A 70,367-nucleotide genomic window follows, 5' to 3' on the forward strand; every position below is an offset into this window, starting at 1 on the left:
TGTGCTTCAGCCTCTGGACAGTGTCAGACTTTGTCTCTGAAAAATAAAAACATAAACATTAGCTGAACTGTCCTTACCTACTTACAAGGAGAGCTTGTCTTTCTCTTGCTACACAACTGAGCGAGTGCCTGCATCCCATCTCTTCTTGGAGGCTCCTGTCCTTCTTTGGAATGCAGGTTAATTGGTTGCTCTGCAACCTTAGGTCTCTGATAAGTTTGACAAAAGCTGTGGTTTTGTACATTACCCAACAATTTTTAAAAACTGTTATTAGTTTGATAATGATGCTCTTCCCTGCTTTCTGCATCCTAGGTGGAAGCCGGAGTCTCAAGCCATCTACCTTTTCACAGTGCTATTCAACCTTTTGGCTACCCACTCCTAGTCTGCTGCTTGGGTCTTTCTTTTGGGTGACACCCTTCCAGCTTAGCCCCCTGAAATATTTTCAGGTTAGATGTTTCCCCCTCTCTATTCCTTCTTTATGGCAAATATCTGGCAAAGAGAAGGGACAGAGGTTCCTGATCTTTCTTCATCTTGGGCTCAAAATAATCCATGGATTCATGTTCTCAAGGATACATCTTGGCCGGGCGCAGTGGCTCATGCTTATAATCCCAGCATTTGGGAGGCTGAGGCGGGCAGATCGCTAGAGGCCAGGAGTTCAAGACCAGCCTGGCAACAGGGCAAAAACCGGTCTCTACTAAAAATACAAAAGTTAGCCAGGCATGGTGGTTTGCACCTGTATTTCCAGCTACTCAGGAGGCAGAGGTTGCAGTGAGCCAAGATCGTGCCACTCCACTCCAACCTGGGCGACTGAGCGAAACTCTTTAAAAAAAAAAAAAAAAAGATAACATCTGTGAAAATGGGGACATGACTTTGGGAGTGAGCTAAGTTCTCATCCACTGTACTCCTGACTTGGCCCTCGTTTTCTGTGCTAGAAAATTAGATGAAGTATCTACTCTATCCATTAATGAGAAATAAGAATCAAACCAACCCACTGAAATACTTCTTAGAAGATTAAAACTACAACAGGATAAAAGGGGATCAGACTGGGAGTAGTGGTTACAAGCACAGTCTCTGGAGGCAGTCTACCTGGGCTTAAATTCCAGGTCCATCACTTACTAGCTGTAGGGCCTGGGACAAGTTCCTTCACCTCTCTGTATCTCAATTTCTGTATCTGTAAAGTGGAAACAACAAGAGGATTCAAAGGGTTAATTTTTGTAAAGCACTTATAATAGTGACTGCCACATAACAAGCTCTGTGGAAGTGTTAACAATTAGGGCTTACTTCCTATAATTTCAGAAATTTGTGGAAGAGAGCAGTTCCCTCCCTTTCTCAGATCCCATTACAATCAAAACAGCTAATGATTACTGAGCATTTCCAAAGTGCCCAAGTCCTATAACTAAGCATTTTATATAAATTATCTCATAAGAGGGAGGGATTAATTATTCCTGTTTAATAGGTAAAAGATCAAGGATCAGATAAGTGTTTACCCAGCTGACTAGAGGCATCAATAGTTTTACAACCCAAGAGGGTCTGACTACATTGCCTGTGCTCTTAACCATTGCATTTGTTGCTTCCCACAAACTAGTTTCCATGCTTGTAAACTAGTGGGAAAGTTGCATGCTGTATTTGTCTCACAGGGTTGTTTTGAGATCCCAATAATGCTAAGAGGCAGTGCTTTAGATATTTGTACAGAGTGCTGGTCCCCTGACAGGGAAACCTGAATGTATCAATGATTTGTTCACATTTCCCTCCCTCTGCACATGCCCTTCTCCCTCTTTTCTGCTTGTTGAACTCATGTCTTCAAGACTCAGCTCAGATATCAGCGTCCAGATTTTATTCTAACAATGGAGGAGTTTAGGCAACACCGTGTGGCGGGGGAGTGGGGGGCACACCAGACTTGTGTTCTGAAATGACAGCTGAATTGCAATGCAGGGAATGGAGTGTAGCCGGGCCAGAATGAGTACAAGAAAACCAGATAGAAGGCTACTGCATTAGGAGCCCAGGCGGGAGGTGGTGGGGCAAACGGAAGGAATGGTGGACTGGAAAGATATTTAGGAAAGAGAATCGACAGGAAATGGAGGTGTATTTTAATATGGGCAGCGAGGGAGAGGGAGGTGGCAAGCATGGCTCCTAGTTCCTGGCTTGTTCGCGGATGTTTGTCGAATGAATGATCCAGTGACCCCAAGGCAGAAGTATCTCAGAGAGATCCCCCCACTCCCCTCCCCGCACCCGTCACCACGCTGCTTTCGGAGCTCTGACCGTATGGGGGTGGATGGAAGGGAGGAGGAAGGGAATGGCCAGGGAGTCTTGGTCCAGGAGCTGCTAGACTGGACACTTCTAGCACTGGTCCGAGCCAGGAGACGCTGCGGAAAGAGGGCAAACGTTTCTACTCTCACAGTTGCTGCCTGGCCCCTCCACCCCCGCCTGGCCAGCAGTGCAGCGCCCCTCTTAGCACCGTGGAGGTGCTGGCTCCTTGCCGGCGTCGGGGGGCGCGGCACAGCGGCCCACTCCTCCAGCCCTGACCCGCCCGGCCGGCCCGGCGCCCACCCCGCCCAGTGTGCTGGTAGGTTGGGCGGCGGCTCTGTCTAGTCCCAGAGCCAGGAATCAGGGGCAGCCGGGCGAGTCCCAGGGCAGGGGTCCTCCGCCGCCTTGCACCTGCCCTGCTGGGCGGCACCGGGTCAGTGCCCTGACACCTCCTGCGGGTCCCCACTCTCTCTTTCCTATCGTGCGTCCTCTGGAGAAGTGCGCGCGTGTAAGTGTGGCAAGTGTGGCCAAGGGTGCCGGAGGCAGGATTAGGGCGCGTAGTCGTTGCGTGGGCGCTGCCCAGAAGGCGCAGAGCATGAAGTGTGCGTGGGCATAGCCGGCGCGGGTGCCCGCCGCGGGTCTGCGCGGGGCGGGGGCGCAGCAAGTGCATCCGATCGAGCGGAGACCAGCGCACCGGCGTCGGCGGCGAGGGTGGTGCAGAGAAGCCCGGCTGGGCGGAGGGCGGAAGGATGCGTGCGGGTAACTTTTTGACTGCCTTGGAAGTACCAGTAGTCGCGCTCGCAGGGGCTGCCTCCGGCCGCGGGGCGAGCTGCGAGCAAGTGCGCCCGCTGCCGCCCCTCCCCCACTTCCGCCTCCCGCCTCTTCCTCGTTCCCGGCTCCCAGGGCCCGTCGGTCCCCCGGGAGCCCTGGAGGCGCAGCCCCACCCCGGCCGGCGCGGCTCGCTCCCACGCCCCCGCCGCTGCCTCGCTGGAGCGGACGGACTGAGTCAGCGGGGGCGCCAGCGCTGCAGGTAGGGACTCCAGCGGCGGTGGGCGCAGGTGCCGCGGGGGACCGCGGAGGGGGCCGGAGCACGAGGGGAACGGCCTGGGGGGGGCGCCCTCCCCCCGTCCTCTGCTGACGCCGCGTGTCCCTTTTTAGGGAATTTTTTCCCTCTTGCTGGCTCCAGTGCGGGTGGGGCTGAGACCGAGAGGGAGTTCTCCATTTCGCTGGCTCCTGCCCTGCCCCTGGCAGCCTCCTGCCCCCAAATCTCTTCACCCCCTCTCCAGTACGTATAGGTCGCGTAAACAACTCCCTGTCTCCACCTCTGGGCTCCGCGACCCCCCGGGGGCAGTTCCTTCAGTCTCGTGAGATCGGTGGGGTTAGGGGGAGGGGAAAAAAGAGGGGGTGTCCCGGAGCCCCTTGGCCCGTGTCAGCTCCCCGACCTCGGCCTCTCCCTCCCCCTCCCCGCCACTGGAGCACGGGCTCCAGGGGCCCTGGGTATTTTTAGCGTTGTGACCTGGGCGGCAGCTCTAAGAGCCTTTCCCAGGAATCGGCGTCAGCGCCTCGCTCCTCCGCCGCCAGCCCGCGGCCGCACGGTCTCCCCACACTTCCGTGGCCCTGCCTTGCCCACTCGGGTTTGGGTCCCTCTTCACCTCCGCGGTGCCCGTGGAGCTGGCCAGGGTCTGGGATACGCTGGGTGCAGATGAGGTGGAGAAGGCAGCCTGCGGAGGATGACGTCTGATCCTCAAGCTAGAAACTCCCCTGCCTCTGGTGATGGGCTCAGAGCAGAACGCCGGGAAGAAGATGAGCGAATGGGAGTGAATGCACCGGCCTGGGCTGGCCCATTGCCCCAGTGCTCTGGCCGGCTCTCGGCTTCTCAGCCCTAGGGGTCAGGAGGCCTGCTCTGAACTGGACCCAGAACCCGCCTTTCCAATTGCTCCTCACTGACTAATGGGGAGATAAGTCAGTGAGATGTGTCTGAGGAGGGGGACGGATAAAGAGCTGTTGGAGTTCAAAGAAAAGATGGTCGTCTCCTAAATATATTGCTCACCTTCACAAGCAGGGTCTTATATTTGAGGCAGGTAGGTCGATTATGCCATTTTCAGATGGGGAGACTAAGACCAGAAAGGTGATTTCCTTAGGGGCAGAGCCTAGTCTGGAAGTCAGGTCTGTGTCTTCAGAGCAAGGGTTTGGGGTGGATGGCACACGCTTGTGTACGTGTGTTTGTGTGTGTGGAAAGGGAGGGGCGTGAGAGGGGTTGCTTCAGCCTTTGTCTGGGTTTTGATGGATGGGAAGGGGTGAGCTGCAGCACTGGAGGAAGGGAACCCTCCATCCTAAAATCTCTGTCTCTATCCTATCCTGTCCCTGGCCTTCTGAGGCAAGCAGGGCCTATTAAGGGGAAAAAGTACCTCCTGGATTTGTGCTGAACCAATCCCTCCAACCCCTCTCAGGAGGACATGATATGGAGAGTTGGGCATTGGCTGTGTTCCCTGAATACAGAGTATCTCACTTGCAGTGCCTGGAACTGGCATCCCCTTTGTGGAGCTAGGGCAAGCCCCGCCTCTGCATGAGACTTGGTTTGTGGGACACACTTGGTTTCAGGGAAGGGGAAAGAGGTCGCCAAGGGCAGTGGTGTCCAGGCTGGAGCCAGGGGCCCCACTGCTGGGACGCTGGTGCAGTGGGGCTCCCCAAGCCCAGGTCCCCCTTGTCTTGTCTTTCAACTTTGCAGCTGTACTTGTTTTGCTCCTCTCCCCAGGAGCTGACATGGACCCAAATCCTCGGGCCGCCCTGGAGCGCCAGCAGCTCCGCCTTCGGGAGCGGCAGAAATTCTTCGAGGACATTTTACAGCCAGAGACAGAGTTTGTCTTTCCTCTGTCCCACCTGCATCTCGAGTCACAGAGACGTAAGTCCCAAGTCCTGAGAAGAGGGACTGGGCTAGGGTAGGGAGGATGTCCTGTGGGTCCTGAATCTTGTGAGACTCTCTCTCCTCTGGTTTTCTTGGCCCTCTATGCTTCTAACTTGGGACCTGACATATAACTATCACTGTCCTGGTGTGCAGCTTGGGTCCTCCTGACTTGCCCACTTCTTGATCCACAGCCCCCATAGGTAGTATCTCATCCATGGAAGTGAATGTGGACACACTGGAGCAAGTAGAACTTATTGACCTTGGGGATCCGGATGGAGCAGATGTGTTCTTGCCTTGCGAAGATCCTCCACCAACCCCCCAGTCGTCTGGTATGCCCCTCTGCTTTGGGGACTTCAGTGCTAGTCAGCCAGAGCCGAATGTCAGGCTCTGAAACGAGGCTGCAAGGCTGGGCTGGGGAAGTATACAAGTAAGGGCTGGAAGTGGCTGTTTCCACCAATGAGACAGCTGCCTGTTCTGATTTTAGGGAAGTTGACCCTGAGGGGGAACTGGGTTACACATCTCCAATCCAAAATTCTGGGAACTGTCTATCTCTTCTTTAATTTTACATTTGTTAAATTAATATAATTAGTCACTATAATTAAAATAATGTAAAAATGTAATTTTTACATTTGGCAACTTAAGTACTTTTAGTCATTATAATGATATTAATATTTATTGAGTACTTAAGTAGGTTCCAATACTGTACTAAAATACTTTACATATATTATCTCAGTCCTTACAATGTCCTGTCAGGGTAGGTGATATAATCCCTATTTTATAAGCAGGAAATTAGGCTCAGAGAAGTCACATTGTAGCCAGAAGGTAGATAAACTGAAATTCATGTCTGTCTTACTCCAAAGCCCATATGCTTAACTTGTAAGACAGATATTCTTTTAATTAAAACTGCTACTATTTATTGATGGCTTACTATGCCAGGCATTTTATAAGCATTCTTAGATTTTATTCCCAAAACCCTTTGGGGGTGTAGGTCTCCCTTTTATTTTGCAGAAGAGGAGCAGAGTCCTTGAAAGGGAAAGTGACTTGCTCAAAGCCACTCAGCAGCAATAAGTGATATAGGTGGAACTTGGACTCTTACCATTGATTGACCTGACTCTAGAACCCAGACATGGTGTAATGAAGTGGAAGGAGCTGGAAGTCAGGAGATGGTGATCTTAATCCTGGCTCTTTGCTGGACTGGCAAAGTCACTTTGGAAAAGTCTCTTCCCCGCTGTGGGCTTTAGTTACTCCTGGCCAGATAATCTTTAAGAGTTCTCTGAAGGCCTGTTTGTGGCCTGACCAGCTTTTCTCTCTGGGCAGGGGTGGACAACCATTTGGAGGAGCTGAGCCTGCCGGTGCCTACATCAGACAGGACCACATCTAGGACCTCCTCCTCCTCCTCTGACTCCTCCACCAACCTGCATAGCCCAAATCCAAGTGATGATGGAGCAGACACGCCCTTGGCACAGTCGGATGAAGAGGAGGAAAAGGGTGATGGAGGGGCAGAGCCTGGAGCCTGCAGCTAGCAGTGGGCCCCTTGCCTACAGACTGACCATGCTGGCTATTCTCCACATGAGACCGTAGGCTCAGCCGGAGCCTTTCGGGAGAAGACCAGACTCTTTACTTGCAGTAGGCACCAGAGGTGGGAAGGATGGTGGGATTGTGTACCTTTCTAAGAATTAACCCTCTCCTGCTTTACTGCTAATATTTTCCTGCTGCAACCCTCCCACCAGTTTTTGGCTTACTCCTGAGATAAGCTTTGCAAATGAGGAGAGAGAAGATGAGGTTGGACAAGATGCCACTGCTTTTCTTAGCACTCTTCCCTCCCCCAAACCATCCTGTAGTCTTCTAATAGAGTATCTCAAACAAGTGTCTCTAGATGGATGTGAACTCCTTAATTCATCAAATGAGGTGGTACTCAAGCCATGCTGCCTCCTTACATCCTTTTTGGAACAGAGCACGGTATAAATAATAAACTAATAATAATATGCCAACCATTCCACTTCATTTTTCACATTGCAAAGATATCAAACCCACTATATGTCTTTAGCTCTCTAACCGATCCCAATATTCCTATCACTCATTCATTCTGTTTATTCAAGAAATATTTATTGAACACCCACACTAGGCATCTGGAATACAGTTTTGAGCAAGACAGGCTGTACTGTATACCTGCCTTCATAGAGTTTACTGTTTATGGAGGAGAAAATCAAGTAAATACTATAATTCACAGTGTAATAAATAGCATGAGGAGGAACTACTCTGGCACCAGAAAATAGGGGCATCTTAACCTAGTTTGTATGGTCACTGAAGAGCTGTTTTTAGCTGAAGGACGATTGGGAGTTAGCCAGACACGGCCCATAAGCCAGGCAGAATGAGCAACTTGTGAAGACGTTAAATGGAGAGAGCATATCCTTGAGGAGCTAAAAAACATTGCGTTTGGCTGAATTGTTGGATTTGAGGAAATGAAGGGAGAGGTAAGACTGAAAAAGGTCAGGTTGTAAAATCCGTTGAAGCCTGGATCAGGTTTCAGTTTGACAGCTAGTAAAAGATCATGACTTAAGGTATAAAGTTATTTCCTCATATAGAAGTAAGAAGTACAGGGCTACATGAAAGCTCCATCATTACTCAGCACTGGGCTCCTTTTTTGCTGTTTTGCACATGGCTTGCATTCTTAGCAATACCTCACGTCTAAGGTGGCTGTCAAAGCCCCAGCCATTAAGACTTTGAGACTGGCAGAAAGCAGGAGAGGAAATGGGGGATGGGCAAAGAGGACACAGCCAGTCTATTCCCATTTAGGAATAAATTTTTGGAAGTTCTTTTTTTTCCCCAAGATGGAGTCTCGCTCTGTCACCCAGGCTGGGGTGCAATGGCACGATCTCGGCACACTGCAACCTCTGCCTCCCAGGTTCAAGCAATTCTCATGTCTCAGCCTCCTGAATAGCTGGGACTACAGGTGCACAACACCACGCCAGGCTAATTTTTGTATTTTTTCGTAGAGACGGGATTTTACCGTATTGGTCAAGCTAGTCTCAAACTCCTGACCTTAGGTGATCCACCTACCTTGGCCTCCCAAAGTGCTGGAATTACAGGCGTGAGCCACTGCACCTGGCCAACCATCCTATAGTCTTCCAGTAGAGTCTCTCAAATTAGTGTCTCTAGATAGATGTGAACTCCTTGGCATGTCAAGTGAGGGGGTACTCCAGCCATTCTGGCTCCTTACATCCTTTTTGGAACAGAGGGCTAGTCACCCAGATGGGGAGTTTCGGAAAGGGCCAGGTTTGAGAAGAAGGCCATAAATTTGGTTTGGGACATGTTGAGTTTGAGATGTATTTGAAACATCCAAAAGGATATGTTGAGTAGGCCCTTGGCAGCCATGTGTGTGGAATTTAGATAAGAGGATTGAGCTGGAAAATGAAAACGATCAGTTCTCAGTATATAGGTGGTAAGTGAAGCCATGGGTGTGAATGACGGAGAGAATGCCCAGGGAGAGAATGCTGAATGAAAGGAGAGGTTATAGGACCCAGTCTTAAGGAACACCAAATCATTTCTCACATTAAAAAAAAAAAGTCCACCTCCCTTCATACATTGAACATCACACATGGGATCAGTGACCTTCAGCCAAAATCCTAAAGCTTTTTGTGCCACCCAAGCCTAAGTGACAAGGCTGCAGTCTTCCCGTTGTCCCATCCTGCTCTCACCCCTGCAGGAGGCCAGTGTAAGTATCTGTTCCTAAGTGTTTTTCCTAACACTAGTGAGAAACTTGTGGGAACTCCAGGGAAGTAGGAGTGTCCACCAGCCATTCCCTGTCTCCAGGAAGCTTGTGGAGTGAATACCTTCTGTGCAAAAGCCTCTAGGTCCAAGATAAGATCATCCACTGAGCTGGGCCAGGGCCCAGTCCTCTATTAACTTTTGGGGTTTTTCTGGGTTGCTTATGACCTTGCTGCACACAGAAGACATAATCTCTGTCCTCTTGTGGCTTCTCTCCTTCCTTCCTTTAGAGTAGCAAGGTTCTATCTCCTGTCTGACTGTGGCTGAGCCATCTCTTGGGCTGCGGCCCATGATCCCAATAGCTTTGCTGTGCAGGGCTTCTCAACTCCCAGGATCACCCCCCTTCCTTCCATGGCAAATGATGAGAAGCTAGACTGGCCTGGTTGCCATCAACATGTCAATAAATCTCTTAGTAGCCCAGGCACATAATGCGAAGATTGTGGGGAGCCTGCCTTGGGAGAGAGATTTACAGCCCTCTAGAGAAGTAGAATTGTTTGTGAGCCTATGGGGAGCCTTCAGTTTGGCTGCTATGAGCCCCAGCCCCGCCTGGAAAAGTCTAGTGTCAGCTGAGACCCCAGGACTACTTCCTAGTTGGGACAATAACCTTTTCTCCTGCCAAACCACAGGGGCTTGGCTGGCCTTCAGAACCATCATCTCCAGCTGACTGTTTTTTGTTTCTTTGGTTTTTTAGAAAAACTTATGGGGGTTTCAAATGTACAACAAATATGGAAAGAAAAATATCCCGTGTTCTCATCATACAGCTTTAAAAGTAATCAAAATAATACCAAGATTGTATCATCTATCCGCCACATATTTTTAGGGGAAAGACATTTATGGTAACACTTGAAAGAAAAAGTAGATTATAAAACACCATATTCAATATGGTCACTTTTTAAAAAAATTATAATCTTCAGATTCACCATTTGATTATAGTGTTGCATTAAAGTTAAACCATGGATTATGCCAGCCCAGAGCCTAGCTGTCTGGTTTTTGAGGCCACACAGTGCCTTTGGAGATGGGAGGATGATCTGGAGCCAACTCTAAGTCAAGGAGCCCAGCTTTCAGTCTCCAAGCCACAGCGTGGCTTCTGATATTTGCATGGACTTGTCATAGGGTGGACGTCCTGACACACTTCGGAAAGGAGGAGCTCAGAAAAAGTTTCCCTAGAAGGCTCACATTGTAGCAACCCCAGGAGTGCACAGAACTTGACACTGAACAGCATGGCAGATTAGAGAAAATACAGAACTGTGCTATGATGTCATCTTGTTTGTTCATTCATTCACACATTACTGAGCACCTACTATGTGATAGTCACCTTGCTTAGGCAACAGAAATACTAAGGTGACCATGAGCTCTTCCAGGAGCAGACATAGCCACAGATAATGGAAACAATGTGATGAGGGATGTAGCAGAAATACACAAAGCCTGTAGACCACTAGAGGAGGAGAAGGTAAGTCTTCACTAGAGGTAGCTGGGTCCTGAATGATGGAGACAGGCAATTTCAAAAGGAAAACACAGAAGTACAAAATAGTCATAATGATGGCAGCTACCTTTAAAAAATTATTATTTTGAGGTTTGACAGTGTAGACTATAGTCCTAGCTCCATCACTCATTGTGATCTTTATTATCTTAGTTTCTGTACTTCTTACCTACTTCTTAATAATAACTCAAGCAACCGTTATCACCTAGGCACTATTATCTACATTTACATATTAGTGCCTAGGTGATAGGGTTGAGTGTTACTATTAAGCACTTGCTACATTCCATATCCTACATGTACATAATTTCTCATCTTAACAACCTTGAAAGTAGGTTTCTTCATTATACAAATGAAGAAAAGTGATACTTGGGTTGATCATGCTCACATGGATTAAAGGCTGGCATAGGGATTTGGACTCCTGTCTTTCTGACATCTAAGTCCATGGCCTTCCTAATATTTCATGTATAATGGGACAAGAACACTGAATGTAGGTAGAATGAAGACATAATGAGATAAAGACATCTTTCTGACATTTCCTTTTTGGAAATGTCTGGTTGGTTGGGGTATATCTTGACAGACCTGTCTGACACCAAATTTGGCTCTTTCTAGAAGTGTGGCCATGAGTTTTACCAAGACACTGTTCATGAAATCCTTCATGAATGTGTTTCCTACAGGGCAGATGGAAAAACTAAAGCATGAATTTAACTTTGGAACTCCTAAAACTCAATAAAAAGACATGCCCGTAAACAAAGGGGCGAGGGCACAGAAGACTTTAACAGACCTTTCACAAAAATTAAAATTAAAATTAAATTGAAAATAAATGGCCAATAAGCACATGAACAGATGCTTCACATTTTTAGTTACCAGGGAAATGCAAATGAAAACCACAATGAGCAGCCACTACATACATACCCAAGTGGTCAAAACTAAAAAGTATAAAAAGTTAGAAACTTCAAATGCCGACCAGGATGTAGAGCAATGGGAACCCATAGTTTATGGAAACATAAAATGATAACATTTTGGAGAAAGGTCTGACAGTTTCTTATAAAATTAAACATACACCTGCTCTTTGACCCAGCAATTCCACTCTTAAATACCTGGCCAAAGGATATGAGAAATATATGTCTACAAAGGAACTTGCACAGACAGCAGCCTTGTTCATAATAACCAAAAACTTTAAAGCAGCCCATCAACAGTTGAATGGATAAATTCATAATACTACATAGTAATAAAAAGAATTGTGGGCCGGGTGCAGTGGCTCAAGCCTGTAATCCCAGCACTTTGGGAGGCCGAGACGGGCGGATCACGAGGTCAGGAGATCGAGGCCATCCTGGCTAACACGGTGAAACCTCGTCTCTACTAAAAATACAAAAAACTAGCTGGGTGCGGTGGCAGGCGCCTGTAGTCCCAGCTACTCGGGAGGCTGAGGCAGGAGAATGGCGGGAACCCGGGAGGCAGAGCTTGCAGTGAGCTGAGATCTGGCCACTGCCCTCCAGCCTGGGCAACAGAGCAAGACTCCGTCTCAAAAAAAAAAAAAAAGAATTGTGGATACATGCAAGAACATGGATGATTCTCAAAAACATTCTTCCCATGAGAAAAAAAAAAAAAAGCCTTACACAGTATACATACTATATGATTTCCTTTATATTTAGTTCTGGAACAGATTGTGGGAAAAAATCAGAATAGTAGTTGCCTCTGGAAGGTGGTAGAGGAGCAGGGATTGACTAGGAAAGGGTATTGGCCAATTTTCTGGGCTTTTAGGAATGTTTAGTATCATGACAGGAGTTCAGGTTACATAGGTGTGTGCATTTGTCAAAACTCAGTCAATGTGTACTTTGGATTTGTGCATTTCACTGTATGTGAATTTTACATCAAAAGAAAAACGCAATCAAATACTAAACTCTAGTTAATTATATGCATGCTGAACTACTTAAAGGAAGTTTACTAATGTCTGCACAAGATGGGATGATGGATGTATAGACAAATATGTGGTAAAGTACAAGTATAGTAAAATGTAAATAGTAGAATCTAGGTGGTGGAAAACAGGTGCTCATTCTTTCAATTTTGTTTGAACATTTTTGTAATAAAAGAACCACTTATTTGGGGGGTTTGCAGCCAATGGAGACACTAGAAGCTAAGAGGGGCAGGAAGTTCCTCTTACTTTGGGAAATGCAAATTAAAACCACAATGGTTTTCCCAAAAGTAATTGACCTTTTTCAGTCAATGTCTCCTCAACTATCAGATGGGTAAAATGGCAGGGGGGGGAGCTCCCTATTATTAAGCATTTCCTGGTGGGTGGAAACGTCTTGAACTGGGTGCGGTCTCAAGCTGGTTACTCGCGCTGCCTACTCCCTCTCGTGTCCTCGCAATACCCCGCTTAGACCCACCAGCTCGGAGGCAATCTTCGCGACCTGCGCAGGCGGCCGCTCTGATAACCGCATCCCGGTTTCCGGGACGGCATCGGAAGTCACTTCTCATACGCCTTTCCTATTGGATACCGGCTTTTCATGGGGCCGAGCGCCGCTGGGTAGGCGGAAGTAGCCGCAGGCATGGCGGCGGCTATGCCGCTTGCTCTGCTCGTCCTGCTGCTCCTGGGGCCCAGAGGCTGGTGCCTTGCAGAACCCCCACGCGACAGCCTGCGGGAGGAACTTGTCGTCACCCCACTGCCTTCCGGGGACGTAGCCGCCACATTCCAGTTCCGCACGCGCTGGGATTCGGAGCTTCAGCGGAAAGGAGGTGAGGGCGCGAGATCTGACCAGATAAAGACTTCCGTGGTGCCTGCTGGCTGGCCATAGGATGGAGGCAAACTTTGGGGGCGGGGCCTAATTCCTGAGTGGAGTTCTGGATCCTGGATGTAGACCCCGACGAGGTAGGGATTGTCACTCACCTGATCCCTTTTCCACAGTGTCTCATTACAGGCTCTTTCCCAAAGCCTTGGGGCAGCTGATCTCCAAGTATTCTCTACGGGAGCTGCACCTGTCATTCACACAAGGCTTTTGGAGGACCCGATACTGGGGACCACCCTTCCTGCAGGCCCCATCAGGTGCAGAGCTCTGGGTCTGGTTCCAAGACACTGTCACTGAGTGAGTGCACACCTTGGGCCCCATTGCAGGCCATGGAGGGAATGTGGCTGGGAAGGTGTTGTCATCCTGCCACTGCTCTTGGGGACAGCATTTCCAGTAGGCAGCGATTCCATGGGGGTAGAGCTGGCACTGGAAGTAAGAAATGTTACCGCAGATGAATAAACTTCCCAATCCTAAAACTTTCAGAACTGAGATAGCACATGCATATCCCTGGAGAGGCAAATAGCAAACAGTTCATGCTTATTTGGAGGTAAGGCAGTAGAAAACTGGCAACTGGATAACTTTTTAAAAGGCATTCATTAATATTTTTTTAAATGATAATAAATATCACAAAGGCCAACCATAACATATCTGTGTGTTACAACTGGCCAACAGGATGCTATATCACAGTGTTAGAGAAACTGCTTTTGTTTGGGAGGGGGCAGGTCTAGTTACTGTGCCTGTACTACAAACCACTATTTCCCAGTGGCTGCTGTGGCTATCCTGTTTAGAATAGAACTTTTCTGTGCAGTGGTTGCAAACATGTCTCCATGGGCCACATAGGTAAGAAATGAATAAAGGTATTTTAAAAATTGGCAAACACAGGAATGAGAAATATATCTCATTCTCCTCTTAATCCCACTGTAAGAAATCAATAGTGCAAGTATGATATAACATGTTTTAGGGCAATAAAAGGGAGCAGCAGGAATTGTGGCAGACTAGAGAGTTTGTGCAACATTCTAGGGAAGACAGCTCTGCCACTCAGCTTCTATGGATTGTTGCCATGTGGGAATAGAGGCCTAACGTGTTCAGACTCAAATGTTTCAATAAAAATGTTTTGTAGAAACAAGGTCTCACTCTATTGCCCAGGCTGGTCTCAAACTCCTGGGTTCAAGTGATCCTCCTGCCTCAGCCTCCCAAAGTGTTGGGATTACAGGCAAGAACCCCCACACCTGGCCTCATTTTTCAAGAGATGCCAGAAATCTGGAATTTATTGTGAAAATTAGAAAATTCAAATATCAGCAAGTAATTTAAAAAATTTTAAAGTGCTGTGCAGGTCAATGTTGTCCTTACCAAATGAAGCATGTTTATGGTTTGGGTAGAGTTTTCAGGCTTCAAGTTTGCCATTTTTATTTGACACTTAAGGACTGGAGCAGTTGAAAACCTCTGTAGATAGAATTATCAAAAGCCCCCAGACAACACTAAGGAATAAGGAATAAGCAGTGACTCCCTAGCTTGCCAAGACTTTCTCTCTTGCCTCAACTCTGGCTCCCCTACCCTTTCCTGTCTACTCTGCTGTCACTGTCTCCCCTCAGCCCATAATTGCCTGAAATGTGGAACTAATGCTTAGAATTATTTCTAGTGCTTATTAAGTTTTATGGCTTTCTATAACTGAGAGCAAATCTCTTTTGATATTTCTCCACGAAAAGAACATCTAATTTAATTTGATGTTTTTATGAAATCCTAGAACAGTTGTTTTTCCCATGTTCAGTGAGCTTTTTTGGATATAAGACTTCTCACCATGATAGTAGAACCAGGACTTACCTTTATTCCCAGAGTATACACAGGGCAGTGTGCATTGTTTTGCCCAGCCAGGCACATTCAAGGAAGATCCGTGAGGTCATTTCAGCTTTGATATATGAGGCGCTTTCCATGGTGTCAGGGGAAGCACGTAGATAACCCAGACTGGTCCTTGTCCTCAAGTTGCTTACAGCCTAGTTAGGGAGAAAAGGTGTTCAGGACACGTTGCTGCTGCCACCTAGCCATCTCCCAGGAGGGACCTAGTAGGAGACTTGGATGGTCAAAACCATGACTGCACAGAGGAGGCTGTGCTTAAGGAAGGCAGGAAAGGCTTCCTGGAGAGGGGGTAAGAACTGGAGCCGGATCGTGAAGGTAGGCAGAAAGAAGTGAGCAAAGGCTTGCAAGGAAGGAAGAATCACCTGAGCAGAGACCCATGGGGATGCAGAGATGTCCAGAGGACAGTGAGGAAGAAGGGGCTGAGTAGGATGAGACCCAGCAAGTCGGCTGGGTGGGGGCAGCAGTGTTCCAGCTCCATCAACTGGCCCGTCTAATAGTTAAGAATACAGCCTTCTCCTACCATAGGTTTAGCAGCCAGTTGTGGGCTCTGAAAGAGGGAGCAGAGATAGCCCCAGGACAGTGAGTGGATTTGTGTCTCTATCCAGTGTGGATAAATCTTGGAAGGAGCTCAGTAATGTCCTCTCAGGGATCTTCTGCGCCTCTCTCAACTTCATCGACTCCACCAACACGGTCACTCCCACTGCCTCCTTCAAACCCCTGGGTCTGGCCAATGGTGAGATAACCCCTACAGCCCATTCCTTCTTCTTCTTCTTACCTCCTGCCCAAACCTTTGCCTCCTTTTCCCTCAGTTTCCTGCTTCCTCAGCCTGGGCTAGATCCTAAGTCCCCTGTGTGTGCAGGCCCCCAATACTGTGCCATCTCTGCATGCTTTCTCCCAAGGAGAGAAGGGAGTCCCACTCCCAGCTGTGACTGTCCAGACTGTGGTGCTAGAGGTGGTGTGGGGAGCAGGAGGGTCATTCCCATCTCTGGAGTGTGGATCCTGAGGGGTCAGAGCCCAAGGCCCACCCCAGACAGACCTCTGTCTCCCTCAGACACTGACCACTACTTTCTGCGCTATGCTGTGCTGCCGCGGGAGGTGGTCTGCACTGAAAACCTCACCCCCTGGAAGAAGCTCTTGCCCTGTAGTTCCAAGGTGAGGCCGCGCAGCCTGGCAGCCGGGGGCATGTATAGAGAACCTGCGCCCCATGTCAAGTGCTCCATATGGGGCTTCTCTTCTCTTATCTCTTTCTGTCTCCTCCAGGCAGGCCTCTCTGTGCTGCTGAAGGCGGATCGCTTGTTCCACACCAGCTACCACTCCCAGGCAGTGCATATCCGCCCTGTTTGCAGAGTAAGTCACGGGGAGTAGAGGAAGCTGCCATCCAGGGGCTCAGAGAAGGTACATGTAAAGCATGTGGCCAGTGTCTGGCTTGGGCTGAGTGAGCACTGAGTGGTACATGTGATGATGGTTATTCAGGGCATTGGCCAAGCACCAAGAAAACAGTGGTTGCCTAGCAAGGACTGAATAAATATTTGTCATGGAAAATAGTGGTTCAGAACAATAGCTACGCGGGTGCAATTGCTAGCTCAGTCACTTGCCAGCTGGCGTAACCTCGGGTGAATCATTTCATTCCCCTGAGCCTGGTTTCCCACCCTGTCACATGACATTGATAGTAGAATCCACTCGTAGGGTTGTTGTGATAGTTTATCAAACTGACGCACATAAAGCTGTCAGCACAGGGTCTGACACGGGGTCAAGTGCTCAGGAGTGGGTGGTAGCAAATCGATGGATGTGACGATACATAGATGAGGGATTGAGTTTGAGTAGGGGTCTTTTTTGGGGCTGTGTGGTTGGGTGAGAGTGATACCCCCTCACTGCTGCCATCTGGCCCTTGTGATAGAATGCACGCTGTACTAGCATCTCCTGGGAGCTGAGGCAGACCCTGTCAGTTGTATTTGATGCCTTCATCACGGGGCAGGGGAAGAAAGGTAAGTTACCTTGGCAACTCATCTCTACCCACCCATGCCAGCCCTGCCTTATCTATGTGGACTAGGCCTAGACCTGGCCCCTGCTCAGCCCTGCTCTCTGTTTCTCAGACTGGTCCCTCTTCCGGATGTTCTCTCGAACCCTCACGGAGCCCTGCCCCCTGGCTTCAGAGAGCCGAGTCTATGTGGACATCACCAGCTACAACCAGGTAACAAGGTCTCCAACCACACACACAAACACATCCCTGGTCCCCAAGACCAGCCTGCCCGCTCTGCTTGCTTCTTAGCCCTGCCTTTGTGTCCCCAGGACAACGAGACATTAGAGGTGAACCCACCCCCGACCACTACATATCAGGACATCATCCTAGGCACTCGGAAGACCTATGCCATCTATGACTTGCTTGACACCGCCATGATCAACAACTCTCGAAACCTCAACATCCAGCTCAAGTGGAAGAGACCCCCAGAGAATGGTGAGTGGGTGGATGGTTGGACTGCCAGGTTGCAACAGCTACAGAGAAAAGACTCACAATCCCATGTCTTTGCTGTAAGATGATAGGGTTGTATTTAGACCAGATCTCCAGAGTCATATGCTGCTGACTCTAGCACTTCCAAGCTCTATGATTTTGGGTAGGTTCCTAAACTCCCCAAGCTTCAGCATCCACATCTGAAAAATAAAGAGTATACTCAGTGAATTGGATGAGATGATGTGAAAAATGGAGTTAGTTCATGCATTTGCTTAATCAACCAAATACTTTTGAATTCATACTAAGTCCAGGCATAGAGTGTTGAATAGGACAGAGGACACTGCACTCAAGAAATACAATGTCTACTAGTTGAGGGCAGGTGTCAGTTAATTACAGTTGTAGTTCAGTTCCCTTACCAAGGGAAAGAGCAGAATATCCTGAGAGGACCTGGTTTGGGTTCGAAGGGGGCACGGTGTTCGTCACATAAGCACTTTGATACCAGCAACCTATTGTCATCATTGCTTGTTGGCTGGGGAAGACAGGGATGATTCCAGAACCCAGATTGCCCAGTTTCAGCGGCAGGACTGTTCCCCCATCTACTCATTGGCTTGGGACTCTGAACATGGCCTGGGCAGTTGGGGTGGGGAGTGACTCTTACCTTTGGCAGCTGTTGACTGTTGATATTTCTTTACACAGAGGCCCCCCCAGTGCCCTTCCTGCATGCCCAGCGGTACGTGAGCGGCTATGGGCTGCAGAAGGGGGAGCTGAGCACACTGCTGTACAACACCCACCCATACCGGGCCTTCCCAGTGCTGCTGCTGGACACTGTACCCTGGTATCTGCGGCTGTATGTGCACACCCTCACCATCACCTCCAAGGGCAAGGAGAACAAACCAAGTGAGGACCTGAGTCCTGAACCAGGCCCCCAGCCCACCCTTTCATGCCCTCTCCAGGTCCCCCAAACTCTCATTTCCCTTGGTAGTTCCTGAAGTACCTCTGAAAGTGACACAGGCATAAAGAGTAAGGAATAGTTTCAGAACTGGAACGGGAGCCTCACTGTGCCAGGTTCAGAAGTAATTTATAAAACGGAAATCATTAAAACACATCATACTGGTGATTCTTAATAGGACTGTACAAGGACAATAGCTTCCTTTTTCACTTACTTTTGCCTCCTTTCTGGAGCGTTGGGTTTTGTGATGATTCATAGACTCTTTAAGGTAGGGAAAGGGCTTGGCAATGTTGGGCTTTTGAAGCTAGGAAGATAGCAGAGCTGGAGTAGATGGTGTTTTGCTTCCTTGGGAGGGGTAAAGAGGTACAGTTAATTAGAATTTAAAACAAATTTTTATTTTTATTAAAATTTATTTTTTTATTATTTTTCTAAAGAGAAGATATTATTAGTGCTTCCTATTAGGTGCCAGGTATAGTACTAAAACACTTGCTTTTCTTTTGTGTAGGGGGAGACTAGTAGTAAAGTAAAAGGCCTCTGAGGAAGAGGTTGTACCATATCCCAAACAGCCAAACTTAAACACCTTTCAGTACTTTCATTGATTCCTATGTTTTCAAACCTATGGTGAATAGTTTCACTTATTTTCAGCACCCATTATTTGTACCACCTTCAAAATCTCTATTTCAGATATCCTAGCTGTGTATGCTGTAGGTTTTTCTGTTATTATTATTTTAAAACTTCTCCTTTGGAAAATTTCAACCCGAACCCAAACAGAATAGTGTAATAATCCCCTGTACCCACCCTGCAGCTTTTTTTTGTTTGTTTGTTTTAGGAGACAGGCTGTTGTTCTGTCACCCAGGCTGGAGTGTAGTGGCATGATCATGGCTCATTGCAGTCTCAGACTCCTGGGCTCAAGCAGTCCTCCTACCTCAGCTTCCCCAGGGCTATAGGCATGAACCACCATGCCTTTAATTTTTTCATAGAGACAGGGTCTTGTTATGTTACACAGGCTGGCCTCAAACTCCTGGCCTCAAGCAATTCTCCTGCCTTGGCCTCCTAAAGTGCTAGGATTATAGGTGTAAGCCACTGCCTGCTGGTGTATCTTAAAGCAAATCTTAGACAATGCATCAATTAACCTTTAAATACTTCAAGGATTTTTAAAAATGTAACCATGTCATTACCACTTCTGTTTTCCCCTGTGGTCTTAAACATGTCTTTTTTTATATTTGGTTTGTTTAAAGTGGGATAAACAAGGTTCTCACATTGCATTTGCTTTATCCTAAGTTCTTCTCTTGGGTGGGCACGGTGGTGCACACCTGTAATCTCAGCACTTTTGGAGGCCGACATGGAAGGACCACCTGAGTCCAGGAGTTCAAAACCAGCCTGGACAACATCGTGAGACCCCCGACTTCTACAATTTTTTTTTTTTTTTTTTTTTGAGATGGAGCCTCATTCTGTCACCCAGGCTGGAGTGCAGTGGTGCAATCTCGGCTCACTGCAACCTCCACCTTCTGGATTCAAGCGATTCTCCTGCCTCAGCTTCCCGAGTAGCTCGAACTACAGGCACGTGCCACCACACCTGGCTAATTTTTTATATTTTTAGTAGAGACGGGGTTTCACTGTGTTAGCCAGGATGGTCTCAATCTCCTGACCTCATGATCTGCCCACCTTGGCCTCCCAAAGTGCTGGGATTAAAAAAAAAAAATGTTTTTAATTAGCTGGGGGTGGTGTCGCATGCCTGTAGTCCCAGCTACTCAAGAGGCTGAGGTGGGAGGATCACTTGAACCCAGGAGATCAAGGCTATAGTGAGCCATGATCATACTACTGCACTTCAGCATGGGCGACAGTGTGAGACCCTGTGAGACCTTGTCACCAAAAAAAAAAAAATTTCTCTTTCTTTAAAATTAATAGACTCTTCTTAGAGCAGTTTTAGGTTTACAGAAAAACTGAGCACAAAACACAGAGTTCCCATGTACTCCCTGTCTCCACGCCCAGAATTTCTCTTATTACAAACACCTTGCTTTTGGTGTGGTACTCTTCAGTCTCTTATCATCTGTAGCAGTGCCCATGCTTTTTTTTTTTTTTAAATGCCAATTATTTGTTGAAGGAACTGGGTCATTTGTTGTATAGAATGTTCCACATTCTGGATTTGTCCTTGTGCTGGTGTTTAACACGGTCCTCCATCTCCTATATTTCTTGTGTATTGGTGGTTAGATTTAGAAACCTGATTAGATTCATGTCCCACATTTTTGGCAAGAAAAATTCCCAGGTGGCTCTGTGAACTTCTTGCACCACATCAGGCACTTGGTGTCTGGTGCCCCAGTTTTAGTGATGTGAAGATTGATTAGCAGTCTGCAGCACTCCTAACAACCTCTCTTGACCGCATCCTGGGATCACTGCCCTGGAAACATCCTCTCCCTTTTCTTAGCCCCTGCTTTCTTCCCTAGCCTGCCTGGCTTCTACGCTCCCAAGCCCACCTTCTAGGCACCCAGATTGAGGCTCCATGGCAAGCAGCAGGGACAGGAGAAGCAGGTAGCCTGACCCCAGGAAAGAGGTGTGGGTGACCATTGCGTGTCTCCAGGTTACATCCACTACCAGCCTGCCCAGGACCGGCTGCAACCCCACCTCCTGGAGATGCTGATTCAGCTGCCGGCCAACTCAGTCACCAAGGTTTCCATCCAGTTTGAGCGGGCGCTGCTGAAGTGGACCGAATACACCCCAGATCCTAACCATGGCTTCTATGTCAGGTGGGCTCCACCCCCACAGGCCACCTCTCATCCCACTGACCTACCCTCTCTGCTGCTTACCCCTTGGTAGGGGAGCCAGGTGGGAACACGGGCCATCTCTCTGCTTCTCTGTAGCCCATCTGTCCTCAGCGCCCTTGTGCCCAGCGTGGTAGCAGCCAAGCCAGTGGACTGGGAAGAGAGTCCCCTCTTCAACAGCCTGTAAGTGTGATCACACTCACTGATAACACATCCTCAGCTGCCTGCTGGGCCTTAACACAGGTGACCAGGCTCCTGCAGGGGAGTTCAGGGTAGATGTTATATCTTCCAAAGAGATGTGTAGATTTAATTCAGTCTTAATAAAAATCCTGGCAGTCTGTGAAATTTGGGAAGACTTTATAAAATGATTTTAAAGTGCTTCTAGAAGAATATTTTTACTTATAGCCTACATTTACTCCCTGATGCTCTTAAATATTTAATCAAGCACTTATCAAAGTGCCAAGTGCTTCTGAGAGCACTGGGTGTACAAGATTAAACAAAACAGACTTGGCCCTGGCCTCCCTTTGCTTACAGTCTAGAGGGAGAATTCTGGTCTAGAAAGTAATGGTGTCAGAGGTGGGGTAGGAATTGATTTACTGGGTTATCTAGGAAGGCTTCATTGAGGAGGTGGCCTTTAGGCTGAAATTAGGCTAAGAAAGAGGCAACCAAGCAAAGGCAGGGCCCCTTTCCTCCACTTCAACACCAGGCTTCTCTTTCTCCCCTCCTCTCCCCTCCCCTCCCCTCCCTCCCTCCCTTCCTTCCTTCCTTCCTTCCTTCCTTCCTTCCTTCCTTCCTTCCTTCCTTCCTTCCTTCCTTCCTTCTTTCCTTCCTTTCTTTCTTCTTTCCTTTCTTCCTTCCTTCTTTCTTTTTTATTTTTTATTTTACTTTAAGTTCTGGGATACATGTGCAGAACGTGCAGGTTTATTACATAGATATATATGTAGCAGTCCTCCTACCTGCTACCTACCTGCCTACCTGCAGGTTTATTACATAGGTATATATGTAGCGGTGGTTTGCCACACCCATCAACCCGTCATCTAGGTTTTAAGCCCCGCATGCATTAGGTATTTGTCCTAATGCTCTCCCTCCTCTTGCCCCCCACCAACCGCTCTCCTTTTATCAGGTTTATAAATTGAGCTGTGCCTTCTGTTGAAAGGTTTTGAGCCTAAGAGAACATTGGAAACACTGTGTTGCATTGTCCAGTACTGCCGGAATGAGGACGGGGTGAGATGGGGAGGAGCAGCCAGTCCTGTCTCACCGCTCTTCCCCTGACCCCAGGTTCCCGGTCTCCGATGGCTCTAACTACTTTGTGCGGCTCTACACGGAGCCGCTGCTGGTGAACCTGCCGACACCAGACTTCAGCATGCCCTACAACGTGATCTGCCTCACGTGTACTGTGGTGGCCGTGTGCTATGGCTCCTTCTACAATCTCCTGACCCGAACCTTCCACATCGAGGAGCCCCGCACAGGTGGCCTGGCCAAGCGGCTGGCCAACCTCATCCGGCGTGCCCGAGGTGTCCCCCCACTCTGATTGTTGCCCTTTCCAGCAGTTGCAGCTGCTGTTTCTCTGGGGAGGGGAGCCCATGGGCTCTTTCTGCCATTTGCTCTCCTTGGAGTTGGCTTTTGAACCAAAGTTCCCTGGACCAGGTCAGGGCCTACAGCTGTGCTGTCCAGAACAGGAGCCGCAAGCCAAATGTGGCATTTGCATTTGAATTAACTTAAATTAGAAATTCATTTCCCCACCTGTAGTGGCCAGCTCTATATTGAGGTGTTCAATAAGCAAAAGTGGGCAGTGGCTGCTGTATTGGACAGCACAGAAAAAGACCTCACTGCAGAAAGGTTGGTTGGCAGCGCTGGCCAAGGTGATGGGATGTGCTGCAGGGTGTGTGTCACTGTGTGGTGGATGGAGTTTACTGTTTGTGGAATAAAAACGGCTGTTTCTTTGATTCTTTGCCTCTTGTCCTTGAGTCCTGGGAAGAGCTGGGGACTGGGGATTATTTGCTGGGTGCCTGAACAGTACCTCCTGCCCTATGCCTGCAACCCTCTCCACAAAACAGAAAACAAAACAAAGCAAAACCCTACCTCCTCCCACCTGGCTGGAAATTTCTTCTCCTGATCTGCTCCGCCGTCCTCCCCATCCCCATCTGATTGTGATTCCCAGAACTCCCTGAGTTGTTTGGGAGTGTTTCTGAAAGCATAATCCGTGACCATGGAAATGAATCAGCCTACTTCTTGGGGCCTTGAGAGCCAGTCCCCATCAGCAAGGGTAGAGTGGAGGGGCGGGAGAGCTGTGGGTGGTGGGTCTCTACCTGTAGTGTGCATCGGAGTCATTGGGGGCACTTGTGAAAATGATGTAGGTTCCCAGGGTCCAGATCCTACTAATTCAGTTGGTCTGGGTGTGGCCCAGCCTTTGACTTTTTAGCAGGCTCCTCAGGAGCTCGTGCTGTGCGCCGTCCTCAGACCACCCCAGGCTTTGAAGCCAGGCTCATTGGATTGAAGCCCGCCCCGCCCACCTCCTTTGCTGGTTACATAACCCTGGATTCCTGTAAAGCAAGCCTTTAGGCGGGTGCCTCCTACTGCCCTCATCTTCTATCTTTTCCTCTGGCACACTTGGCATCAACTGTGTGTTATTTGCAGTTCCCCCCACCTCCCACCCCACTCAGTTCTCCCATCATAGTGGTTTGGCCTAGAATGCCCTATTCCACCAACCATGCACACCTCTCAACTGCCTGGTTCCCTCTTACAAAACCAGATGAGGCTGGCCGGGCGCGGTGGCTCACGCCTGTAATCCCAGCACTTTGGGAAGCCGAGGCGGGTGGATCACGAGGTTAAGAAATCAAATCAAGACCATCCTGGCCAACATGGTGAAACCCCATCTCTACTAAAAATACAAAAAAAATTTAGCTGGCCTGGTGGCGCACATCTGTAGTCCCAGCTACTTGGGAGGCTGAGGCAGGAGAATCACTTGAACCTGGGAGGCAGAGGTTGCAGTGAACCAGGATTGCGCCACTGCACTCCATCACACACACACACACACACACACACACACACACCCCAGATAAGAGAAGTTGCTCCCTCCAGGAAGTTTCCCTTGACGTGCCAGGCTGCTGTCCTTGCCCCATGCCTGCAACTTTCAGATTGCCTTGGACTTAACACATGTTCCTTGTCCTGGCTGCTGTCACTTCACTTTCACCAGATGGTGTGCTTCCTGGAGGCACAGGTTCTGTCTTTCATTAAGACTTGACCCATCTCAGGACATGTGAGTTCTCAATCAGCAAACGCTAAATGTATTAACTGGGTATGGGCTATTCTGGTTTGGGATCTGAGATCCAAGATAGGGATGGGCAAGGGGCACTCTAGAAGCTCCACATGTGTAAGTGCAGCAGTCTTAACACAGTGATACTGGTGTCTGTGTAGCCAGCATAGATGGGCTGTGTAGGCTCCTTGAAGGGTTTTAGGAGCCCTTAGCACATGCGGGTGGTGTGTGTGCATATGTAGGAAGGAAAGGTAATGAGCTAGTCTAGACCATGGGCAAAGGCAATTTGTTCAAGGTGCTTTTACTTGAGTTTACTTCCAAAGCAGTAAAGAAGCAGACTGTAAATGAGACAGGAACGCAGGTGGGTAAATACACAAAGCTAAGTGGTCTGTGTAGTGTGCCTAGTGTGGGATGCAGCACGCATAGCCAAGTCAGAAGAGCACAGGGTTGTGGCCTGGTTCTCTTTTATACCGGCAGCCCTGTCAGTACCTAGAAACGACCTCCACTACCATACCACATGTAACCTATGCTCTGGCAACATCCACATATTTCTAGATCAGACCTCCTCCCTGGATCTTGGATTCATTTACCTAACTGTCTACTTGCTTTCTCCATTTGGATGTCTAAAGACATCTCAAATTGAATATCTCCAAAACCGAGCTTCTGATGTGCTCCACCCCACCCCAAACGTGTCCATCCATAGTCACCTCATCTCTGTTAAAGGTAACTCGTATCTTTCCAGGCACCCAGGCCAAATACCTTTGAGTCATCCTTGGTTCTCTCTCACATCCTGTTTGCACCCTACCTTCAGAATAAATCCAGAATCCCACCCCTTTCTACCACCTCCACTGTTAAGTTATCAGTGAGGTTTTCCCTGGCCATACCCTATTTCAAATTGCTAACCTAGAATGTTAGATTCACCTGGGGAACTGAAAAAATCCTGATGCCCAGGCTTTACCCAAACCAGTTACATCAGAATTTAAGGTGGGACTCACAGAGTCTTCAAGTGACACCAATGTGTAGCCAAGCTTAAGAACTTGGTCTTATTTTTAAGGTAGTATGAAAACTTACTTTCTCTCCTAAGCATTCTAACAATGGATACTTTTTGGAATAAGACTATGTAAAACAGGGAACTCACTTTTAACTTCATAACAATTTATGTATTGTTTGTCTTTTTAAAACAAAAGTATATGTTGGGCTTATAATAAAAATTTGGGTCGGGCATGGTGGCTCACGCCACGGCCAGCACTTTGGGAAGCCAAGGTGGGTGGATCATTTGAGGTCAGGAGTTCGAGACCAGCCTGGCCAACATGGTGAAACCCTGCGTCTACTAAAAATACAAAAATTGGCCGGGTGTGGTGGTGGGTGCCTATAGTCCCAGCTACTCGGGAGGCTGAGGCAGGAGAATTGCTTGAATCCGGGAGGTGGAGGTTGCAGTGAGCCGAGATCAGGCCACTGCACTCCAGCCTGGGTGACAGAGCGAGACTCCATCTCTAAATAATAATAATAATAATAACAACAACAACAACAATAATATAATTTGGTGAAGATTTAATTAAATTGGCATCTGGGAGGTCTGGCCCCAGGTCTTCCCCCAGACTGAATGGTGACCACAGGTGAGCCCTTTCAATATCTGGGCCTTGGATTTCCCCTGAGGTGAAAGTGACCGGGTAGCCTGTTGGAGTCAGCCCTGTCCCATAGGCTATGGGTCTCAGGGTCCTCTTTCCCAATAACACCTCAGCTCACTTGGGGTATTTTCTGAGCTGGTCATGCCTACCAGGCAGATGGGAAGGCAGGGCGCAGAAGCTGCTGAGCTCCATGGTGCCAAGGGCTGAGAGTTCTAAGCCAGGGCTGGGAGGCTGGAACTTATACCTGCAGAAAAAAAGAGTCCCTATTTCCACAGGCCAAAGGAAGTATCTTGTTTTTGATTTCTTGGAAGAGGAAGCACACTGGGCAAGGGGCATGAGCCAGGATGAAGTGGACTCCTTGTCTGGAGGTGCTGCTACATACCTTGGAGGGGCTCATGGGAGCTACTGAGAATGTCCCCTAAGTCAGTATTCCTGCATCATCTGAAATGCCCGTCTTCAGCCTCATCTACTGCACACTTGAGTCCATGAGATTTTAGAGTGGTAAGTGACCTTTGGGGTCTCAGTTTTCCTATCTGTAAAGGGAGTGGGCTGGACAATGAACAGCTGTTCTCCATTCTTTTGTTATTGTTTCCCATCCAGAGCCTCCCAGCTAGTTGTCTCAACATCCCAGGGGAGAAAGCATAGCTCTTTGTCCATTGGTTTATTTATTCAATTTAGGAATAATGAGTTTATTGTTTTATATGAATAACCATACTTATTTTAAAAGATCAAACTAAACTAAATAGTACAAACAAGTGAAATCTCTCCCCAAAGTCTACTGTGGTGCTGTGCAACAGAAATATAATACAAACCACAAATCGAATTTTAAATTTCCCAGTAGCTATTCTAAAAAGTAAAAATAGGGGCCAGGCACAGTGGTTCATGCCTGTAATCCCAGCACTTTGAGAGGCTGAGGTGGGCAGATCATTTGAGCCCAGGGATTTGAGACCAGCCTGGGCAACATGGCAAAACCCTGTCTCTACTGAAAATGAAAAATTAGCTGGGTGTGCTGGTATGTGCCTGTAGTTCCAGCTACTTGGGAGGCTGAGGTGGGAGGATCATCTGAGCTCGGGAAGTTGAGGCTAATAGTGAGCTGAGACTGTGCCACTGCACTGCAGCCTGAGTGACAGGGAAGGAGACCCTGTCTCACAAAAAGAAAAAAAGAAAAGAAAAGAAAAAAGAAAAAAAAACAGGTAAAATTAATTTAATTACAGTTTATTTAACTGAATGCAGTATATCTAAAATATCATTTCAATATATCATTAATATGAAATAAAAACTAATGCAATATTTTACTTTTCTTTGTATTAAGTCTTTGAAATCTGGTGTGTACTTTAACATTTATAGCATATAACAATTAATATTACCCATACCTCATGTGCTCAATAGTTGCATATGGTCAGTGGCTACCGTATTGGATATTAATGCTCTGTCATATAAAGCAACTATCAGTAACTTCAGGATAACCTCATCAGCATTTTGTTAGATTAACAAAAGTAATTCTACAAAAATGAAGAGTTTATGGATATTGTTTTCCCTGAATTTTTGCATATGTTCCTTATACTTGAAGGACAATTTTATGGGGTAAAAAAAATCCTAGATCATATTTTCTTTTCTCCAGGACAATTATGGACTTAGCTTCACTGAATTCTGCCAGTGAATGTTGTTATAGTGCAGCCTGAATGTTTTTCTCTCTTAAAGGTGATATTTTTCCCTACATGAATATCTAAAAATATCATTGCTTATCCTCAAGTTTCAGTAACTTAACAATATTTTGATATCATTCTGCATCATTTTGGAAAAGGAGTGCTTTTTCAGGCTGCATGTTTTTTAAAAGGGAAATTTTCCTGTATTATATCTTTGAATAAGTTTTCTGTTTCAATTGTGGACTTTTCTATTGAAGAGACATTAATTATGTCAGATTATCTTCACTTGTAAGTAGTTGTTAGAACCATGGGCACTGGAGTCAGATAATTTCAATTCCAGCTTTGCCATTCAATATCAGCATGACTTTGCATAAGACATTTAATATCTATGTACTACAGTTTCTATTTGGAGATAATAGTGGAAACTACCTGTGTTTGGAGTCCCCAACACCACACTCAGGTTTAATTCTCTAAAAGGACTCATAGGACTTAAGTTTATACTTGTTACACTTAAGTTTACAGCAAAATAAATAAATAAATAAATAAATAAATAAATAAATAAATAAATAAATAAAATAAAAATAAAATTGTTGTTATATGTAAGTTTACAGCAAAAATATACGGAAGAAAATTAACGAAGAGAAAATATGCATAGGATGAAGTCTGGAGGAAATCAGGTGCAAACTTGTGAGTGTCTCCTCCCTAGACAGTAGCAGAGGATGTGTTTAGTCCCTCCAGCAATGATGCATGACAACACATGCAAAGTGTTGTCAACCAGGCAAGCTTACCCAGGCCTGGGCATCTCAGCTTTTTGCTGAGGATCATTCATAGGCATACACTGCCTGCATGACCTACCTCAGTTAACAAAGCTCCAGACCCCCAGAGAAAAAGGGGGCATTCACCATAAATCATTGCTAGTGTACGCTATGTGGACTAACTGGTACAGTGTGGCCCAAGGCTTCAGGCATGCAAAAAACTTTCACTTTCATCATCCAGAAGAGTCTATGAGCTCAGTTCCCAGGAGGAGGCCAAAGATCAGTCCTGAAAACAGACCTTTCTAGGAATGTGTAGGGTTATAACAACCCAGGCCTGCTGAGTTAACCCTTTCCCCAATACTACCTTATAGGATAGTGTTCATTAATATAGTCAACATATATCTATATTTAAAATACTTAATGTCAATAATTAATATCTGACACAGGATAAACTAATATTTAAAAAAATAATTTGACTTTTTTTTTTCCTCTTTCTAGGCTATTGAGATTTATTTATTTATTTAAGATGGAGTCTCTCTCTGGTGCCCAGGCCGGAGTGCAGTGTTGCAATCTTGGCTCACTACAACCTCTGCCTCCTGGGTTCAAGTGATTCTCCCACCTCAGCCTCCGTATTAGCTGGGATAACAGGTGCACGCCACTGTGCCTGGCTAATTTTTGTATTTTTAGTAGAGATGGGGTTTCACCATGTTGGCCAGGCTGGTCTCAAACTCCTGACCTCAGGTGATCCACCCACCTTGGCCAACCAAAGTGCTGGGATTACAGGCGTGAGCCACCACGCCTGGCCCAGGCTATTGGTATTTACTATCCCCAACTTTAATTCTATGCTAGTAAATTGATTTGTAGCTCTGACTTGTTTCTTCCTTGATATTTTCAATTTATTTGCAATTTTTTTAGTGGTGTTACCTAGATCTTCAATTTATTTCCTTGATACTCATTTTAAGGGTCTTTTATGTTTTTATTTTAAAATATTTATTTATTTATTTATTTTCAGAAATGAAATCTTGTTATGTTGCCCAGGGTGGTTTTGAACACCTAGCCTCAAGCAATCCTCCCACCTTGGCCTCCCAAACTGGGATTACAGGTGTGAACCACTGAACCACTGAGCCCAGCCTAATGTCTTATTTTATTAAAGTTTTTGTTTTTTAAGCTGAAAGCCCTCCTGGATATTTTTCCTCTTCTCAGATTTTCTTCCGAATTGAGTTCTTTGTGTCTATTTCCTTTCTCCAATGTCCTTTCCTTTTTAATTTTCTTCTTTTTTTCCTTTCTCCCCTCTGTCCCTGCTTTATTTTCTTTCTTCCTTATAACTGCATGTAGTATGGTGCATAGCTACTCTGTCATTTCCCTTCATCTTCCTCATGCTCAGTTTGGGCAACTCTGCCCTGTCCTTTTGCTTATTCTAATTGGTGTCAATATATTCTCTTTGGTTTCCTTCTCACCGTATCTGAGCTCTATTGTTATTGTTATTCCCATCCCCTATCCCCAAATTGCAGTCTGAAGTTTGCTTCTATACACTTCTGTGGAGCCTGAAGTCATGGAGTTGAGGGAAGAAAGGAATGCTATTGGAGATGTCTCTTGACTATGATGGGCAGTCTGGGCTCTGCTCTCTGGAGATTTTCTTAAATTCCTGGAACCACAGTTGGCTTCCTCTAGTGACGGGTTATTCCATTTATGAGAAAGTTTCCCTGGAGCTTTGGATCAGTCAATCAATTAGAAATTTGAGCCTTGGGGAATGGCAAGCCTTGGTGGACTTTTTATCTCTGCTGAGATCCTAAGAGCTTGGGTAGTAACAAGGCACTTGAATTTTCTAGGGATTCACCTTGACTTTTGCATGCAGTTTTCTAACACTCCTCTCCAAAACTCATATTAAAATTTAATCCCTAATGTGGCAGTACTGAGAGGTGGGGTCTTTAAGAGGTGGTTGGGTCATGAATGGATTAATCCATTCACGGATAAATGGATTAATGGATTGTCACAGGAGTGGGACTGGTGACTTTATAAGAGGAAGACAGACAATTTAGCATGCTCAGCCCCCTCACCGTGTGATGTCCTGAACTGCCTCAGGACTCTGCAGAGGGTCCCCACCAGCAAGAAGGCTTTCACCAGGTGCATCCCCTTGACCTTGGACTTCCCAGCCTACAGAACTGTGAGAAATAAAATTGGTTTTTAATAAATTACCCAGTTTCAGGTATTCTGTTAAGACACAGAACAAGAAGCCTACTCAGTTGTAAACAAGAGCCATTTCTTATGGAAAAGCAAGTATGAATCAGAGTGGAGCCAAGAACCCAGGCAATAGCACTGAACCTCTGGCAACAGGTACACAATTCAATTTCAGAATTGCCAGGGCTCAGTGATTGCTCTGAACTTCCCCTTTTAAAACAGTAGTGAACATAGTGGTTTCCTGTGCCAATCTCGCCATTGCAGGTTGGGAGCATGTGAGGCAGAAAGCATGTCTCTTTAATTCACAGGTTTTCAGACAGAGAGAAACTCTACCCGTGGAACAGACTCCAAGATGCCTCTTTGCAGCTGGACTTGATGTAGATAAGCTCCAAAAACTGGAGCTGAGTTTGATGTCAAAATAGGATGAAGTGTTTGTTTGTTTGTTGGTTGGTTGGTTGTTTGAGACAAACTCACTCTGTCACCCAGGCTGGAGTGCAGTGGCATGATCACGGCTCACTGCAGTTTTGACCTTCCAGGCTCAAGCTATCCTCCCACCTCAGCCTCTTGAGTAGCTGGGACTACTACAGGTGTGTGGCACCATGATTGGCTAATTTTTTATTTTTTGTAGAGATAGGGTCTTGCTATGTTGCCCAGGCTGGTCTCGAACTCCTGGATGCAAGTGATCCTCCCACCTCAGCCTCCCAAAGTGCTGGGATTACAGGCATAAACCACTGCACAAGGCCACAATTTTTTTTTTTTTTTTTTTTTTTTTTTTTTGTTAGTGGGAAGTAGGGCAGCAGGGGTAGGTCGGGGGGTCTTGGAGGAAGTTATTATATTTTACATATAGGAAAAATGTTAACTACTCTGTCTCAGTTTAAAAACATGTCTGCAATTTTTCTGGCACTTGTCCCATTGTGAATTGGGGTCAATCCCCTCTTTGAATCTGGGCTGACCTTGCTGACTCCATCATGATCAGTAGAACGTAGTGGAAGAGATGCTGTGTGATTTCTGAGGCTAGGTCAAAAAAGGCTATGCTTCCATCTTGCACTCTTGGGATGCTGGCTCTGGGGGATGCTGATGTCCATGTGAAAAGTCTGACTACCCAGAGACCACTGCTGAAAAGAACATGCAGTGGACACTGGTCAACAGTCTCAGCTGAGTTTAGCCTTTTAGTTTAGCCTTTCTGCCAAGGCCCTAGACATGTGATTGAAGCCATCCTGGGTCCTCCAGTCCAGCCCAACCCAGCCCAGCCCAGCTGGGTACCACAAAATGACCTCAGACATGGCCACAAGAAGCAAAAGAATTCTCCAACTAAGCCCTGCCTGAATTCTAGACCTAGAGAATCCACGTGCATCAGAAAATAGTTGTTGTTTTATGCCACTAAGTATGGATCCTGTTAGGCAGCTAACTGGAACAACTGGTGAGAATTTTCAGGACTTTTGTATTATTTCCTCTTTCTCCTGCACCTCTTCTAGGACAGAGCAGTTGGGGATAGGACCCGTGATGGAACACATCAGGATATTCTATATTTTTCTGTTGCTACTGCTTTTTGAAGTTCATGGAATGAGGTTCTACTGTTTCCCTTGGTGGTTTACTGCTGCTGATTTTATTTTTTATTTTTTGCCTGTTTTTTTTTCTCCTCTCCAATTCAATAGAAATCGGAGAATGAACATTCTGTCGTATAACTATCCTGCCATCTGCACTTTATTCAGTGATATTGTTTGAATTTGTGTTGCCACCCAAATCTCATGTCAAATTGTAATCCCCAATATCGGAGGTGGGGCCTGGTGGGAGCTGGTTGGATCATGGGGGCAGATTTCCCCCTTGCCGTTCTCCTGATAGTGAGATCTCATGATATTTGATTGTTTAAAAGTGTATGGCACCTCCCGCCTCTCTCTTCCTCCCACTCCTGCCATGTAAGACATGTCTGCTTCCCCTTTGCCTTCCACCATGATTGAAAGTTTCTTGAGGCCTCCCCAGCTACTCTACCTGTATAGCTGGCAGAACCGTGAGCCAATTAAACCTCTTCTTTATAAATTACCCAGTCTCTGGTAGGTTTGTTTTGTTTTGTTTTGTTATTTTTTTTATTTTTATATTTTGAGACAGAGTTCTGGTCTTGTTGCCCAGGCTGAAGTGCAATGGCACGATCTCAGCTCACTGCAACCTCTGCCTCCCAGGTTCAAGCGATTCTCCTGCCTCAGCCTCCCGAGTAGCTGGGATTACAGGCATGTGCCACCATGCCCAGATAATTTTGTATTTTTAGTAGATATGGGGTTTCTCCACATTGGTCAGGCTGGTCTTGAACCCCTGACCTCAGGTAATCTGCTCTCCTCAGCCTCCCAAACTGCTGGGATTACAGGCATGAGCCACCGTGCCTGGCGTCGGGTTGTTCTTTATAGCAGAATTCTTTATACCATGCAAGTTCTTTATACCATGGAGAATGGACTAATACACCCAGAAGTCTATGTTTTAAATGAAAACTTAATTTTAAATAGTACAAAAATATTTTTAAAGTTTATTTTCTTACTCATAAAAATAACATAAGAGATTAAATACGTCATATTAAAGAAAGAAAAAGAACGCCTATGTTCTTACAACACTAATACAATACCTGTTACCATTTTGTTTCTCTTTCCCCTACATATCATTGTTTTTTTTTTCTGTTGATTGAATGCCCTTCCCTCCCAGAATTTTTTTTTTTTTTTTTTTTTTATTAGTTAAGCCAAACCGCAAATAAGTATCATTTACGTGAGACACTGTGCTAGGTGCTGCTGGTACAACTGAGAATATATCAGATACAGTCCCAGCCCTTTTTGATTTAGAGTCTAGCTGGTGAGGTCATTTACCAAATAATGAAGCATAATCATCCCATAAATACAAATTATGGTGTTATAAAGATAAAAAGAGGGTACTCAGAGAGAACTAAGGGGGTACAATTTATTTTCTTATTTTAAAAATTCTTTCAGATTCAGAGAGTATGTGTGCAAGTTTGTTACACGGGTATATTGCATGATGCTAAGGTTTGGGCTTCTAATGATACCGTTGCCCAAGCAGTGAACATAGTACCCAACAGGTAGTTTTTCAACCTTTGCTCCCCTCCCTCCCCCCTTTTGGAATCCTTAGTGTTTGTTGTTCATATCTTTGTGTCATTGTGAGGGTGCAATTTAGATACAGGCTCAGGGACAGCTTCTGTGAGAAAGTGACCTCTAGGCTGAGCAGAAGGAGCTGGCAGGAATGTGGAGGGAAGACATTCCAGGTGGCAGGGAACAGCTCCAATGTGGGGAGGAGCTCCCAGTGATGGAAGAGGCAGCCTTGTGGCCAGAACTGGTCAGCAGAGAGAGGGCCTGAAAGAGGACCTGTGTGGCCATGGTAAGCCCATTGGTGATGAAGCCAGGGGCACCAGGTGGACCTGGGTAAAGGAGTACAAATTTCTTTCTTTCTTTCTTTCTTTTTGAGACGGAGTCTCGCTCTGTCGCCCAGGCTGGAGTGCAGTGGCTGGATCTCAGCTCACTGCAAGCTCCGCCTCCCGGGTTTACACCATTCTCCTGCCTCAGCCTCCCGAGTAGCTGGGACTACAGGCGCCGGCCACCTCGCCCGGCTAGTTTTTTTGTATTTTTTAGTAGAGACGGGATCACCGTGTTAGCCAGGATGGTCTCGATCTCCTGACCTCGTGATCCGCCCGTCTCGGCCTCCCAAAGTGCTGGGATTACAGGCTTGAGCCACCGTGCCCGGCCAGGAGTACAAATTTCACGTTCAGAAGAATCAGAATCGACTGAACGCTTTTAGGCTGGTGGAGACACGATTAGCTTCCCTTCCTTCCCCCATACAATATTTACTTTTCACTGAGGTGTAATATAATGTATACAGAAAAGAGTGCATAAATGTATAACCCAATGAATTTTATAGGACATTACCAGCACCCCCTCCACTCATTACCCTAGAGTAACCACTATCTTGACTTCCAACTATTTGCCTGTTATACTTTCTATGTAAACGCAGTCATGCAGCAGGTGCTGTTTTCTATCTGGATTTTTAACTCAGCGTTATGTTTACGATGTTCATCCGTTCATTACATGTAGTTATAGATCATATTTCCTTTTTTAAAAGATCGCACTGGCTGTAGCATGGAGAATGAGCAATTTCAAAATTAAGGAAAATATTAAACAACTAAGAATGGAAATAAAATTCAAGTCAATTTCAAAAAGAAACACAGGGACAGATTTTGCCAGACACCTGGTACATTTTGTTCGTTACTATATCTCCAGAATTTTCCTACCTCTTTCTCCAAATAAAGAGAATATTTAAAAGTTTTCTTTAAAACCCTGATATATAACATTGGCAATGTTCTCTACAGTTTGCAAAGTGTTTTCTTAATGATTTTCTACTTTGATCCTGCAAAATCTTATGCATGCCAGTACCATTTCCCTTTTACAGAAGAAACTGGCTCAAGAAGGTGAGACATGATGCTTTGTAGCTGAGGAATTTCCTCAGGTGTCACCATCCCAGTCGCTGAGAACTGGGATTTCAGGCGGGGGCGAGCTGCTGGCTCTGCGGGCAAACTCGCCCTATCCCACGCCGCCAAAGGGTCCACGCTTTCCAGCTGCGTAACACGGCCTGGCCCCGAGCTCTCTGGGCTGGGGGCAGATGCTTTCGATTTGCAGCTCCCAGGGCAGTGGTGCCCTGGGACGCCCAGTGGATTTTCACGGCTTCCCGGGTCTAGGATCAGGACAGCTCCGCCTGAGGGAGCGACCCAATCTGAGAGTTCGCCGCCCCCGCGTGGTCAGACATGGGAATGGCAGCTTCTGAAACGGTGTGTCCTGTGTTTCTGGGGCTCACCAGGTGCATCAGTCTCGTGGGACCCTGAAACTGTGGTGGTCTTGCCTCTGCCACAAGATAGTGTGGGCTTGGGTCTCAAGATAATGTCGGCATGGTGTCCCATCTTTGGCATGAGTCCTACCCTTTCCAAGTGCAGTGGTGGCTGATTCGGTGGTGGCTCCCAGGGATATGATAGGCAAAGGAGGTTCGGTCTCTGCTCTCTGAAATTAGTCCTGGGCTCAGGAGGGAGGTGCAGGTGGGGCCTCGGGCTTTTCATGCCTGATTTCCCGCTACTCCTCTGGCTTCCTCCTATTCCTACATCCAAGTTAACTCTGAGACCTGTGGCTCCCAAGAAGACAGTCGATGTAGGGGAATGGCAAAACCAAGTACCAATTATAGCTACAAGGAATAATATAAAGCCATTATTCCATTTTGTAGATTGGTATCATCAGCTTCTTGAGAAGCCTTTTGTGTAATTTATTGCAAAAATCACTACTTTAAGGACAAAAATCCTTAATTTTAAATGCTACAAAATTTAAGAGCTCGTTTGGGTTGATGCAGGCCCCACAGTTCTCTATAGAGCGATCACTGATGAGTGTATGTGAGCCAAATGCACAGGAGCTTATTCTTGAGAGTTCTCAGGAATTCTCCGGAATTATGAGAAGTGTATCAACCGCTTCATCTGGGGGGCTCCACTTGGCATTTTACAGGGAGAGTTGGGCAGTTCTCTTCTCAAGGCAAACAGATCTTACGGTGGCATTTATCCAGATAAATATGAGAGCCATGTGGGACTGGCTGTATGATGACAGGGATATCCTCCCACTGAATATGCCTACTACCCAGGTCATGGTAAATCTGGGGGTTTAGGGGGTCCATTTTACATGGGTGCCCCTCCCACAGAATCATACAACTGTTTGAGAAGGCTTCTCAACTTGCCATCCTCATGGGCCTTACAGATACCACTCCCTGCTGGGAACCAGAAAAGGTAAAATGGTCTGGGGGTAGGAAAAAAATAGTTCCTAGGACCAGAACATAAAAGGTACAGGTTAATAGAATTATCAAATTTAAGATGTTTAAACAGGCTTTATGTAAGGTATTTGTAATCCCTTTACCTAAATATCTTATGAAAATGGGTATTGTACAAAAATTAGTCATAGCATGTTTAAGTAAAGTTCCAGCAAAGTAACTAAAAAGGAGCCTATATAGCCAATCACTCCCTGCTGCATTTTATGCAATAATCAGGTCAAGTATATAAGACTAAAACTCACTTTGCACACAAATCGGTCTTACTATAATTTCTCTTTAATAGATAAAAAGGGGCTAGAGAAAGAGAAATTGTTTCAAAGGAAAAGTGTAACACTTGATACTAGATTTCAGCCCTAAATGTTTTTTTGAGTGCAGACTGAATCATGTATTATTTCTTGGCTGCAATAATCCTCTAGAGAGTACCAGATTATAATTTTTCTTCATATCTTTAGTTGGTGCCCTATTGGATCGAATAGGTTCCCTTTCCTGTTCTAATCCACAAATACTTTTTTTTTTCTTAGAGTTTTGCTCTTGTCACCCAGGCTAGAGTGCAATGGCATGATCTTGGCTCACTGCAAACTCCACCTCCTAGGTTCAAGCGATTCTCCTGCCTTAGTCTCACAAGTAGCTGGGATTACAGGCACCTGCACCATGCCTGGCTAAGTTTTTGTATTTTTAGTAGAGACAGGATTTCACCATATTAGCCAGGCTGGTCTTGAACTCCTGACCTTACATGATCCACCCACCTCGGCCTCCCAAAGTGCTGGGATTATAGGTGTGAGCCTCTGCGCCCGGCTGGTGTAAGTCTTTTGACTCTTGGTCCCTTATCCATAGGGAATCCCATTAAGGAACAGGATGGACTGGGGGCAGACATCCCGGCAACACTATGGGACATAACGAAGGTTTGCTTGCCGATGTTGCCTCTGGCAATTCTTGGCCAGAAGCGGGAGAATGTAAACCAACAATAAAATTCTAAGCTCCCCTCATCCCTCACCCGCCACCACAACCATCTAAATGAGCTTCCTCCTTGGCCAGAGCACTCCTAAAATTTAACCTGAAAGACTGATTCAGGCCATGACAGGAAGTGGGGGTCGGGCATGCCTCATTAGATGCTCTGGCATTAACATCAACACAGACCTTAAGCCCAATAAGAAGCATGTACAATCTATTCTCTCTGAAGCTTGCTACCTGGAAACCCCATCCCCCCACTCCAGTTGTCCCACCTTTCTGGACCAAACCAATGTATTTCTTAAATGTATTTGATTAAAGTCTCCTGTCTTGCTGAATCCCAACCACATTGGGCACACATTCTCTGGATCTCTTGAGGGCTGTGTCCCAGGCTGTGGTTACTCATATTTGGCTCAGAATAAATCTCTTCAAATACTTACAGAGTTTAACTCTTTCCATGGACATGGGGGAGCACCTGTTGAAGACACAGCATCTCATCCCCCAGACCTGCTGAATCAGAATCTGCATTTCAAAAAGATGCCAGGCAGTTCACAGGCATATGCACATTTATGTTGGCGAAAAGAGTCCAACTCTGTAAAATATTTGAAGAGATCTATTCTGAGCCAAATATGAGTGACCAATGGCCTGTGACACAGCCCCAAGAGGCCCTGAGAACATATGTCCAAGGTGGTCAGGCTATAGCTTGGTTTTATACATTTTAGGGAGACATAAGACATCAGTCAGTACAAGTAAGATGTACATTGCTTTGGCCCAGGAAAGTGGGATAACTGGAAGCTTGGGGTAGGGGTGCTTCCAGGTCATAGGTGGATCCAAATATTTTCTGATTGGTAATTGGTTGGGAGTTTGTTTAAAGACCTGGAATCCACAGAAGGCATAGAAGGGAGTGTCTGGATTAAGATAAGGGGTCATAGAGACCAAGGTTCCTATTATGCAGATGAAGCCTCAAGGTATCAGGCTTCAGAGACAATAGATGGTAAATGTTTCTTATCAGACTTAAAGAAGTGCCAGACTCTTAGTTAATTCTCACCTGAATCAGGCAAACAACCTGGAAAGGGAAGGGGATTCTCTACAGAATTAGATTTTCCCCACAAGAGACAGTTTTGCAGGGCTATTTCAAAAATATGTCAAATAAATATATTTTAGGGTAAAATACTTTGATTTCTTTCAGGTCCTGCTCTCTGACATGTGGTACTATACCAGAGTGAGGCTGAAATTTGGTATCCTATTGATAGTCTGTTTTGTTAGTCTTAAGATCTCTGTTTTAATGTTACTGCTGGTCAGTCATGCCTGAATTCCAAAGGGAGGTGAGCGTAATGCGGCGTGTCCAATCCCCCCTTCCCATCATGGCCTGAACTAGTTTTTCAGGTTTCTTTGGAATCCCCTTGGCTGGGATGGGGGCTGCATTCCATCGACTGGGGGATTTCGAATTTTATTTTTGGTTTACAACAGTAAGCAAAATGCTTTCCTGAGTTCTGAGAGTCATTCTAGTGAGTTATCCAACTTGAGGGGGGATTGTGGAACACTGAAATTTATACAGTCAATCAGTCAGAAGTGTGAGTGACTCCTGGAATTTGCAATTTGTATCTGAAGTGAGAGCAGGTCTTGTGGGACTGAGCCCTTAATCTGTGAGGTCTGTGTTGTAAACCAAAAATAAAATACTAAGCCCCCTTCCTATCTGAATGGACCCCTCCTCTTGGCCAAAGGCATTTCAAAGTTAACCTATAAAACTAGTTTAGGCCATGATGGAAAGGGGGAGTTGGACATTAACACTAACATAGAACTTAAGCTTATAAGAAGCATTTACAAACTATTCTCTTCGAAGCCTGCTACCTGGAGTCTTCATCTGTGTGATGAAACCTTGGTCTCCACAACCCTTTACCTAACCCAGACATTCCTTTCTATTGATTTCAGATCTTTAGCTAATAACCAATTACCAATCAAAAAATCTTTGAATCCACCTGCGATCTGGAAGCCCCTCCCATCTTTCTGAGCCAAACCGTTGTACATCTTATATGTATTGATTGATGTCTTACGTCCCCCTAAAATGTATAAAATCAAGTTGTAGGCCGACCACCTTGGGCACACGTCATCAGGACCTCCCCTGAGACTGTGCCACAGGCACGTCCTTAACCTTGGCAAAATAAACTCCAAAATTGAAACTTGTTTCAGATACTTTTGGTTTACAGTGCTACTCAGGAATTAGTGTCAGAAGTGAATTAATTTGTAGACACCTAGTTGGTGTTGGAGAATTTGTTGGTGTTGGAAAAGATACTGTTACTGGAAAGAGGTCCCAAGCCAAACCCCAAAAGAGGGTTCTTGGACCTCATGCAAGAAATAATTCAGGGTGAGTCCATAGAGTAAAGTGAAAGCAAATTTATTAAGAAAGTAAAGGAATAAAAGAGCGGCTACTCCATAGGCAGAACAGCCCTGAGGGCTGCTGGTTGGCTATTTTTATCATTGTTTCTTGATTATTTGCTAAACAAGAGGTGGATTATTCGTGAATATTCCGGGAAAGGGGTAAGCAGTTCCTGGAATTGAGGGTTCCTCCCCTTCTTAGATTATATAGGGTAACTTCTTGACATTATGTTGGCATTTGTAAAGTGTCACAGTGCTGGTGGGAGTGTCTTTTAGCATGCTAATGCATTATAATTAGCATATCATGAGCAGTGAGGACCACTAGAGGTCACTTTTGTTGCCATCTTGGTTTTGGTGGGTTTTGGCTGGCTTCTTTACTGCAACCTATTTCATCAGCAAGGTCTTTGTGGCCTATACCTTGTGCTGACCTCCTATCTCATTCTGTGACTTAGAATGCCCAACTTTCTGGGAAAGCAGCCCAGCAGGTCTCAGGCTTATTTGACCCAGCTCCTATTCAAAATGGAATCACTCTGATTCAAATGCCTCTGACAATACCCCGTATTCGGTATTAGGAAAAAGCTCTCCCGACTCACTCATCCCTGTTCTTTGGTGGTTAAGGGGAGGCCCAGGAACAGGGGAGAAATGAGTTTGGGTAGTTCCTCCCCAAGACCCTTACCAGTTATCTGTATTTTAAGAATTCTCTGGCCAGGTGCAGTGGCTCACAGCTGTAATCCCAGCAATTTGGGAGGCCAAAGCGGGTGGATCAACTGAGGTCAGGAGTTCGAGAACACCCTGACCAACATGGTGAAACCCCATCTCTACTAATAATACAAAAATTAGCCAGGTGTAGTGGTGCATGTCTATAATCCCAGCTACTTGGGAGACTGAGGCAGGAGAATCGCTTGAACCCAGGAGGCAGAGGTTGCAGTGAGCCAATATTGTGCCATTGCACTCCAGCCTGGGTGACATAAGTGAAACTCCATCTCCAAAAAAAAGAAAGAAAGAATTCCCTGTAGAAGCCAGATTCTTCAATGATTGAGTTGTGGCTTAATGGTAGCTTGTCCTGGCTCCACCACTTACTAGCTGTGTGATTTGAGTAAGTTACTCCTTCTTAGTTTCCTCATCTGTGCAGTAGGGATGCCTGCCACACAGATTCTTTGCTCATTTTTTACTAAAATGTCTTATTCTCAAAGACTTTGTCTACCTACCTCCTTCCTCCAAGGCAAAAAAATCCAATATGAAATCATGATTTTATTTCCCCATTCTAAAAATTAATCAGAAGGATCTGGAACAGCCGAGCTGCCTGAGGCACCTGTAGGCAGAGAGCAAGAAATGTGTTCTATATTCTGAGAGTTTGCTGGAGGTTTGCTTGAGGGCCAAGGCATGCTTCTCCCAGGCTGTTGGGATATTAGTAATAACTCCAGGCCCTTACTCTCCTATGTCTCGACTACTATCCTCTCGAGATCTTTGAGTGTCTTCAGGCTGGTGAATCTCACAGCATAAGAGTGCTGCATGTTAGAGCTAGATTCCTAGTAAGGAGGTGCCCCATGGTCAAATACACATTTTTCTAAGGAGCTTAATTATCCTCATTCTATTCAATGACTACAGCACGCCCCCACTACCAGTGAGCATCAGGAGATTAATTCATTTGACAAATATTTGCCAAGTACCTACAAGGCATCACTCTCCATGAGCCTCACTTCTTGTGGCTTTGCTGAGTTTATAAGGTCTCTCTGGCTTTGTGGTTCTGGGGTTGAACCACATATGAGGTGAGAGTTGGGCATGGTGGTACCATCCTGGGCAACAGAGCAAGACTCCATCTCTTAAAAGACGTCTAGGGTGAGGGAGGAGTAGGGCAACTGAGGTCCTCTGCTGAGTCCTTGGGCTACTTTCTAAATTACACATTCTGATTGCTCTTTGCTCCTGCAATGCCCACAGCCTTCTTCCCTCCTTCCATCTTCATGGGCTGAGGCCACTCCAGGGAAATCCTTCCAGAAGGAAGGTGAAGAAAGTGATGGGGGTTGGAGGGAGAGGTCCTGGGAACCAGCAATACCTGCAACTGGAAGAAGTTGTAATCGCCCAGTGGGTTCAACTTGCCCACTGCCTAGACAGAGCTGATTTATCAAGACAGGGGAATTGCAATGCAGAAAGAGTAATTCACGCAGAGCCAGCTGTGTGGGAGACCAGAGTTTTATTATTACTCAAATCAGTCTCCCCAAGCATCCAGGGATTGGAACTTTTAAAGATAATTTAGCGGGTAGGGGCTTGGGAAGTGGAGAGTGCTGATTGGTCAGGTTGGAGATGGAATCACAGGGGAATTGAAGTGAGGTTTTCTTGCTGTCTTCTGTTTCTGGGTGCGATGGCAGAACTGGTTGAGGCAGATTACCGGTCTGGGTGGTGTTGGCTGATCCATCAAGTGCATGTTCTGCAAAATATATCAAGCACTGACCTTAGGTTTTACAACAATGATGTTATCACCAGGAGCAATTTGGGGAGGTTCAAACTCTTGCAGTCAGAGGCTGCATGACTCCTAAACTGTAATTTCTAATTTTGTAGCTAATTAAGGCAGACTGGTCCCCAGGTAAGAAGGAAGTATTTTTTGGAAAGGGCTAGTATCAATTTTGTTTCAGTCAAACCACAAACTAAATTCCTTCCTAAGGTTAGTTCTGCCTATGCCCAGGAATGAACAAGGACAGCTTAAAGGGTAGAAGCAAGATAGAGTTGGTTAGGTCTGACCTCTTTCAGTGTCATAATTTCCTTAGTTATAATTTTCGCAAAGGCAGTTTCACAATCATGCCATAAGTCCTCCCCACTCCCCAGGTACCTGGCTTGTGCCGATCCCTTAGTCCACTTTTCTACCCTCTTCTCTTCCAGTCCCAATCCAACTGTGCTACAAAGCTCATATCCAGAACCAACCCCTGAGAAACTTCTCTCGATCCCCTAATTGGAAAAAATAATTCCCTCTTCTGACCTCCCATGTCAAGACCATTTATAGCATGTTAGAACTCGATTCCTAATAAGGAGGTGCACCATGATCAAATACACTTTTTTCCACGGAACCTAATTATCCTCATCCTATTCAATGACTGCAGCACCATCCCCAGCACCAATGAGCCTGAGCAGATTAATTCATTTGACAAATATTTGCCAAGTACCTACAAGGCATCATTCTCCATGAACACATGGCTGTAAAGAAAACACAGCAAAGGACCCTACCCTCTGGGGGAGGCAGGCAATAGAAAAATAAGGAGATAATATATGGGTCATGACAAGCGTTTTGAAGACAAAGTAGTGGAAGGGGATAGGGAGTAATGGGGGTAAAGGAGGTGCTGCTCTTTTATGTAGACCGGTCAAAGAGCAGAACCTGTAGAAAGTAAGTGAGCATCATGACCAGCTGGGAGAAGAGCAATGCAGGAAGAAGACGTCATTAGTGCAAAGCCCCCAAGAAGACTGTGCCTGATGTGTTTGCACAGCAGCAACGAGGCCAGTGTAGCTGGGGCTGAGCAGGTGGGGTGGGGGAGTGGAAAATGATGCAGTCAGAGAGGCTATGGGAACAAGACTTATAGGACTGTATAAAAACTTAGGCTTTGTAAGAGAGATGGGAAATGACAGGAACATCATGATCTGATTCAAATAGTCAGAGGATCCCTCTGGCTGCAGTGTGGAGAGTGGCCTGTAGGGGACCAAGGGTGGAGACAGAGACATGAAGAAGTCTGTGGCTGAGTGAGTAGGCTACTGCACCAGTCCAGGCAAACACTGAAGGCCTGTGTATATGTGTTGTTCCCTTGGTCTGTCTCAGGTCTCTTGAATGGTAAGAATGCTTTGCTCTGTTGAAGATGATTCTGTTCTTTATATAAGTAATTAAATGTCTTTCCTTTGCTGGTTCCTGATACCTAAATGCAGTAATATATGCTCATGATAGAAAACTTAGAAAATAAAAAAAGCGTTAAACAAGTAAAGATTTCCAACTCGTACAACTCAAAGAAAACAGATAAATCTTTCTACTTTAGAGCTCTAAATGTACAGGAACTCATTGATTGGATCATCAAAAGGTGAAGAGGGAAGAGTAGCAACCCCAGGTAGGGCTACACAGCAGGCGAGGCTGCCCTCAGGAACCACAGCCTTCCCTTTCCTAATGAGTTCTACTCTGTGGCACCCACTCTTCCCTCCTCAGGGCTCTGGTGTTACCCTCCTTCTGGGTCTCCATCAAATCTGCTCTCAGCAAAAGATCCAGCTCATTCATCCACCCCCAAGGGACAGGGCTTCACCTCAGGACAAGGGTGAGATTAATGAGGTCTTGGACACAGAATTTAAGAAGTCAAAAAACTCAGTCATCAAGATAAATCACATTCTAATGCAATGGTTTAAAAAATTAAAACTAATTTTAAAAGTCCATGAACAAAATATAAACATTTAAAATAAAGACAGGGTCCAACCTTGCACCTGCACAGTCCTGCCTTACTCTCTGCACCCTAACCCAACCCTGCTCAGCCCAAGAGTTTGGATCTAAATATGAGTCATTCCAGGGACTTCAAGGTCAAGTTAAAGTGTTAATCATCTACCAGAATGTGATTTCTAGCTTCAAAAAGAAAACACCTTCCACATCAACGCAAATCTTCTCATTTCACCAGGTTTTTTTTTCCCCTCTGTTTACCTGATGGTTTACTAAAGAGGTGAAGAAGTCTGTGGCTGAATGAAGACATTGAATAATTGCAGAGACTTAAATTCCAATCTTAAATATTCATCAAGATATTTTACCTTTTTTTTTGATGTCTCAGTCAGTTGCCCAGGCTGTAGTACAGTAGCATGATCATGATCTCGGCTCACTGCAAACTCCACCTCCCAGGTTCAAGCAATTCTCCTGCCTCAGCCTCCTGAGTAGCTGGGACTACAGACACATGCCACCACACCCGGTTAGTTTTTGTATTTTTAGTAGAGACGGGATTTCTCCATGTTAGTCAGGCTGGTCTTGAACTCCTGACCTCAGGTGATCCACCCACCTCGGCCTCCCAAAGTGCCAGGATTACAGGTGTGAGCCACCACACTTGGCCATGCTGGTTGTTTCTGCTGCTTGCTGTGTAGGCCTCTGTGAAGATCATCCTCTTAGTTGACCCTCCTGTGTCTAGGTAGCCCCTCCACCTACCTTCTACCTGGAGCCTTCCTTCCCAGGTCCTTCTTCAACACCAGCTCCAGGATCTGCAAGACCTTTGGGTATGGCCTCTGCAGAAGGAAGGAGAACCACTTCCTGGAGAAGCAGGAGTGAGCCAGGATCTGCTGTGGGATCTGCTGTGGGAGAGAGCCGGGACCCCAGGGCGTGGGGCAAGGCGAGGAGCAGGTCTGGAGGGAAGATCTGAGGCAAAGAGGTAGAGTTCACAGGCCCTACACCCTTGCACCTGCACAGTGTCCCTCCTCTGATGCTGAGGCTCTCGCTGCCTTCTGAGGAGGAAGTGGCGATGTGTCCTGTGAAACCACAAACTGAACACATTTTCCAAAAGCCCACTTGGCAGGAGGTCACTGCTAGAAGCACCTCTGAAATAATCTGAGCCGTCTTACCTGTTCCCCTTTTTCAGATGGGAACACTGAGGCAGCCACCCTGCAGAGTGAGTCTGCAGTGCTCCCGAGCCACCACCACCCAGACAAGGCAAACTCACTGCCTTCTTGTCTGTCGCCCTGACTGCAGGGAGGACCAGGGGTGCTCATTTCTGGGAGGGTCTAGGATCTGCCAGCTGCACAGTGTCCAAGTCAAGGGCTTCAGCAATGATAATTAACAAATTCCTTTCTCTTTGCAGAGAGCCTGTCACCTGTGCTGCCTTGAGATGCTGATGTCTGAGGATGCCCCATACAGGGCCTGTGGCTATCTTCTGAAATAGTGCAGCACCTTCTCTGCTTCCTCCTCAACCCTCTCCTTCACGGCAGAACTCTGCCTCCTTCCTGTCCCCATGGGCTTGTTTCAGCCCTGTGTTTGATAAACTGAGCACCACAAGAACACAAACCACATTCCTTTGTTCTTTCATCACGTTATCCCCAGCACTTAGCACAGTGCCTGGCACAAAGGAGGCAGTCTGTAAATATTTGTGTAAAGAATGAATAAATGAGGGCATGAGCACATCTCCTTTGCCCAGGACGGATGACAGGCTGAGGGTTTGAATCCAGGACTCTCTGACCCCGGCCCTCATTCTCACTGCATCCTCACCTTCATCCTCTACCCTCCACCCCCTCACTGGGTTCTTTGGGGATGGCAGGGGTGGAGTTTCTGGCATCCAGTTCTGAGCATCAGCGCTGCCAAGCGGTGGTGGCAGGGGGGGATTTCATGAAAGAATCCCCCTCGCTCCCTGTGATGTTGGACATTTTTCCTTGTCTGTGTAGGTTCAGGCTTTGTCTCTCTGGCCTTATACAATATTTAAATACATTCATTTTCCAATTAAACGAACTGGATTGGATCCTGTTGTTTGCAACTAAGAATCTTAATATTGGGTGATACTTCCCAATATTTTGCAGAACAGCATCATCATCACTTTTCCTGCCATCAGACTGGGCTCTACCAGTTGTAAGAAGAAAACCCATTACAACACCTACCTCTCTTTTTTGTTTTCTTTGAGATGGAGTCTCGCTCTGTTACCCAGGCTGGAGTGCAGTGGCACGATCTCGGTTCACTGCAAGCTCTGCCTCCCAGGTTCACGCCATTTTCCTACCTCAGCCTCCCGAGTAGCTGGGACTACAGGCGCCCACCACCACGCCCAGCTAATTTTTTTGTATTTTTAGTAGAGATGGGGTTTCACCGTGTTAGCCAGGATGGTCTCGATCTCCTGACCTCGTGATCTGCCCGCCTCAGCCTCCCAAAGAACACCTACCTCTTAACACAAAAACCTGAGTGATGTTTCAACATTAAAGCTTTTTTTTTTTTTTTTCTTTTTAACTTTTGGGCCAGGTCAGATTTATGGGTAGGTTGTTTTCCTGGACCCTCTGGAGGAGAAGGGAAGGAGCATGAGGGTCAATTGTCTGCTTATCCAAGAAATCCCCTTCCCTGAAGTTGTGTGTGTGTGTGCGTATCTCTGTGTGTGTGTATATGTGTGTGTTGTGGGGTGGTGGTGGCGGTCTGTTATCTCAGTTACAGCAATAACAACTACCCATTTAGTGGACACCAGCCATGTAGCAGGCTCCATGCTTAGCCTTTTACATGCATTATTTCATTTAATTCCCAAGAATCCTGTGAAGGAAGGTACCTTATTGTCCCCAGCTTACAGAGGGGGATATGGAGGCACAGTGATGTCACGTAACTGGCATATTGTTTTCCTGGAGCAACTAGAAAAAAGGACTACAGACTGACTGGTTTAGACAACTGGAATATACTCTCTTAAATTCTGGAGGCCAGAAGTGTGAGATCAGGATGTCCACAGGGCTGCATTCCCTCTGAAGAAGCTGGGGAAGGATCTGTTCCAGGCCTCTTTCCTGGCTTCTGGAAGCTCCTTGACTTATGGTCACATAAATCCAATCTTCACATAGTGTTCTCCTGTCTGTCCCCTTTTTAAAGACACCAGTCGTATTGGATTAGGGCCCAAGCTGATGACCTCATCTTAACTTCATTACCTCTGTAAAGAGCCCATCTCCAAATAAAGTCACATTCGGAGGGACCTGGGGGTTACCACTCCGGTAGCTTTTTTGGGAGGACACAGTTCAACCCATAACAGCAGATAAATGGCAGAACCCAGGCACATGCAACAGACCCAAAGGCTTCATCCTTTGGGAGGAAGATTGGGTAAATTAAGAGCCCAGACTTTCCAGCCAGGCTACAAAAGTCCAAATTCTGGGTTTGTCTTAATTTGGGAATTTGGGGATCTAAGAAGCAGCTTATTAGGCAAGGTGGGCATGGGGGTGAGAAAGGGTGAGGCATCAAGCCCCTAATCACTGTTTGTGACTGAGCTTAATCCCATCGGGAATGCTGGGGGCGGGGCCAGACAATTCCTCACAGCAGCTATCGCCCCCTTTCCCTAGGAGAGGAAGTGTTTACGCACCAATGGAGCTATTCCGGCACCAGTCTCCGTATGGACTGAGAGTTTCCGGCTGATCTGGGCCCGGGCCCTCCTTGTGTGGCTTCCAAGGCAGCCCTCAGGCAAAGAGATGCAGACACTAGCATTTGGAAATCATCTGGTGGCACCGAAGGTGTCAGGTCCCGGGTAAGGGTAGGGCACATATCTTCTGCCACACTCTGTATGTGGCTTTGAACAAGTGATTTAACTTGTATGTGTACTCTGTACCTGTCTTCTCCCTGTGTGGGGTTGTTGTGAAGCTAAGAGAATTAACACATGCTGAGCCCTTGGACCATGTAATGACTGCAACTTAAACATTAACTGTGATTATTACTGACTAAATGATACTGCCCCCTACTGGAAAATGAGTGACCTGGACATCACTTAGAAACACTTGTGCTGGACGGCATTTGGGAGGGAATCTGATCCAACTTCCTAATTTCACAGACGAGGAATTCAGACCTAAGAAAGGGAAGTATCTTGCCCAATGTCACCCAGCTAACATGTATGATCATTATAATAGACAACCCAGGCAGCCTCATTCACTTGTTCATTCATTCACTCCCATGTGTGTGTATAACTATATACATATATAAAACAGACATGTATATAACAAATATGTATATATGTATTTTACATATTTATACATATTTATATTAATATATAATTACATCTACACATGTGTGTATGCACATGTGTGTATATAATTACATAAATATGTATATAACATATAATTATACATACATATACACATGTATATAATTATATACATATATGTGCATATATACACACACATATGTATCACTAGTGTTTGTAAGTGATATCGGGTCACTCATTTTCCAGTAGGGAACAGTATAATTATATACATATATGTGCACATATATACATGATATATATGTTTTCAGAGACTGGGTCTTGCTCTGTCACCCAGGCTGGAATGCAGTGGTGTAAACATTGCTCACTGTAACCTTGAACTCCCGGCCTCAAGCGATCCTCCTGTCTCAGCTTCCCCAGTAGCTGGAACTACAGGTGTGTGCCACCATGCTCAGCTAAGTTTTTAACTTTTTTGTAGAAACAGGGTCTCTTCATGCTGCTCAGGCTGGTTTGGAACTCCTGTCCTCAAGCAATCCTCTGGCCTTGGCCTCCCAAAGCGCTGGGATTACAGGCGTGAGCCACCACGGGAGTCAGGGCTGACTCCCAATATTAAGCACCTGTTTTGTGATAGGCACCTGGAAAACAGTAATTACCAAAACGGTAGCCTCCAAATTTGTTTGATCCCTCACGCCACCCATATCAGTAAAAGGTTTGTGCTTTGCTTTGTTTTGTTTTGTTTTGGAGACAGGGTCTCACTCTGTCACCCAGGCTGGAGTGCAGTGGCATGATCTCAGCTCACTACAACCTCCATCTCCCAGGTTCAAGCGATTCTCCTGCCCAGTCTCCCGAGTAGCTGGGATTACAGGTGTCCACCTGGCTAATTTTTGTATTTTTAGTAGAGATGGGGTTTCACCCTGTTGGCGAGGCTGGTCTCGAACTCCTAACATCAAGTAATCTGCTCGCCTTGGCCTCCCAAAGTTCTGGGATTACAGATGTAAGCTACCATGCCCGGCCCAGTTGAAGGTTTTTGAGTGTGCAGTTCCCATATTTATAAGTATATTTATAAGTATATGCATATTGTTGTACTAATATGTACACTATAGGTATTCAATAATATAAATTTTAATAAAGTGTAGGCTAGAAATGAATAAACTGAAGTTTCTAAATATTTTCTTTCTGTACCACAGTGCACCTCACTTAGGAGTTGGCTGGACGAGAACAGGGGAGGCAGAGGAATAGTTTCAGCAGCACAAAGGCAGAGGGAGCCCAGGTGGAGGCCCTTAATCTCACCTGAAGAGGTCAAGGCTGGTGTCGCAGAGGAGGCAGTGCTCATCTTGGATTACTCACTACAGCGAAGGAGAATGCAGACCTGGGTGATCACACAGTGACATCTCATTAAGAGGATGTTAGAAAGGACTTCTAGGACTCAGGCTTGTGTTAGTTGATTTGGGGGATGGTTGAAAGAAGCAGGCTTTGCTCTGCATCGGATGCTGTCAGGAAGTGCAGCAGTTCTATGACTGGGTATCTTAATAAATCTTAGCAGTAAGAAGGGATGACTGGCTGGAGGTTAGAGCTGTAAGAAGAGCAGCAGTTGGTAAAGAAGCAGCCAATGTTCATATAAGCCAGGGGAGAGGGCTGCTTGGATTTTGAAGAATGAACTGAATTTTATCAGGTAGAAAGAAAGAGGAAAACATAAGCTTTTGATCATGGCAAAGATGTGGACATTAGAAAAAGGATTCTAATTTCCTTTACTTCCCACCTCTCCAAAAGGAGTATTTGTATTGGTTTCCAAGTAGCTGTTCTGCATCATAGGATACCCCAACTTATTCCTCAAAGTTCACCCAACCCTGAATATAGGTGAACCTGGAGTGCCCTTGGTGGGTAGAAGGGGAAGAGGAGTTACCTAGGAGAGATGGGGGAACCACCTCATTTGCATGAGAACTGTGCCCTTCTCCCCTGTGGCCTGAGTTTCCTGCTACCCTCTGCTCCATGCAGCTCATCAGGAGAGAACCCACTACCTTTCTTACCTCTAAGAAACAGACCCATGGTGGGGAGTGACACAGGTGTGTGCATATTGGGATGAGAGAGGGATTTGGTGCTGGAAGAAGAAAAGCTGGGAAAGGCTTCTGAATAATGAAAACCCAGAATTTCATAGAAGTCAGCTCATTAATCAGGCTTAGCTTTCATACTTTCTCCAATGGGAAGCTCACCTCTTCTTGGCAGCAGGTTCCAGCTGATAGCACTCATTATTAGAAGAGCACTCTTGTTTCCCATTAAACCAGTATATGGGCCAGGCATGGTGGTTCATGCCTATAATCGTAGCACTGAGGTGGATGGATTTCTGGAACCCAGGAGTTCAAGAGCAGCCTGGGCAACATGTTGAAACCCTATCTCTACAAAAATTACAAAAATCAGCTGGGCCTGGTGGCACGCACCTGTAGTCCCAGCTATTCAGAGGCTGACGTAGGAGGATCACCTGATTCTGGGAGGTGACGACTGCAGTGAGCCGTGATTGTGCCACTGTACTCAAGCCTGAGCGACAGAGTAAAACCCTGTCTCAAAAAAAGAAAAAAAGACAAATATGTGTCCCCTTTGCCCCTGGCCCTGCATTTCCACATAGGTCCTGACTACTCCCAAGAAGCCCACTAACCAGGTCAGCTGTCTTTGTACTAAGACAGTTCTGCAGAGATTGAGAAATGGTAATCAAAGTACTTCCACCTCCCACAAAGTGTATTTTAGGTTCTTGTGCAACATTTTGCTAAGTCCTCTCCACAAGCTTTCAGACTCTTAGGATTCATAGTTAAGGGAATCTCTCTTTTTAAAGCTCCCTAAGATTTCTGCAGAGGCTGCCAGATGGTAGCCCCCCTTGTGAGGTGCCCCTCACTGGGGATGGGGAGAGAGGCAGCTGTAGGAAGAGGAGGGTGCTCAGTAGGGTAAGAGCTCCTGAGTCACCCCCTGCCTTGCCTCCCCTAGTTAAGCAAGAGCGGTGGCAATGGTAATTCAGAAATAGAAAAGAGGATGGCTGAGAGGAGGGGGTAGGAGGTAGGTGGTGGGCAAGGGTCCAAGGCTCATGAAGGTATTTCTGACGATGCACCACTCTTCAAGTTCATTATTAGACCTCCCAGCTGCAAGGCATCATGGGAACAATCTGTTTGGAATCCAGTGGGTTCCCAACTAGAGAGAGGTTCTCCACAGCTCCTCTAGGTGGAGCCCCTTTGACAATGCATTCACACACCTGCCTCCAAGAAGATGGGGGCTGGAGCGACCTTTGGAGAGCATAGTCTAACTGCCTCGCTGCAGATGAGAAAACTGAGGCACAGAGTGCTGGAAGAGCAGGGATTGTTAAACAAGTGAGGACGTAGACTTGGCGTTAGATAGAGCTAGTTCACACTCACTGCCTTGCGGTCTTGCATACATTTCTCAACTTCTCTGAACTTCAGTTTTCTTATTGATAAAATATGGATGATGACAATACCTGTCAATATCTCCAGCCAGAGACCACTAGGAATACCCCTCTTCCAAGCTGAACTAGAAGTCGAACAACGTGCGTTTATTACTCACTACGGCGAAGGAGAATGCAGACCTGGGTGATCACACAGTGACATCTCATTAAGAGGATGTTAGAAAGGACTTCTAGGACTCAGGCTTGTGTTAGTTGATTTGGGGGATGGTTGAAAGAAGCAGGCTTTGCTCTGCATCGGATGCTGTCAGGAAGTGCAGCAGTTCTATGACTGGGTATCTTAATAAATCTTAGCAGTAAGAAGGGATGACTGGCTGGAGGTTAGAGCTGTAAGAAGAGCAGCAGTTGGTAAAGAAGCAGCCAATGTTCATATTAGCCAGGGGAGAGGGCTGCTTGGTTATTTTTGTGGCTTGCTCATATTTTGTCTGTGTTCAAACATGATTATAGTTTAGGCAGTTTTGGTTTTGATCTGTCATGGGCAAAGCATGGCCTTATCTGACACTGATGTTTTGCAAAGTTGTTCATGTTCAGCAGGAGAACATCAAGGCCCAGCTGAATGTCAGGACAGCTCCTGGAAGTCAGGTCTGCTCTTTTCTTTTCTTTCCTTCCTCCCTCTTTTCTACCTTCCTTCCCTTCTTTCTCTTTCTTTCCTTCCCTCCCTTCCTTCTCTCCTTCCTTCCTTCCTTCCTTCCTTCCTTCCTTCCTTCCTTCCTTCCTTCCTTCCTTCCTTCCTTCCTTCCTTCCTTCCTTTCTTTCTTTCTTTCTTTCTTTCTTTCTTTCTTTCTTTCTTTCTTTCTCTTTCTTTCTTGATAGGGTCTTGCTCTGTCACCCAGGCTGGGGTGCAATGGTGTGATCTTGACTCACTGCCACCTCCACCTCCTGGGTTCAAGCGATTCTCATGCCTCACTCTCCCAAGTAGCTAGGATTACAGGTGCATGCCACCATGCCTGGCTAATTTTTGTATTTTTAGTAGAGACGGAGTTTTACCATGTTGGCCAGGCTGATCTCGACCTCCTGACCTCAGGTTCAGGTGATCTGCCTGCTTTGGGCTCCCAAAGTGCTGGGATTACAGGCATGAGTCAGCCTCTGCTTTTTTCTCATGTTGAGCTCATATAATCATAGTGATAATTAAATGCTATGATATTTGTGAAATTCGTTGTACAAGTACATGGCAGAATAACTTCTCAATAAATAGTGCTTAGATGATAAAAGTAATAGTAGTAGGCCGGGCGCGGTGGCTCAAGCCTGTAATCCCAGGCGGATCCTGGGCGGATCATGAGGTCAGGAGATCGAGACCATCCTGGCTAACGTGGTGAAACTCCATCTCTACTAAAAAATACAAAAAAAAACTAGCTGGGCAAGGTGGTGGACGCCTGTAGTCCCAGCTACTCGGGAGGCTGAGGCAGGAGAATGGCGTAAACCCGGAAGACGGAGCTTGTAGTGAGCTGAGATCCAGCCACTACACTCCAGCCTGAGCGACAGACTCCGTCTCAAAAAAAAAAAGTAATAGTAGTAATATTCATTAGTAATAATAATGAATAAGTTTATAACAGTGTAATGGAAAAGAGCTTGGTACTAATTAGAGGGGTTAGGCTTTAGTAGCTATTACTATGTGACTATTTAGTAGATATTACTGTGTGACCATAAGCAAGTCACTTCACTTTTCTGAGCCAGTTTCCTTCTCTGTAAAATAGGGAAAAAAGCTTAATGTGGTGGCTCATGCCTGTAATCCCAGTACTTTGGGAGGCCGAGGCAGGTGGATCCCTTGAAGCCAGGAGTTCCAGACCAGCGTGACCAACATAGCCAAACCCCATCTCTGTGGGATATCTAGGCACAGATGTTGAGTAGACACTGATTTATCCATGCACTCGTTCAGCACACGTTTCTCAGAAAGGGTATTTGGTGATTGAAAGTGCAGACCAGACTCCATGGATTCAAATCTGACTTTGCCAATTTACCAGTTGTGTGAGCAAGTCATTTCACTTCTCTGACATTATTGATGCATCTGTAAAACGGGGTTGGAAATAACAGCTCCTACCTCTTTGGTTGTTACTGAGGGAGGGGAGGTGAATACGTGTATAGACTTTGGAATAGTGCCTGCACTCAGGAAGGACTCAATAGCCATGCTATGATTGAGTGCCGACTGTATGTACTGGGCACTATTCTAGGTACTGCGTCACAGGAGTGAAGGCAGCACACAAGCTCCCCACCCTCCTGGAGCTGACATTTCAGCTGGAGAGAATAATAATTGAGTGAGATAAGTTTTAGGTGGTGATAACTTCTATGAAGAAAAGAATTCAGGGAGGGAGGAATAGCATTGGGAAAAATACCTAATGTAAATGACGGGTTGATGAGTGCAGTGGGCCAGCAGGGCACATGTATATCTATGTAATGAGCCTGCACGTTGTGCACATGTACCCTAGAACTTAAAGTATAATTAAAAAGAGAAAGAAAATAACTCAGAGTACAGGGTGAAGTTTAGGGAGGATGGCTCTGAGTGGAGTGAAGGAAGGAGCCGTGTAGGCCTCTGGTGGATGCAGAAGAAAGAATGAATGCAAAAGTGCTAAGGAAGGAACAAACTTCCTGCATCGCAGAAAAAGACAGACAGGGGCTTGATCACAGCCATGACAAGGTATTTAGATTGTAATTCCAGGTACAGTGGAAACCACAGAAGGCCTTGGAGCACGAAAGTAACATGATCTGATTGAATTTTTAAAGGGTCATCAGCTGCCGTGAAGAGAACGTAACACACCAAGAATGCAGAGAGGTCTGGAATGGATAGAGATCTGAGATTTTTCACCCAGATGGAAAATGGTACAGCAGGAGTGGCTGACATTCCCCAGAGAGTGTATGTAGAATCACAATGATAGGAAAAGGGCAGTTCTGCTTTTGCCTTACCACATGACCCTGGAGAGTGTCACCTGTCCCTCGGTTCTCGTTTACAACAGAAGTTGGCACCAGAAGTGATAATTTAAGCATCCCTTTTAACACTCATGTAATCATGTAATGCTGCCAACAAACACTGCCACAAGGATCTGTTTTACAGTTATGCTCCTTAGAAGCATTTATGAAGCATTTCACACAAATTCTTCTAGTACTTGCTGTGAATGCAGCCTGCCCCTGCAGGGCCTGTGCTATGCTGCCTGCAGGGCCTGTGTTATGCTGCCTGAACTTAGGATGCCAATTCAGCCTCTGTTTTCTCCTCTGTAAGGTGGGGATGATAAAATCTGCTCTGCTCACTTCTCAGGAGTGCATGAAGTATGACATTAGAGAAACCCCTGGCGAAGAGGTTTTTTTTTTTTTTTTTTTGAGAGGGCGGCATGGAGAAGGGATTTCTTTCTCTTTCTTTCTTTCTTTCCTTCTTTCCTTTTTAAGTTACTTTACATCACGGGCTTTTTTTTTTTTTGAGTCAAGAGTCACTCAGTCACTCAGGGTGGAGTGCAGTAGCGTGATCATAGTTCACTGCAGCCTCGACCTCCTGGGCTCAAGCATCCTCCCACCTCAGCCTCCCGAGTAGCTGGAACTATAGGCACATGCCACCATGCCTGGTTAACTTTAAAAAACTCTTTGGAGAGACAAATTATGTTCCCCAGGCTGTTCCCAAACTCCTGGGCTCAAGTGATCCTCCACCTCAGCCCCTTGGCTGATTCTTTTGGAACTTTCTTCCTTGTGTGTAAATTTAGGTGTGTTACCTAAATTGTTACTATTTGATTTTTCAGGTTTAAGACTTACCACTATGGAAAACGAGGACTTGGTTTTCTTTTCCACCTGCCTCCATGCCTTTTACAAACCCTTTCTATGACTCATCCTCCCAGTGAAGTTATACTATAATGTTAATCAGATCAATAGTCGATATTCACGTTTAAAACCAGGTTTCCATTCCTGGACTTTTCCCCATACCTGTTGAGACGACACTACATATGGCTTCCTTCAAAAACTAGAAGCATCTGGGAAATGGAGAATTCCAGCATTGCTTCTCCTTAGGGAGGTGGTATTATGGATAACAGAGAGTTAATAGCACAAGCTTTGGTGTCAGAAGGACTAGAGTGTAATTCCTGGCTTTGCTGGTCCTGGCTGCAAGACTCAAGCCAATTGCTCTCTCTGCCAACTTTGGTTTCTTCACCTATAAAGAGGTGTGAGGTTGTGGCTGGGCACAGTGGCTCACGTCTGTCATCTCAGAACTTTGGGAGGTCAAGCCAGGCAGATCACCTGAAGTCAGGAGTTCAAGACCAGCCTGATCAATATGGTGAAACCCCATCTCTACTAAAAAAATACAAAAATTAGCCAGGCATGGTGGCGTGCGTCTGTAGTCCCAGCTGTTCGGGAGGTTGAGACAGGAGAATTGCTTGAACCCGGGAGGCAGAGGTTGCAGTGAGCCAAGATCGTACCACTGCACCCCAGCCTGGGTGACAGAACAAGACTCTGGCTCAAAAAAAAAAAAAAAAAGAAAGAAAGAAAGAAAGAAAAAAAGAGGTGTGAGGTTGCATGGAAGCGTCTTAGGCATGTGCCTGAAACATAGTAAATGATCAATTAAAATAAGCTCTTATATTCTGCCCCCATCCTGCAAAGAAAATAACTTTTATTGAGAGATTACTCAGTCGGCACATAATACTGCCTTATTTCTTCTTCCACCACACTCACTAAATTTTCCCATGCTACAGAGGAAAACAAGGCATTCAGAGTGGCTCAGCGACCTGCTGAGGTCACATAGCAATAAGAGTAGGGGAGCAGTGGTGTGCACCTGTAATCCCAGCTACTTAGGAAGCTGAGATGGGAAGATCCCTTGAGCCTGGAAGGCAGAGACTGCAGTGAGCTGAGATTGCACCACTGCACTCCAGCCTGGGTGACAGAGCAAGATCCTGTCTCACAAAAGAAAAGAAAGAGTAGGGGCAGGATTCCCACAAAGGATCTGCTCATCTGACTTCTGGAACAAAGAAGTGGAGAAGAAAAGAAGTGGAGCTCAAGGCCCCTGACGTATGACCCAAAAAGACTTTCTTGGACTGGGCTGGGGACTGGCGTGTCCTAGCTGGCTGGACCTCACAGGGCACACATGGAGGAGACTCAGCATCTGGAAAGTAGGGTGTTACTCCCTACTCGTCTTACCTTGAGCTAGCTCTCCCGTGAGTTTTGAGCTTCAGTGCACAATACATACACGATCTGAAAAGCCTCAAGCTGCAAATCTGGTTTAAAGAGGTCCTGTGTGAGTTGTGTCTCCAGAAACTTGGCAGAAATGAAGTCTTTCTGGAGGAATCTACCTTTGAGGTCTCAAAGAATTCCCACAGGATAAAGTTCTAAGGCACCTGAGCTCACAGTCAAAAATTACAAAATAAAAGGGAAGCAAGGCCTGGTAAGTGAGAGTCAACTGAAATGACAGAGAATGCAACAAAACCCACACACCCTAAGATTTCCAAGGACAGAAAAACAAGAATGTCAAATAAGTATGTTACATATATTGTTCAGGGATGAACACGTATGTGGCTAAACTGTAACACAAAGAACTGACAAGAATAAATTTTAAGTTTTTGGCTCTGAGGAGGAAGGAAAGGGAAATGACATCATAGGAACACAGAAAGATTCACAGATCATATTAATATCCTGACAGCAAGCGCTCATACATCCACCACCCACGTTAATTTCACAAGTGTTTGCTGTGTTGTTATTCTTTGTATTTTCAACATGTCTTATAAATATTATTTTGCTGTCTACAGTTTCATAAACACAATAAAAATATAGCTTGGGGCTGGTTCATTCTGATTGCTTGCATGAGTGAGTCCACCTTCTCCCTAACCACCAGACTTCTTATGTTGGGTAAATATATGGTTGCACAATTTTTTCCTCCTTTTTCTAAGCTGGGTGGAGAAAGTCTTCCCCATGTGTTTCCAGTAAATTCAGATGTTGCTTTCTCTGCCCATACTTTCCTCAGGCAGAGGGAAAAAATTCCCCTTCTGGCTGCCTAGAACACTTGTTTAAAAACCAATCTCTTATCAGAACTGCCTGTTTCCTTGTCTGTCTCCCCTACTGAGTCATTGAGCCTCAATGCCTAGGGCTATGTCTTAGTCATCACTGTGTCCCCAATGGCTGGCCCTCTGTAAGAATCAATATGTATTTGCTACATGGGACCCAAACTCACTGCCAACCCTCCTGAACCATTTAACTAAAATGCATTAGTTTCTTTCTGCAGTTAGAGTCCAGGCCTCAGAATACACTGAGGGGCCAGGAGCAGTGGCTCACATCTGTAATCCCAGCACTTTGGGAGGCTGGGGTGGGAGGATCGCTTGAGCCCAGGAGTTGGAGACCAGCCTGTGCAACATAGTGAGACTCCATTTCTACAAAAAAAATTTTTTAATTAGCTGGGCATGGTGGTGCATGCTTGTAGTCCCAGCTACTTGAGAGGCTAAAGTGGAAGAATCGCTGGAGTCCAGAAGTTCAAGGCTGCAGTGAGCTGTGATTGAACCAGTGCACTCCAGCATGGGCAACAGAGCAAGACCCTATCTCTAAACAATAAGAAAACATACACCCAGGTCTTTATTATTATTATTATTATTATTATTATTATTATTACTATTATTATCACCTCTCCAACAGCAACAGCATTACCTGAGGTATGGCACATTCTGGGAAGAGTCTCTTGAGAACCAACAGAAAAAAGGTCAGATGGGCAGATGAGCAGGATGTTGTGCTCTTCAACATCCCTCAAATTCAGTCGTCTTCTCCATCGCATGGCCACAGCCTCAGCCCAGGCCTCCTCACCAGCTCTCAGCCGCCCTGCAGCAGCCTCCTTGCTGTTCCTCCTGACACTGTCTCCGCACCATTAGCCCTAAGAACCCATCCACAGCAAGGTCCTGCATCCTGCACCCCTTCCCTACCCCCATTCCTCTGGCCTCTTCTGTGTTTCCATGGCGCTTTTATCAGCCGTGCAAACCCATTTACACATCCTTTAAATCCCCTCTGAATCTTGCCTTATGCTCTTCTCCCAGTTAGTAACCGCTCCCCTTCTCAACTGACAAGAAAAGTCCTTACTCTTCTTCGGGACTCAGCCTGGGCTCAGCAGCTCTGGAAAGCCCTGCATAACTTTCCCTGGCTGATTACCCCCAATTCTGTTGTAAACTGAAAATAAAGTCCTAAGTCCCCCACTGACTAAACAGAACCCCCACTTGGCCAAGGGGACCCCAGAAAACTTTAAAATCTTAGTTCCCAGCCATGATGGGATGGGAGGTCAGACATACCACTTTATACAAGAAAGAAATATCCTTTCCTTTTTCAAATGAATAAATCGTGAGGATTTTTTTTCCAGTTAACATTGTACATTCTGTCCCTTTCCCTATGTGAAGTGCAAGAACATCATTATCATTGTTCTTGCAAGAAATTTGTTAGCCCCACGTTTACAGGGGGCCTTCCCAGTTCCCTCCATCAAGGACCCCAGAAGGCATGTCTTTGTGGGCCCTGGACTTAAAGGGAGGCATGGATTCAGGTCAGCCTCAGGTGGTCCAGAGGTTTGTGGGAGCATGCGAAGGGCACTGGAAGAGACGTCTTCATAAGGTTGGTGCAATGGGTAACTTACCCACTTAAGGCAGGAACTCCAGTGGAAAACTATGGGAAAGTTCAGTGGCATGCCAGGTTTTCTGGGAATTCAGCTCATTACATACTATGGCCCATTCTTGCACACAGTTTTAAACCTATAGACAAATTACAGCATGGAAAATTCAGAGGTCAAATGGACAACCTGTAATTACAGAAGTAAATGCAGAGTCTTCTAAAGCTCTCTTTTCCACCTGCTTTGAATCGCCTGTTATTTAGCTACTGGTATTGAAATAAAAATCACTGTTTAAGGTACTACTAATTCAGAGCTATTTGGAGATTTTTTTCTTCTTCTTCTTATTTTTGTTTGTTTTAGAAACAAGGTTTCACTTTGTCACCCAGGCTGGAGTGCCCTGGAGTGATCATGGCTCACTGCAGCTTCAAACTTCTAGATTCAAGGGATCTTCCCACCTCAGCCTTCTGAGTAGCTGGGACCACAGGCACATGCCACTATGCCTGGATAGTTTTTTTTTATTTTTTGTAGAGATGAAGTCTTCCTATGTTGCCCAGGCTGATCTTGAACTCCTGGGCTCAAGCGATCTTCCCGCCTCAGCCTCCCAAACTGCTGGGATTACAGTCATAAGCCAGTGCACCCAGCCCCAGATTTTGTTTTTCTAATAGAGTTCCGCTAGTTCTATTAATAGCTAAAATGTAAACACTGAAAACTCATTTGAAACTAAAGAGGGGAAAAGCAAGTAAAAGAGGTTTTTAAAAATTAAACTACCATTGAAACTGGTTTACCCACAATTTTGGTCCACAGCCTTCATTGGATTACCTATTGGGGAAAACAAAGTTTAGCCATGTAAATAGGCTCCAATTTGTCAAAAATATAATTTGGATTCAACCATCTTTTGTAAACTGGTTAAGTTTGTGTTGCTGTCTCATGGCTAGAGTTCCGAGGTCAAAAAGATAGGGCCTTTGTGCACGCACCCATGTGTTTAACTGAAGGTTCTTACCTAGGTGAACAGGCTATTAAAACAGTTAACAAGGAAATAACTTGAAATGATGACTAGTTTTGTCTAATATCTCAGTTCTCATAGTCATCTAAACTCCTAAAAATAGAGTAAATGTAAATGAGATAAATGCTTGAAGGTAAACTTTTTGTTTAGTTTAAAAATCTGACAATTCTTTAAAATGCTCATTGGACATCTGGGTGATGTCCAATTAAGAAAGGGTTATGATATGGGGAAACATTGCTAAGAATTGTGGAGTCGTTCTCATCTATGAAATCCTGCTGAGTACAAAGCCCTAGTTGATAACTCTTTCCTTCAACTTTAATGACAGCTCCTGTAATTATTTTTTCCCTTGAGTTCTAACCACTGCTGTGGCCGGTTGCTAAAACATTTTATTTCAAAGGTCTAGAAAATCAATGATTTTCTCCAGGATAACTTGATTCTGTACTCACACTCAGTTCAGCATTGCTTGCATCCCAGTTTTTTGCTAAAATTTAAGGTTACTAAGAATAAAAATTCTAGTTAATATATAATCCTTTTTTTTTTTTCAGAGCAGGTGAGGAAGTTTATTTTTAAAGGCTTTAGAACAGTAAAGAAAGGAAAATACACTTGGAAGAGCCCCGAGTGGGCACCAAGGTCAAGTGCCTATAATTTTGTATATAAAAAATGTGCCAAAGATGATGTGCCTTTTTTCCCCCAAGCTGGAGTCTTGCTCTGTCGTGCAGGCTGGAGTGCAGTGGCACAATCTCGGCTCACTGCAACCTCCGCCTCCCAGGTTCAAGAGATTCTCCCGTCTCAGCCTCCTGAGTAGCTGGAATTACAGGTGTCCACTGCCATGCCTGGCTAATTTTTGTATTTTTAGTAAAGATGGGGTTTCACCATGTTGGCCAGGCTGGTCTCGAATTCTTTACCTCGTGATCCACCTGCTTCGGCTTCCCAAAGTGCTGGGATTACAGGTGTGAGCCACCGTGCCCAACCAGATGTGTCTTTTTTTAAAAAAAGAGGAATTATAAGAAAGACATAAAATATGTTCTTTATTGGGAAAAACGTCTAATTCAGAGGTTATTTAAAGGTTATTTATAAAACAAGATAGGAACCAGTAAGTAGGAGAGACAGATGTGAAGAAAGTTATGAATACGAAGATGAATTTTTGGTAAAAAAAAAAAAAAAAAAAGTTATAAAGAAAGGAGAATAATTTTGTATGAGAAAGGATCTTGTATGGCAAATTTTTGTCCTAAAGTAAAATGACTGGTTAAGAAAGAGGCAGTATTGGGTAAATCAGAAAGTCCAAGTTGCAAATGGTCTGTGTAAGTCATGATAATGTTCATGAAAGGGAGTTTATGAAAGGAATTTTGTACATGATTATGTTGCCTATAATTAAAGGGAAATTATTTATGATAGTCTCTCTAATAATTGAGCTTTTATATTCAAAGTACAATACTGCAAAACTAAAAAGTATTGGTTAAAAGAAGATTTTCTGCCGGGCGCGGTGGCTCAAGCCTGTAATCCCAGCACTTTGGGAGGCCGAGACAGGCGGATCATGAGGTCAGGTGATCAAGACCATCCTGGCTAACACGGTGAAACCCTGTCTCTACTAAAAATACAAAAACCTAGCCGGGCAAGGTGGTGGGCGCCTGTAGTCCCAGCTACTCGGGAGGCTGAGGCAGGAGAATGGCGTAAAACCCGGGAGGCAGAGCTTGCAGTGAGCTAAGGTCCGGCCACTGCACTCCAGCCTGGGCGACAGAGCAAGACTCTGTCTCAAAAAAAAAAAAAAAAAAAGAAGATTTTCTTAAAATATTAATTTGCTCTCAATAAAATTAAAAGAGGTTTTGACTTTTAATTTCATTACCTGGTTCTTTTTGAAAACTTCTCAGATTTATACCTTAGAAGTTCAACTTTTGCTGTGTCTTGCTGCTTTCAACCTTTTCTTCCCTTTCAGCCTGAGTTGATAACTTTTTTCCTCAACTTTTTCATAAGCTCTTGTAACTTTTTTTTTTACTCCAGGTCTAAATGCTATTATGGCCTGGTGCTAAAATATTTTATTTTGAAGGCCTAGAAAAGCAATGTTTTTCTCCAGGATAGGTTGATTCTGTAACTCTTGGCTTTTCTTGAGATGTCCGAATTGTTCCATGTAACCAGGAAACTTCTAGTTTTTAGTTTCCTTTATAATATAATGTATGTTCATAACCCTGGTCATGTTCTTCCTGTGTCTGATCAATTCAAATACCCTTTGCATTAGGTTTGACTTCCAGGTTATCTAAATGGGTTTCCCATAAGGAAAAGCAATCACACTGCAGAAGGTTTTTCTTTGCCTTTTGGTGACTAGCCTAAGAAATAAAGATTTTACTTTTTTTTTTTTTTTTTTTTTTTTTGAGACGGAGACGGAGTCTTGCTCTGTCACCCAGGCTGGAGTGTAGTGGCGTGATCTTGGCTCACTGCAGCCTCCACCCCCTAAGTTCAAGTGATTCTCCTGCCTCAGCCTTGAGAGTAGCTGGGATTACAAGCTTGCACCACCATGCCTGGCTAATTTTTGTATTTTTAGTAGAGATGAGGTTTCACCAGGTTGGCCAGGCTGGTCTTGAACTCCTGAACTCAGGTGATCCGCCAGAGAAACTTCCAGAAGCTAAGGGAGGGGCATGGAACAGATTCTTCATCACAGCCCTCAGGAGGCACCCACCCTGCTGACACTCTAATCTTGAACTTCTGACCTCCCAAACTGTGAGGGAATAAATTTCTGTTGTTTAAGCCACCCAGTTGGTAGTATTTTGTTGCAGAAATCCTAGGATAGCTTTGCAACATATTCTCTCTTAATCTATGATGAGCTTATGAGGCAAGAAATATCTTCGGGTTGTAAATAAAAAACTGAGGCCCAGAGAGGTTAAATAACTTGCCCAGGGTCTCAGAACTAGGAAGTGATAGAATTGGGACTCAAACGATGTCTTCTTGACTCCAAATCTTAGGCTCTTACCAGTTCTTATAGGATGGAAAGTAGGGGCAATTTGACAAATAATGAAACTACTTGCTTGTTTCTTCTTCACTTCTGTTACAGATTGATTTCTGTGGGTTAATCTCAGTAATTTACAGCCTATTCTAATTCTGTATAGTCCCCCCACGGGTCCAACAGGGTTATAAAGAAGCTCACCAACAATCTTTGCCTGCTTCAGTTGTGTATTGCTGCGTGGCAGAAAACCATCCTAAAGCTGGTGTAAAATAGCAATCATTTCATTAGACTCATGGATTCCATGGGTCAGAATTTTAAACAGGACACAAACATGAGAATGGTTTGTTTCTGTTCCATGATGCCTCAGGCCTCAGCTAGGAAGACTCAAATAGCTAGGGGTGACTCGATGCCTGGGAGCTGGAATCAGCTGGTGCCTTCTTCATTCACATGGCTGACACCTGGGCTGGGATGACTGAAAGCCTGGGCTCAGCTGGGATTGCTGACTGTAGTGCCTACATGTGGCCTCTCTATGTGCCTTGGGTTTCTTTACAACAAGGCAGTCTCAGAATAGGCAGGCTTCTTCCATGGCAGCTCAGGGCTCCAAGAGCTAGTGTTCCAGTTAAAAGGTAGAAACTGCACCATCATTTATGGTCTAGCCTTGGAAGCCATATAGCATTACATCTACTAGACTCCCTTGATTAAAGCAATCACAGACCTACTCAGATTCAAGGAATGAGATATAAACTCCACTTCTCCATAGGAAGGTGATATGGTTTAGCTTTGTGTCTCTATCCAAATCTCATCTTGAATTGTAATCCCCAGGTGTTAAGGGAGGAACCTAGTGGGAAGTGAGTAAATCATGGGGGTGGTTTCCCCCATGCTGTTCTCATGATAGTGAGTGAGTTCTCACGAGATCTGATGTTTTTATAAGTATTAGGAAGTTCTTCCTTCATTCACTCTTCTCTTTCCTGCTGCTTTGTGAAGAAGGTGTCTGATTCCCCTTCTGCCATGACTGTAAGTTTCCATGATTGTAAGTTTCTGCTATGACTGTAAGTTTCCTCCCCAGCCATGCAGAACCATGAGTCAATTAAACCTCTGTCTCCATAAATTATGCAGTCTCAGGTATTTATAGCAGTGAGAACTGACAAATATAGAGGGGTGTAAAACAATTGTTGTCATGTTTAAAAACTGCCACAACACTCTTGGCCTCAGGGTAGGAAAATCTCATGGGTCTCATGCTTCCCTTTGGGATGAATATGGCTTTCATGGCAGCTTTGTGGGTACCCATCCTTTCCATCCTAGGAAGGACCAGAAAAATGGGGTTGTCATCCTGCTAGCAGATGAATTAGTAACCACGGAAATGAGCCCGAGCTCATACTACTCACTGCATGACATCCAATAAGTTGAGAGACAAGGTATTGCGGTGTAGAAGGCGACTTTATTTCAGAAAGCCAACAAACTGAGAAGATGGTAAGCTAATATCCTAAAGAAACATCCCAAGTTAATAGAATTGTAGGCTCTTTTTATGTTGGGAAAGGGAAGAGAAAGGGGGATGAGATCAAGAGGAGATCAATGATCACACACATCCGGGTGGCAGTGAGGGTCCAAGGGGGTGTGGTAAAACTTCTTTGTCTTTGGTCAGGTCACAATGCTCCTATAAATCATCTTTAACATAATATCGTTACTTATGTATACACCCTCCTTATCTCCTCAGGGGTTAATTTGGGGAAGGGACTATTAGCAATCTTGCTTTAAACTATAAACTAAATTTCTCCCACAGTTAGCTCAGCCTAGGTGTAGAAATGAGCAAAAGCAGTTAACCTAAAATGTATCACCACAGGAGTGGGGTAGGAGTTTGGAGCAAAATGGACCTAGTTTTTGCTAAGCCTCCTTTTTCATTGCTACAACCTCACAGCTTCTCCCTATGACTTTATCTTAGGGTGGTAAGTCTAATAAATCAGACCTGTCTCCCGATGTGATGGACTGACCAGTACCCAGTAATTCATGATCTTTTGCCTAATAAAAGGAACCACTACTATCAATCCTTTGCTAAGACAACTGCAAAAATTCTCTTACTACTGGTCCAGTTTCCATAGCTGTGCTCTTACAATGCATTCTTCAGAGCCACCAGAGGGATTTTCAAAAATTATAAGTCAGACGATTTCATCCCCCAATCTCCCAGCTTTTACTAGCCTATGACTTCCCATTGCACATAAAAGATATATTGCTTTTCATAGCCTTCAGGGCCCTTCATGATCTTGTTCTTGCCTAGCTCTTTGATTTCATCTCCCTTGATTTTAACTCTGCTCCAGCTATACTGGTTCTCTTACTCTTCTTGGCATTCATCAGGCTTGTTCCCGCCTTAGGATCTTTGGACTTGCTTTAACCTTTTTCTGTAACACTCAACCCCAGATGATGTTGTAGATAGATGTTACACATCATTCAAGTCTCAGCTCAAACGTTACCTCCTCAGAAAGCCCTTTCCTGTGCTCTCCAACTCCTGACTTATAATTTTATGACCTTGCTTTATTTTCTTTTTTGCATTTATCCATATCTGCAATTATATTTTCTATTTACTAACTTATTTGCTTATTTTCTTTACTCAAGAGTATGGTCCATGAGAATATATAGTCTTCTTCATCTGATTGATCACTGTTCTGGTTATTTATTGCATGTGTAATGCAGCGCCCCAAAACTTATTGGCGTAAAACAAAAAGTTATTATCTTTCATGGTCTTATGGGTTGACTTGGATTAGCTGGTGGTTCTTGCTTGGGTTGTCTCATGAGACTGCAGTCAGCCGTTGTCTGGGACTGCTGTCATCTGAAGGCTTGATTGAGATGGATGTCCAAGATGGCTCCCTCCAAGATTAGCATCCTGAGGCTGGCTGTTGGCTGAGAGCTCAGCTGGGGACATCAATAGGAGCACACATATGGCTTGGGCATCTCACAGCCTACTGGCTGAATTCTAAGAGGGAATGCTCCAAGAGGCAGGAAATGGAAGCTGCCAGGTCAGTTAAGGCTGCCCCCTGCAACTGGCACCATGTTACTTCTGTCATATTCTATTCATCAAAGCAGTCAGAAGACTTGCCCAGATTCAAGTGAGTAGAGAAGTAAGCTCTGCCTCTTGATGGGGGTTGCTAGGTCATATTATAGAAAAGTTGTGGGTTCGGAGATATTGGCATAACCATCTTTAGGAAATACAGTCTGCCACACAGTCTCTCCAACATCCTCGACAGTGTCAAATGTGTTATAGGACATAATAAATATTTGTTGAAGTAGTAAATTACTCCTTGAGGGAGGAGGGAAAAACCTTTCTGCAGAAGAAAATTTCCAGTACACAGCTTGAAGCCATTTAATCTTTTTTAACCCTAGCCCTCAATGTTGGATAATAAAAAATAGTACATAACTGTTACATTTGGCAGATTCTGCACCAAAACAGACTTTTCCTATGCATTCTGGGGGAAACCTGACTGTCAGAATCTATGTACTGGCCACTAGGGGCTGTTGAGAAAGAAGACTCTGGGGTGAGCTTGATCAAGGAATGTTGGATAAGACAATGAGCCCAGGGAAGGTTTGTGCAGCATGAAGTAAGGAATGTAGCTGGAAATAAAAGTTGGAATCAGTCAGAAAGGTAGGCTAAGGAGTTCAGCCTTTATCCTGAAGGCAGTGAAGAGCCAGTAGAATTTACACTCAAGGAAATAACTCGAAAAGTGTACTGTTCTAGGAAGAGTATTTGGTTTGGGGCTGGACCTGAGCCACTTCAAATAGAGAAGCTTTGCTTTTCATGGGTTTTTGTGCTGAGACCATGTGTATTTTTTTTTTTTTTTTTTTTTTTTTGAGGCGGAGTCTCGCTCTGTCGCCCGTACTGGAGTGCAGTGGCCGGATCTCAGCTCACTGCAAGCTCCGCTTCCTGGGTTTACACCATTCTCCTGCCTCAGCCTCCCGAGTAGCTGGGACTACAGGCGCCCGCCACCTCGCCTGGCTAGTTTTTGTATTTTTAGTAGAGACGGGGTTTCACCGTGTTAGCCAGGATGGTCTCGATCTCCTGACCTCGTGATCTGCCCGTCTCGGCCTCCCAAAGTGCTGGGATGTGTATTTTTTTTTAAATGAAGATTTGGTTTGAACAGTATTGCATGTATGCCACGAGGACCTTAATTGTCAGTTAGAAGAGAATGAGAGCTGAGAGAAGGCCACTGGATTTGGAAATGAGGAACTTGGTGGTTACATTGGTAAAGGGAGTAAGATCTCTTTGGTTACTCACAACAGAAACCAACTCTGGCTATTGTAAACCAAGAAGAAATGTATACAAATAGTGTGGGGGATGTAGTGGGCTTTCCTAATAATATCTTTAAGTTAGCCAGAGTTGAATTCTACTGCTTGCACCCAATAGCACTAATTGATTTAGTTTAGCTCTCAGAACTGAAGGGAAAGCTAAAAGAACACTTTACCATTGGAAAGAATGGTAAAGTCAGAACTGAGTTCTTCCCAGGACACCTCTGAGTTAGCTCCATACATTTTCAGGTATTTTATGATTCATTGCTCAAGATTACAGTTCTAGGAACAGCATCTGCCTGGGGGTAGGGCGGACACTGTAATTGACAGTCTGCCTGGTCCCACCTGTCTTGGTTTGGAGGAAGAGTTATTTCCTCCAAAGCAAACTCAGGGTGGTTTATCAGAAAAAGGGCAAATAGATGTGAGGTGACAAAACAAAACAGTCAGTATATCCAAAGAGAGAGGTTTCCATGGAATGAAAGGAAGTTTGACTGGGTCCAAAAGTCTAGCAGCAGAGGGCGGAGCTTGCAGTGAGCTGAGATCCTGCCACTGCCTCCAGCCTGGGCGGCAGAGAGAGACTCTGTCTCAAAAAAAAAAGAAGAAGACACCTTTTTTGTTCCTGGAAATTTCTTAAATATTCACCATTAATTTGTTTACAGTCATTTTAGAGTGGGCATGTCTACAGCTACCTGACATCACCTACCACTATAAACTTTTCCTTCTTTCCTTTCTGCTTCTTTTCTTCCTCCTCTTCCCTGATAAATATTTTTTTTACATTCATGAAGTCATGTACAAAACTTTGGATGCATCATCTATGTTAACCTCAGATAGATCTGTGTGAATGTGTATAACATTGAAATAACTGGGACAACACAAGTAATTTGGCAAGAGTCTTCCCTCTGATTTACCGGCTGTGTTTCCTCCAGTAAGTCACTTTGCTTAGCTGAATCTCAGTTTCTTAACCTGTAAAATGGGAGTAATAATACTTAATCCATAAGACTGTTAAATAAATGTAAACTACCTTTCACCAAACACTTACTATGTGCCCTCCTGGGGTCAGGTGAGCACTGTGAATGGAAGTAGTTGCAGAGAGTGAGGGATGGTGGTGGTAGGGATTATGGGAAACTGGGGGGAATGCTTCCCTCATAGAAAAACAGTAGCTCTATTTAGGTTCTGGTTTTCAAAGTATGGTCCCCAGCCCTGCAGCATTGGCATCACCTGGAAACCTGTTAGAAATACAAATTCTCAGGTCCCACCACAGACCTACTAATCAAAATTCTGGGAACGGGGATCCTGCAATCTGTATTTTAACAAGCCTTCCAAGTGATTCTGATGCATGCTTAGGCCGGGTGCAGTGGCTCACACCTGTAATCCCAGCATTTTGAGAGACCAAGGCGGGTGGATCACCTGAGGTCAGGAGTTCAAGACCAACCTGGCCAATATAGTGAAACCCTGTCCCTACTAAAAATACAAAAATTAGCCAAGTGTAGTGGCACCTGTAATGGCAGCTACCAGGAAGACTGAGGCAGGAGAATCGCTTGAACCTAGGAGATGGGGTAAGGGAAGGGAAAGGGAGGAGAGGGGAGGGGAGGGAAGGAGAGGGGAGGGAAGGGAAGTCTGGGGGACAGAGCAAAACTCAGTCTCAAAAAAAACAAAAAACAACCAAATAATGATTCTGATGCATGCTCAATTTTGAGACACGCTGCTCTAGCTGATGGTTGTTATATGTAAGATTGCAAGACTGTGTTGCCAGATCTTTTACTTTTTCCAAGAGAAGCTAGAGGTTTATTTTTATATGAAATTCCCTACTTTTAAATCTTGGCAACTAATTTAAAATTTCAAAACATACTGTGTAGTTAATAATGTATGTGCTCTAGCCAGACTTGCAACCTCTGATTTATGCTTTTTCCTTTAAACCTTATAATAATCTTATAAAACCCTTATAATCCTCCAAGACTGTTAGGATGATATACAGTTTATGCAGGAAGAAGATGCCGGTCAGAAAAGTGAAGTGTTTCTCTAAGTCACATAGCCAGAAAGTAGCCATGGATGCATTGTCCCTGATTGGACATGGATGCATTTGGTTCTAAAGCCTCGGCCCTTTTAAATGATGTAAAGAGAATATATGTGACTATACCTAGCACAGAACTTGGCACCACAAAAGCTAAACATCTGATGCCATTGACTGATGAAAATTCCTTCCCTATCCTTCTGCCTGGCCCTGCCACCCTCCCTCAGTCTGCATTCCTGTAAGAGAGAGCCAATCAACAGGGTGCTCATAAGGGCCTAGGAGGGGCAAGGCTGGGCAGTTTCCTGGCCCAGGGAGCTGAATAGGGCCGGGAAGAAAGCTGTTGGCAGCAGTGCCTAGGGCTGAATATACAGTAGCCAGCTGGGTCCAAGGGCTAAAAATCGGCTGCTCACCCCAGTGTTCTCTTTGTGCCCTAACCGGATTTCACTAGCCTGCTATGGGCTGTGTCCCCGCTTGGCTCCTGCTCTCATTGTTGACTGAGCTCAGAGTAAATAGCCCTGGCCCCTCCCAACAACGGCATGTCCCCAGTCCCCAAGCTGAGCATGAGAAACCTGGGGAGGTGTTCTCAGCATCCATTTTGGGGACGGTGGCCAGATGTCCTCACATCACCAAACCCTACTCACCTGTCACTGTCTTCCCAGCATTCACTGCCCCAGACTCGCTCTAGCCTCCAGCAGCAAAGACCTCCTGGGGC

The 70,367-nt window shown here is 45.5% G+C and overlaps 2 protein-coding genes and 1 long non-coding RNA gene across 6 annotated transcripts; all 3 read left to right on the plus strand.

Moving 5' to 3' along the window:
* The first annotated feature begins 2,551 nt into the window (after positions 1-2,551).
* On the plus strand, positions 2,552-7,137 carry DBNDD2 (dysbindin domain containing 2). 2 transcript variants are annotated; one of them, XM_023228008.2, is made up of 4 exons: positions 2,552-2,749; positions 4,997-5,143; positions 5,338-5,475; positions 6,464-7,137. In XM_023228008.2, exons 2-4 carry the CDS (start codon positions 5,005-5,007, stop codon positions 6,667-6,669), a joined length of 483 nt encoding a protein of 160 aa, XP_023083776.2. In that variant the 5' UTR covers positions 2,552-2,749; positions 4,997-5,004; the 3' UTR covers positions 6,670-7,137. The 2 variants fall into 2 exon arrangements, with proteins under 2 accessions (XP_023083776.2, XP_023083775.2); XM_023228007.3 differs by lacking the exon at positions 2,552-2,749 and adding an exon at positions 2,855-3,271.
* A 5,723-nt stretch (positions 7,138-12,860) lies between these two features.
* Positions 12,861-23,135, plus strand: PIGT (phosphatidylinositol glycan anchor biosynthesis class T). 3 transcript variants are annotated; one of them, XM_023228009.2, is made up of 12 exons: positions 12,861-13,130; positions 13,300-13,477; positions 15,640-15,767; positions 16,086-16,186; positions 16,295-16,381; positions 16,932-17,019; positions 17,128-17,225; positions 17,324-17,489; positions 18,180-18,380; positions 21,011-21,176; positions 21,291-21,374; positions 22,470-23,135. In XM_023228009.2, the coding sequence occupies exons 1-12, from the start codon at positions 12,944-12,946 to the stop codon at positions 22,720-22,722; spliced, it is 1,737 nt and encodes a 578-aa protein (XP_023083777.1). In that variant the 5' UTR covers positions 12,861-12,943; the 3' UTR covers positions 22,723-23,135. The 3 variants fall into 3 exon arrangements, with proteins under 3 accessions (XP_023083777.1, XP_023083778.1, XP_023083779.1); XM_023228010.3 differs by lacking the exon at positions 15,640-15,767 and having other exon boundaries at positions 12,869-13,130; positions 13,300-13,437; XM_023228011.2 differs by lacking the exon at positions 15,640-15,767 and having other exon boundaries at positions 12,884-13,130.
* A 1,193-nt stretch (positions 23,136-24,328) lies between these two features.
* On the plus strand, positions 24,329-45,947 carry LOC116418554. Its single transcript, XR_004228642.1, has 4 exons — positions 24,329-24,450; positions 26,351-26,576; positions 44,950-45,182; positions 45,609-45,947. It is a non-coding gene; the product is annotated as an uncharacterized LOC116418554 (long non-coding RNA).
* The last annotated feature ends 24,420 nt before the right edge of the window (positions 45,948-70,367 follow it).

This window comes from Piliocolobus tephrosceles, chromosome 20, assembly GCF_002776525.5.
Source record: "Piliocolobus tephrosceles isolate RC106 chromosome 20, ASM277652v3, whole genome shotgun sequence".
In the NCBI taxonomy this organism is placed as follows: Eukaryota; Metazoa; Chordata; class Mammalia; order Primates; family Cercopithecidae; genus Piliocolobus; species Piliocolobus tephrosceles.

Coding starts and splice junctions, on each gene's coding strand:
- DBNDD2 (XM_023228008.2), top strand. CDS start 5,005: ATGGACCCAAATCCTCGGGCCGCCCTGGAGCGCCAGCAGCTCCGCCTT. Junction 5,144..5,337: donor GCATCTCGAGTCACAGAGAC/GTAAGTCCCAAG, acceptor CTTGATCCACAG/CCCCCATAGGTAGTATCTCA. Junction 5,476..6,463: donor ACCAACCCCCCAGTCGTCTG/GTATGCCCCTCT, acceptor CTCTCTGGGCAG/GGGTGGACAACCATTTGGAG.
- PIGT (XM_023228009.2), top strand. CDS start 12,944: ATGGCGGCGGCTATGCCGCTTGCTCTGCTCGTCCTGCTGCTCCTGGGG. Junction 16,382..16,931: donor ATATCCGCCCTGTTTGCAGA/GTAAGTCACGGG, acceptor CCCTTGTGATAG/AATGCACGCTGTACTAGCAT. Junction 17,020..17,127: donor CACGGGGCAGGGGAAGAAAG/GTAAGTTACCTT, acceptor TCTGTTTCTCAG/ACTGGTCCCTCTTCCGGATG.